The sequence below is a fragment of the Salvia miltiorrhiza genome, chromosome 3 (assembly GCF_028751815.1).
Source record: "Salvia miltiorrhiza cultivar Shanhuang (shh) chromosome 3, IMPLAD_Smil_shh, whole genome shotgun sequence".
NCBI classification, from domain to species: domain Eukaryota; kingdom Viridiplantae; phylum Streptophyta; class Magnoliopsida; order Lamiales; family Lamiaceae; genus Salvia; species Salvia miltiorrhiza.
The window spans coordinates 40,495,814-40,558,597 of NC_080389.1; the positions used below are offsets into that span (position 1 = coordinate 40,495,814).

Consider the following 62,784-nt stretch of genomic DNA (forward strand, 5'->3'; position numbering starts at 1 on the left):
GGAGAGTCTGATGGACCAGCCCAGGGAGGGGAGCTAGTTGTTGTGTACCCACTTCCCGAGGAGCCATTTCCGATTGCACCGCCACCTCCAGCTGATCCGATTCCAGTTTCATCTGAGCCTTTTGTCCCTGAGCCGATGGCCTTTGAGACGTACTCCCCTGTGATAAAGCATGATCCATTTTTCGTTTCTATCACCCGAGTGGCAGGACGGCACCTTTGCCACTACTACCGTTTGAGTCGGCGCTGCCGATTGTTTCTACAGAGTCGCAGATACAGCACTTTCCCTATGATCATTATCCGAGGGTTGCCCCGTTGCCTGAGCCAGGAACTTTGGCTTTCCAGATGTATATGCATCCTATCTTATACCCACCATCCCGAGACGCCCAGGAAGGAGGATCTCGGCCAACACACTTCGACAGTGATGAGGAGGATTCAGACGAGGAGACTCTGGAGATGACGGTTGGCTATGGACGGACCCGCCACAGTAGCGTCATACTACTACCGATAGAGTCGAGATATGGGTACCGGTTCCTAAGGTGCCGGTGTATGGACCGATGGTGGACACCGACGTCGAGGATGAGTCGAGCGACGATAGCACCTACCGACTGATCGATGAGTACGAGAGTCAGGAGTCAGATCCAAGCGAGGAGACGGAGCCGAGTAAGGATATGGAGGTCGATGATACGATGAGCAGGATCTCGGGAGATGATGGATAGTGATCATGTCTATCTCGTAGGCGCGTACATATGTATAGATGCATAGTTGATATATATATATATATATATATAGGTAGAGAAGCATAGTATAGTGTGTATGAATAGATAGTATATATCTTTAGATGCTTAGTGCTCATGATGCTTGTATAGCTAGAGCATCATTTTAGTGTTAGGGCCTTTGTACATAAAGCCTTACTTTTGTAAAAGACCTCGAGAGAGAAGCAATTTTCCTTATATATATACACATAGATGTTGATGATTAGCGAGTCCCATTTTCCTTATCAGAGCTTTGAGATTGATGATTTTGATGCATGATGATGGATGAGAAATAGAGTTGATGAGAATTTTGAATAATGATAGACGAGTAATAGAGTTGACGAGGACTATGAGATCACGTATGAGATGTAGAATTGAGATGAGAAAAGAGAACTTGTTTTTTTTAGATGACGAAGGACTAAGCTTCGAGGCCAATCCTTATTTTTCCCTTTTTCCTTTTTAGTATGCCTCCGAGAAGAAGATGAAACAGAAGGAACATAAACCGAGAAGAAGTAGAAGAAGATGAGCAAAGAGACCCCACACCACCACCTCCTCCACCACCAGAAAGGAGGATAGAGGAACTTTTTCTGAGACAAAATCCACCAACATTCAATGGATCGGGAGATCTCGCTGAAACTGAGGAGTGGATTCGGAGTATGGAAAGAATTTTCAGATTCCTTAGATGTAGCGACGCTGAGCGTCTCATGTGTATGTCGTATCAACTTAAAGGATCTACAAATTTCTGGTGGGAAGCGAAATAGAAAACGATGAATGAGGAGCAGATAGCAGCTTTTACTTGGGAGCAGTTTAAAGAAGCTCTTTACGAGAAATACATACCCCGAAGTTATCGAAAGAAGAAAGAGATGGAGTTTGTAAACTTGAAGCAAGGTAATAAGACAGTAGCTGAGTATGACCGACAGTTTTGCGATTTGGCTCAATATGCTCCATATCGAGTGGATACAGATAAAAAGATGTCAGAACTATTTTGCTCCGGACTAAAGCAAGAGATACGAGTCATTTTAGCGAGTCAGAGTGCGCTAACCTATGCTGAGGCTTTGAACAGAGCGTTAGACATGGAACTGGCAATGCAGCCAGAGAGACCGAGTCAAACTTCGATGCCACAATCGAACCTGAATTTTCAAACGGGAAATCAGCCTTTTGCTGGACAAGGCCAAAAGGGCAAGAGAAAATGGGACGACCGGAGCCAAGGTCCCAAGAAGCCGTGGCAGAGTCAGAATGCGCCACCGCAATATCAGAACCGAGACAAACAGCCTTATGTTGGCCCAACTGCCCCAGCAGCAACTCCTCAAGGACCGCGAGGGATACCGCCTTGCCCGAAGTGCAATAAACTACATTTGGGAGAGTGTAAATTGGGACAGAATAGCTGTTACACCTACGGAAGGGTCGGGCACTACACGAACCAGTGTCCGAATCGCCAGTAAAGTGGAAGCGGAGGACGACCGAGTTAGTTTCGGCTGCAACTCAATGCGATGGAGGGAATCCTACTGCTACCTCTACCACAGCGACAACAGCCAGCCTGTCGACCACGTCAGTCAACAAGGAAGCTACTAGCCCCGCAGGCGAATCAACCTCATCATCAGAGAATGTTCGCGCTTGAGCAGAAAACACCGGATAAGAATCGAGGGAATTTAACAGGTATAGGCGAGTTGAAGGGTGTACCTATTGTAGTATTGTTCGACACTGGAGCATCGCATTCTTTTATCTCTCATACTTGTGTCGATACCTTGGAACTGAACGTAGAGTCTGCTCCACAACCTCTAAGAGTAACCACACCCATAGGCAGAACTACTACGGTTTCGCACGTATGCCCTAACTTAGAATTTAAGTTAGAATCGATTAAGCTCGAGGCTAGAAACCTGAGATTGATGCCTATGTGGCACTTGGATATAACTTTGGGAATGGATTGGTTAGAAGAAAACCATGCGAAGATAGAATGCAAGGAGAGACGGATATCTTTTCAGCCACCTGGCCAAGAACCTACTACCTTCATTGGTATTGAGGGAAAATGGAAGAAGGCGCCGATCATCTCGGCACTGCAAGCAAGAAAGCTCTTGCGAAGAAAAGATACAACCGCATATGTTGTATATCTAAACCAGAGAGAGAAATCCAAGGCAAACGTTGATGACGTGCCAGTCGCACAAGAGTACAAAGATGTTTTCCCTAAAACTTTACCGGGATTACCACCAGATCGACAGCTTGAGTTTACGATCGGTTTAGAGCCTGGCGCAGCACCGACATCAAAAGCGTCGTATAGAATGGCCCCTGCAGAGTTGCAAGAGTTAAAGCTGCAACTCCAAGAACTTGTAGACATGGGCTTCATTCAGCCTAGTGTTTCCCCGTGGGGAGCACCAGTTCTTTTTGTTAAAAAGAAGGATGGAAGCTTGAGGTTGTGTATTGACTATCGAGAGCTGAATAAGGTAACCTTGAAGAATAAGTATCCGTTACCTCGAATCGATGACCTGTTTGATCAACTACAAGGAGCGAGTACTTTTTCAAAGATTGACTTGAGAACGAGGATACCATCAGCTGAAGATACGATCGGAAGATATTCCGAAGACGGCATTTCGTACGAGATACGGACACTATGAGTTTATAGTAATGCCTTTTGGTTTAACGAATGCCCCAGCCGTGTTCATGGACCTCATGAACCAAGTTTTTCACGAATACTTAGATAAGTTCGTGCTAGTCTTCATAGACGATATTCTAGTTTACTCGAAGAACAAACAAGAACACGAGGAGCATCTGAGGATCGTGTTGGAGAGATTGCGAGCTGAAAAGATTTTTGCTAAGTTCAGCAAATGCGAGTTTTGGCTTGAAGAAGTCAATTTTCTTGGCCATATCGTTTCCGCCAGAGGAATCGAAGTAGATCCAGCGAAAGTTCAAGCGGTACAAGAGTGGAGATCACCGACTACACCGCATGAGATTTGCAATTTTCTTGGTTTAGCAGGGTATTATCGACGTTTTATTGTGGGCTTTTCAAAAATCGCTAAACCATTGACGCACCTGCTAAAGAAAGAAGTCAAGTTCGTTTGGACGGATGAATGTCAGCGAAGTTTTCAAGAGTTAAAGAAGAGACTCACTATTGCCCTAGTTTTAGCTGTTCCGAAGGCGGATAAAGAGTATGCAGTTTACACAGATGCATCGAAGAATGGTCTAGGTTGTGTACTGATGCAAGAGGGAAAAGTTATAGCGTATGCCTCACGATAATTAAGACCACACGAGATGAATTATCCAACGCATGATTTGGAATTAGCAGCCATAGTGCATGCTTTGAAAATCTGGAGACACCATCTCTACGGAGCACGGTGTGAGATATACACCGATCACAAAAGTCTCAAATATTTCTTTGAGCAAAAAGATCTGAACATGCGACAAAGAAGATGGCTAGAATTGGTGAAAGATTACGATTGTGGGATAAATTATCATCCCGGAAAGGCTAACGTTGTAGCTGATGCATTGAGCAGAAAGAAGCAAGGGGAATTGGGATTTCTCCTTACTCGAGAAGCGAACCTGATCAAGGAATTCGAGAAAATGAATTTGGAGGTAGTAATACCACCACAAGCTATAGAAATAATGATTGCTGCACTGAGCATTACACCTGACTTACGATCGAGGATAGTCATAGCTCAAAGAGAGGATGAGAAGATGGAAAAGTTGCGAATGAAGATTCGAACCGAGAAAGTGGAGAGCTATAAAGAAGCGGCAGATAATGCCATTTTGTTTGAAGGAAGACTGTGTGTGCCCGATAAAGAAGAGTTGAAGAATGAGATCATGAGTGAAGCTCATGACACCCCTTATACCGCACATCCAGGAAGTACGAAGATGTACCAAGACTTGAAAACAAAGTTTTGGTGGGAAGGAATGGAGCGAGAGAAAGCGTCTTTCGTTGAAAGATGTTTGGCATATCAACAAGTTAAAGCACTGCACCAACGACCCTATGGCAAGTTACAGCCATTGGAAATTCCAGAGTGGAAATGGAGTGATATAGCCATGGACTTTGTGACGGGATTGCCAAAGTCAAAAAGAGAAAATACCGCTATTTGGGTAATCATCGATCGATTGACGAAGAGTGCACATTTTATACCGATTTCAGATTACTTATGGATCTGACAAGCTAGCTCAAATTTATATCCGAGAAATAGTGCGATTGCATGGAGTACCGATGACGATCACATCTGATCGAGATTCGAAGTTTACTACACGTTTTTGGATGAGCATGCAGAAAGAGTTGGGTACTAAATTGAATTTTAGTACAGCGTTTCATCCGCAAATAGATGGACAGTCCGAGAGGACTATTCAAGTATTGGAAGACATGATCCGAACTGTTGTGCTTGATAGAGAAAACCAATGGGATCAAGTTTTGCCCCTGATTGAATTTGCTTACAGTAACAGTTTTCAGTCAACTATCAACATGGCTCCATACGAAGCCTTGTATGGAAGGAAGTGTAGATCTCCGCTTTATTGGGACGAAGTTGGAGAAAGAAAAGTACTTGGACCAGACGCAATAGAAGAGATGATTTCCATAGTGCGACAGATTCGACGGAGAATAAAAGAAGCACAAGATCGACAGAAATCTTATGCAGACACCAGAAGGACAGAGATCTAATTTGAAGTGGGAGACAAAGTTTTTCTAAAAGTTTCCCCTTCCAGAGGAGTTCACCGTTTTGGAGTTAAAGGAAAACTTAAACCAAGATATATAGGACCTTACGATATATTAGAGAAAGTGCCTTGTAGCCTATAAACTAGCGTTGCCTTCGAGCTTCGCGAACGTCCATGACGTTTTCCATGTGTCTCAACTGAGAAAGTACGTGTTTGATCCAAAACACGTCATCCACCAAGAAGAAGTGTCCCTGGAGCCAGATTTGAGCTACGAGGAGAGACCTGATGCTATTCTGGACCGAAAGGTCCAACAATTGAGGAACAAGTCGATTCCTTTGGTGAAAATCCAATGGAGACATCACGGTCAAGAAGAATCAACATGGGAACTCGAAGAGAAGATGAAAGAGAAGTATCCTGAGCTTTTTCCCGAAGGTGAATAACTCAAATTTCGGGACGAAATTTTTTTAAGGGGGGTAGGATGTAACACCCCGTACTTTTCCTTATTAGAAATAGTGTCTTGACACTATTGAGAGTACTGAGATTTTGAGATATTAGATTTTTTATTATCTTAGACGAGACAGAGTTTCCTTATAGATAGAGATATGAGTTGTTAGAACCGATGACGGAGTTAGAAAGTGTATAGCCTTGAGAAAATTAGTTGAGATAGAGATGCTGATTGAATTGACAATAGATTATATTATTTTTTACCGAGACCGGATATAGAACTACCGGTGAGACTGACTGACCTATTATGTTAATAGGAACAATGAGTTAGAAATGGAGTTGAGAAAAAAAAAAGAGCGAGAACCCCTATAGAGAGGAGTCGATGTGAGAGATGTTTTGTTTGTCTTTGAATGTGGTTTGTCTTGATGTGATGTTATGTGAGATTATTTGTTTGACTGTTTATGTGACTTTTTGTTACGTGCGCATTCATGAGTGAGTTATTATGAATTTTTTTTTAGAATGATAGCAGGTGAGTTTTATTTTGAATTTTCAAAACAAACGAGATTTATTTTACCGAAAAATCAAAAATGCCGATTTAGAAATTTTTCCAACAATACGTTTTCAAATTATTTTTCCTAAAATGATGAATTTTATAAATTGAGTGAGTGCACTAATATTAGTGCTATATTTATTTTAATTTTGGTCACAAGAGTTTTGTGCTATAACATGTCATTAATTAGTGACTAATTCTTCCATGACTTAAGTTCCTACACCATATATTTCCAAATGAGTTTATTAATTAATTCTTTTAAGACATGTGCTTATTTCTTTTGTTATGTGGCAAGTGGTGGATGAGTGGAGGGATTAGGGTGTAGAGAATTGGGAGACAATGCATTAATGAGTGAATAGTACTTTGTCTCTAATCATTCTTCCTTAGCAAGACAAAGCTTATCTCACTTCTCCCTCACTCTATCATTTTCGTCCCCCTCACTCTCTCTCTCTCGATTTTTCTTCCTCCATGATCACCATTGAAGAGACCTCTAAAGCTTCCTAGAAACATACCAAGAGCAAAATCCATTACTAAATCAAGACCTAAACACTTTCTACTTCCTAAATCCAAGAGATCCTTAGAGTTTAGTCTTGAAGCTTGAGAGAGAAACCTTGTTCTTGGTTTGATCTTGGGTAAGTGATCTTTATTTGCATAGATCTAGCTTCTATGATGTTCTATGTGTGCTTATATGGAAGATTGAAGCATGAAAACAACCCCTACTATTTTTTCCTAATTTTTGAAAATAGGGAGTTTTTACCCTTCAAAGATCTTTCTTGTTCTTTTCTTAAATTGGGGTGAGAAATATGTTTATTAAGGTGTTTTGATATGATTGATGTGTGTTTTGCAAAGCATGGTCTTGTGATGCAAATTTTTGCATAGTTTATTTTGACCTAAAATTGGGAGATCTTTGAGTTTATGTCTTAAATGAGGAATTGATGATGAGCATGAGATTATGATGTGTTTTTTATGATAAATGATGGTTTATATTGAGGATATGATGTAATTTGAGGATGTTGATGTGAGTTAGTTTGATGAAAATTAGGTATATATGTATCTATGCCTAAAATTGTTAATTGATGATTTATGTATGTGTTTATGTGGCTTGAATTGATAGATCTAAGGTTGGAGTGATATTTCTTTTCTGCTCTGGCGTGCTATTTTTGTTCACCTCTGGCGGGTTATTTTTGTTCTGATTTGGCGAGCTATTTTTGCTCTGCTCTGACCGAGTCATTCAGCTCTGCTCTGCCGAGTCATTCAGCTCTGCTCTGCCGAGTCATTCAGCTCTGCTCTGTTGAGCTTTTCTGCTCGGCTTTGTTGAGCTTTTCTGCTCTGTTGAGCTTTTCTGCTCTGCTCTGGCCGCCGAGCCGAGTCTAATGAGTTAAATATTTTTTTATTGATGTTTTTAAGTGTTATAAGAGTTTAATATGAGTTTTGAGGAGTTTTCATTGGAGTTTGTTTGTGACATGTCTATGTGTGAATTTATATGCTTATGTGCTTATACATGTCTATGTGCTTGATTGCTATGAGTTTAATCCAAGTTGAGTGTTAAGTCGAGAGTAGGACTTATGAATCCTTAGGAGTTAAGTATACCTAGGGATTGAGATTTATTTGGGTAAATAGAAGATGGTAATAAGTTATAGTTTAAGACGAGATTGGATTTTAGTAAATGAGTTTCTAACTGAGGTTTATTTTATCACATGAACCTTCGATGACGATGATGATGATATATGAAGGCCCGAGCGAGACGAAGAAGTAAGTCGCCTGTTTTCTTTCCGAGCTTAAGCGAAGGACTTCAGGTGGGCAATATTTTGAGTATACATATATCATACGAGCTTTCCAAACTGACTTGATGATGTTATGAGTTTATCAAATGTTTTGAGATAAATGATGTTTGAGAACTGTTTGACTTGCCAATTTTTAATGTTGAGCCTGTATGTTACCCTTTACTGATGAGATGAGACGAATTCGGTCCTACCACAAGCGGGATTTTGTGCACAGAGGTGACTGCGAGCCGTCTTCGGGTCGGTCGGTCACGGTACTTGAGAAAGAGGTCTACTTCTCAGTACCTTTGATGATGATGAGTTGTAGATGTGGTGCATACATGTTGAGATCCTTGACTGCAGTCGTTTCTTTATGATGTCATGATTATTAAAACTGCTTACACAGGTTCATTTACGCTAAATTTATTCATGTGTATTGCTGAGATGTGGCAAGTTTCAAACCTATAGCTCTAATAGCACCTTTCTTGTTTTTCGGCGTTTGCCCACTGAGTATTATATACTCACGCCCTGCATGTATTTCTTAATGTGCAGGTTAAGCGATGGGGCGAGATTGGTCTGGTGCTGGCGGGGGATTGTCTTAACTGATGTATCTCCCTTACTGTTATTTCATTGTTGATAGAGTCCTAACGATGATACACTTTGCTTTCCTTTTGAGTGTTGATAAAAACCTTAATGATGAGATACTTTGTTTTATTTTAATCAAGCAATATACTCTCGGTTATATGTCTTCATACATATAATCGATTCACCTTTTGCAGCGATACTCTGAATATTATGCTTCCTTATGAAAAATGAGTTATACCTGCTTTGTTTTTGTTCTTGAAAATCCTGTTATTTATGGAGATATGACGATGTTGACGTTTATACCCTTGAGTTGATTTATGATGCCTTGCCTTAGCATGCTTTGATGTGAGCTTCCGCATGATGTTCAATCTAGTTATTCTTGTCTTTTATTCTTTTATTATAGTCGTATCGATACTCGGACTCCGCTATTACTAGCGTTGAGATCGGGCTGCGACATTCATTTTTAATCTCAAATTGTCACAATTACTTCCTTTGTGACTTGTGTGAACATGGGTGACATAGATAATATTGAACATGTTATGCACGAGTTATTTGGATTAAGCGATGATGTTATATTTCATGGGTAGACTTTTGATACTTTTTTGTGGATATCTTAATGCATTAAAAAGTTATTTCTTAATATATACGAATAACGACTTACCTATAGTGATTGTATTAGTTTTGTATTTTTTTTAGTATCGTAACTTGACGAAAATAAACTATACTTTATTAAATATAATTAATTCATAATTTTTAATATTTATTAACTACAAACAAAAAGTTTAATATTTTGTCCAGGGCATATGGTTCAAGGTTTCGTACATCGTCCTTGCATATATACATTTTTAAAATTTCAAAAACATATGCACACATGAGTCGATCCATTGACTTTAAGATTGGATGAGAAGCGTCTTATCAATTAAACTGCGTTTCATTATCATTTATATATAAAAAAAATTAAAGAACAAATATATTAGTTTTATATTTTATGTTTATGTAATTTGTCGAAAATATAATTAACTTTATTTAAAAATAATTTCTAAATTTTTTAAACATCTAATCGAGTGTCAAATTTTTTGTAGTAGCATAGACCGTTCTTCAATATATAAACAAGTTTTTGGATTTCACAACACAAGAATATATTACTCGATCATCAATTGAAGTAAGACAGGAACCATTTTACCAATTGAATTGCACTTTATTATCATATATATATATATATATATATATATATATATATATATGTGTGTGTGTGTGTGTGTGTGTATTATTAAATACGATTTTATAAAAAAGAAGAAAAAACCTAGAACCCTTGAAACTTTGAAAGCAGTGGGAAACCTAGTGGAAAAACTCCTAGATAGGAAAAAGAGTGTTCGTCTAGACAAACAAACATAGGAAAAAGGTGATAGAGCGGAAAGAGCAACTTCGGGAGCTCTTGCCTAGCCATCACCCCCAAGAAGCCCCAGCTCATAAACACCATAAACAGGACCAAAAAACGGAAGAGAACAATCCCAAAATGAAAGCACCACAAACCTCAAAAGAGTCTAAAGAATAACTACAGAGGACGAGTCAAAAATAAACTCAACGCCGGAAAAAAAAAATGAAGAAACTTTCCCCAACTACAGAGTAACCAACTGAAGCTCGACCTCCCGGATCCTAGCTATGAGCGCACCTGAGAGCTGTAAAAAAGACTCGGGAGACGCTCCAACAACTAATCACCATGATCTCATCCTTCACTACAAAAATTCGAGAACTGTTGGAACTCACGCATCCTAAAAGCACCAAGCCCCGTTTCAGCGTGACCACGAGAAGCAAGCAGCAGACGATCAAAGCCAAACTAAGAAAAACATCTCCAAATGCACAGCTCGGCGAACCCCCAACTCAACCCCCACCAAGTGTTTATTGAAATGACACCAGCAAACAAACAGGCAGACCAAAGAGAAAAAAACGGCATCCAAAAACCAGAGACCATCATGATCATCACAAACCGCCGCGGAGCCTCACTCGCGAGCACTCAGACCCCAAAGGCCGAAGGTTGAAACCCAAACCTGAGCATCACAGGAAAACCACGCCATCCAAAGCTAAGCAAATTGAACATGGCTGTGGGAAGCCATATCAAGCCTAACCGCTTTCTTGATGGCCTCAATATCATGCGGCCACCACCCGTCTGAAACCACAGTACTAGCCATGATGTTAGCCGATAGGTTGCCTTCGCGATAAATGTGAGAAACCTAAAGCTGAAAATTATTGAGCAACAAAATCATATTATGCCAGGCAGGAACAAAACGCCACAGAACCAATTGAGATTTGGTATTAAGAAGATTCACAATATAGGTGGAATCCGATTCCACCCAAAGACAGTGCCAACCCTGCGTGTGAGCAAGTTGGATAGCCAGAATAATCGCCAAGAGCTCCGCCTCATAGGTAAAGCCCGTGCCGCCATCAAATTGAAAATAACCACGGACCCCACCCCAATTATCACGAAAAACACCCCCTGCGGCCATCTTGCCTGGCGCCCCAAATGCCGAGCCATCCATATTCACCTTAATCCAATGCAAACTATGAGGCCACTAGTGCACTAGAATGAGCTTCGGACGGTGGAGCCGCTCTCGAAGCAACTCCAATACCAAGGATAATTAAGTAATCAGACCAAAAGTTCTGCATACATCCAATATTGTGAAAATTGGCATCAATCTCTTTAAATGCCACGCAAACTGATTGAAGGAGACGACGACTGTTGAATTTTTTTTCTTTGAAGATGCAATCATTCCTTTGACTGCAAATGGCCCAAATACAAGTGATCATCCCAGATTTCCAAAACAACTGGACCTGATTACTTGTCTTGTCCAATCAAGCAACAACTAAAAAACTATGAATGCCCACAGAATTATCCACAAAATTAAACCAACTAAGAAACTCCCGCCAAACATGTTGAAGCTTGCGACAATGCCAGAAGATATGATCAATTGATCATCATCCTTATAGCAGAAGCAACAATAATTGGGCATGATCAAGCCTTGCCGAGTAAGACGATCAAAAGTGGGCAGCCTATTGTGAATCAAACGCCAACAGACTAAAGAACGCCTGGTGAGAATATACTTCTCCCAAATCCAAGAACCCCAAAGAACTTTACGGAAGTGGTGGCAAGTATTGGCGAAGACAAGGGCCGCCGTAACATTTTCATGAACAGACGGTTTCCAAAACCATGTATCTGAAGAGGACCCAATAGGAAGGAGAAAAATATCACAAACAATAATTGGAAATACATTAAAAAAATCTTGGGTGACGTGCTAAACCCCATCATAGAAATAATTAGCCACCGAACAAATCAAAGAGTCAAACATGTAGTAAGGAACTCTACATTTGTTAATAAGCTTATAACCAAGCCAGTTGTCTTTCCAAAAATTCACTGAAGAGCCATATCCAATATAACTATAAGAATATCTGCCACCAATCCCAGGATTTCCGCTCTAATGCCCATCCAGACAGAAGAAGCAATAGCCGTGCTCAGCTGACAGTGATCCGTGAGATAACGCGCCTTCATAATACGATAGCCAAAATCCTGACCACAAATGATGTCCCAGGCCAACTTCATAAGAAAGCATTTAATTATAAGGAAAAAAGAACTCAGACCAAGTCCCCCCTCCTCCTTAATCGCAGCAGACTCTAGCCCAGTTAACAGGGCAGCTCAAACGCTTCATGACATCACCCATCCAAATGAAAATTACGATACTTCAGATCGAGCTCTTTAAGAAAACTCTTAGGCTAGTGGTAAACTAAAATAGAGTGAGTAACCGAACTCTGAATCACAGATTTCACTAAGCATATCTTCCCAGCCATCGAAAGCTACATGCCTTTCCAACTGGCAATACGATCGTGAATAGCTCTCAGATAGGATGACCGGATGCGGCCTGCAAAAATTGAAACACTTAGATAGGTAAAAGGTAAAGCTCCATGCCTAAACGTTAGAGTTCTATTAATCGAGCGCCGCAAGGGAGTTGGGACACGGTCTCCTAAATAAATATGGGATTTCTCCATCGAGCAGATCTGTCCCTGAAAACGAACCATAGAAATCCAAAATGTGAAGAATCTTCCTTGCATTGGCATCAGAAGCGTGCCTAAATACAAGAATATCATCTGCATACAATAAATGAGTCAGAAAATCGACTCATCTGCTCTTCCTCATTGGAGGAAGATGACCTTGAAGTAACACAATTATGGAAAAGTTCACTAAGAACATCTTCCACAATACCAAATAAAATAGGCGACAAAAGATCCCCTTGACGAACACCCCGCGAAAATTGAAAATAACCACAGAGCTTGCCGTGGTAAAGAATCAATAAACGAGCTGAGTGAAGGATGATGGAAATCCACTGAATAAACTTTTCTGCGTAGCCGCTCACACGCACAACCTTAAGTAGATGGTCCCAACGCAAAGTATCAAAGGCCTTTCTAATGTCAATTTTGCAAATCATGTTAATCCCGCCACTGGAACGCCTTATTAAATTAATCTCCCCTGATCCGAGCATAATGCAGTCGTGAATGGAGCGCCCACTAATAAACCTAAACTGGTTGGGCGAAACACACTGCTTAGCGATGACACTCAGCTATTTAGCAAGCACCTTAGACATGATCTTGAACAGAAAGTTCGAGAGAACAATAGGACAAAGGTCAAAAACTGATTCACCGTCTCCTTCTTAAGAATAAGGATCAAAGTATTAGAATTACGCCCCATCGAAAGGTACAAATGAACAAAGAAAATGTGAACTGCATGCCAAAAATATCCTACTTAATGACCTCCCAACAAGCTTGATTTTTTTTCCAAAGAAGCCATCCGGACACGTAACACTATTAGGATCCAAATCAAACACCGCAACAATAATCTCTTCATCGTTCGGAATGCTAGCAATCATCTCATTCTGGAAAGAAGAAACCGTATGGTCAATAATCGCCTCAATCGCAGTAATGTCCACATCCTCATTTTGCTCCTCAGAAAATAGACTGGTAAAGAAATCAACAATATAAGCCCCAATAACCTCCTAATCATAAACCATGTGACCATCAATCTCAAGATGGGAAATAAAATGAGGCCTTTTCTTGTACCGAAGCATGGTGTGGAAAAAAGCGGTATTAATCCCCATCCTGAAGTCAAGTAACCCTACTTTTCTGGCGAAGAAATTTGCTTTTCCCATATAGCGCCACATTGATTTTGGCCTGAGTTAGAATTTCTACGTCAAAGAGAGCATCACTATAACCCTATTGCGAAATCTGAGTCTGAGTCTCAAGTAACTCCTGTTGGGAATCCGCAATAAACTGGTCCACATTGCCAAAGACAGTCTTGTTCCAAAGTCTAAGATCCTCCCTGGCGATCGAGCGGCGCCCGCCGGGCACCCGCCGCGTGAAGAGGAAAAAACGTGAAGAAACCGGCGACCGCCGGATGCCCGCCGAGGGGTCGCCGCCTGTCCGCTTTTATGCGTTTTTATGCGTTTTTCAAAGTCTTTTCGAGCTCAAACTCTGTAGTTTTACCCTGGCACTATATATAGGTCTTCTTTGCACCTATTCAGGGTTCCGAGCTTTAGTTTTTCAGTTCCCAGATTTTATTTTTCAGTTTTCTAGCTTTTAGAATTTCATTGCTTTCTAGTTTTCAAGGCTTGGATCAAGACTGAAGATTCAAGCCGCTACAATCGTTTTTCATTCGGTTTTTTTATACAATTTAGTTTTTATAATTGCATTATATTTAATTATGCTTATGTTTTATTTTAGCATGTCTGGCTAGTTTCCTTTAGCTGATTCTAGGGTTTGTAAATAGTTGATTGAATTTATGTGATTTATTTGTTAATACCTTTGTGCCTTCCAGTTTATGATTCATAATTCCTGGTGCTTGAATTCTTGTGAATTATCTGATCAATAGTTTGCATGTTTAGCTATTCGGTTTGAGACCTAGCGGAGATAACTGTTTAGCGGATTCAGGAATGTATGATATGATTTTAACCTTGAGACCTAGCGGAGATAGGTGGATCATAGGGAGCTATTCTTAGGAGCTATTGGGAGTTAGTAGATTTTCTTGAGACCTAACGGAGATAGATAATTTACTAATCTACGATCGTTGCTGCTCTAGCGAGAGTAATTGATTAATTAAGTGATCTCTCATCATAACTGGATTAAACTGGTACATAGGATTAATAGATTTATTATGTGGATTTAGTTAATGAATTTACTGCCCTAGGATCAGTTGTCTTTATTATTTGATTTTTACTACGATCTTTTAATTATTGTTATTTGAGTTTTAGTTTAAGCTTATTAAATTTCCTTCATAATCGTTTCACTTGCATACTGTGAGAGTCTGTTTAGGAAGTAGATAGAGTGATTTCGTTTTACAGTCTCTGTGGATACGATACTCTGCTTGCTATTTCTGTGCTACGATTACACCGTGTTAGTTGCGGTATTTTTGTTGCTAATAAAATAGTGATCAACTTTTTGGCGCCGTTGCCGGGGACTGTTTAGATTTTGCTTTAATATTTCCAATAGGACTTTATAGTACTGCAAGTTTTTTTTGTTTTTATTTTTCTTTTCTAACTTTTTTAAGTTGTGTTTCTGTAGGTTGCATATGAACACAAGATCTCACGGGAATCCTCTCTTTGAGTTTGACCCTGAAATCAACAAGACCTTGCGCAATCTAAAGAAGCAGAACGATCAAGTTGAGACAGATACGATGGCTACTCCAGAGCAAATCCAAATTCGAGCTCTGCAAGAGCAGTTGAAGAAGCTGCTTGATGCACAGGAGACGAGAGAGGCTCAGAAACAACCAGCCATCAATGAAGCGTTCATACCACAGTATGTGTACCAGGAGCCCCCAAGAGTGAACGTTAACAATTTTGAGCTGAAAACGGGTTTGATCACGATGGTCCAACAGAGCCAATATGGTGGACAAGCGATTGAAGACCCTAATGCGCACCTGGCGCATTTCCTGGAGCTGTGTAGCACGGTGAAGATGAATGGTGTCCCTGATGACATTATCCGTCTTCGTCTTTTTCCCTTTTCACTGCGGGATAAGGCGAAGTCGTGGTATCATACGCTGCAGCTGGGAAATAATATCGTGTGGGAGGATTTGGCTCATGCATTCCTACGCAAGTTCCATCCGCCTGGCCTTACATTGAAGTTGAAGATGGACATCGTGCAGTTTCAACAGTACGATGGAGAAAAGCTAGCGGAGACTTGGGAGAGGTACCAGGAGAAGCTCAGAAAGTGTCCAAGCCATGGTTTTGATGAAGGTACGCTCGTGATAATGTTCTACAATGCTTGCGGGGAGCGTACGAGGATGCACATGGATACAGCTGCAGGCGGCTCTCTACTACAGAAAAGCAGTTCTGAAGCATGGAGCATTATTGATAGCATGGCTTCTACGAGCTACCAATGGCCATCTGAGCGAATACAATTGAAGAAGGTTGCAGCTGCGTCCAGTTCTGATCCTATTGCAGCAATGGTTACTCAACAAGCAGCGATGGCTATGCAGCAGACAGCAATGGCTACACAGCTGGCAGAGTTAACTACAAAACTTGGTGAGTGGAATGTTGGACGTCTTGAGCAAGCTGTGATAGATCCGTCAGTCATGGAAGATGTAAATTTTGTGAATGGCAGAAATTATGGGAATTTCCAGCGAGGACAGCCAGGAATGTATGGCAGAAGTCAACAATTTCAGTAGGGTCATCAGCAGTTCCAGCCAGGAGCACGCCCGCATCCTAACCTTTCTTACGGCAATCCGAACAATGCTTTGCAGCCTCCACCTGGATTTTCTGTGTCTAGTGGAGGAGTTATCAATGAGCCAAAGAAAGAGTCGATGGAAGACATGATGAAGCAGGTGTTGGGAAAGATAGGTGGTTTGGAAACGAATGTAGGTGCGTGGAAGACCAACATGGAGACCCAAGTGAGTCAAATAGGAAATCATGTTTCATCACTGTCCAAACAAGTGCAGATTTTGGAGACTCAAGTTGGTCAGATTGCCAACCAAGCAGCTGCACAACACACACCAGGAAAATTTCCCAGCAACACTGAAATTAATCCCAAAAATCAGTGTAATGCGATCCATCTTCGAAGCGGGACTGAGTACCAGAATTTTCCAGAGCTGCAGAATGACAAGGGAAAAAGCAAAGTAGTGGAGGACGATGATGATGACTTGGAGGAGCTTGCAGCGAAACAGCCGCCTCCCCCTAAGAAGGATTCGAGCTCTTCTGCTGTGAAAGAGCTCAATCCTGCTCCTACGTTTCCCAGGCCAGAGTACAAGCCTGTAGCGCCTTTTCCGAATAGCCTGGCAAAGCCGAAGATGGATAAGAAGTTAGCCAAGTTTATGGAGATATTTTCAAAGTTACAAATCAATATTCCATTACTTGATGCGCTGAGAGATATGCCAGGCTATGCCAAGTTTCTCAAGGACGCAGTCTCCAACAAAAAGAAGTTGGGGAAATATGAGACGATAAATCTTTCCGAGGAATGCAGTGCTGTGCTACAAAGAAAGCTACCTTTGAAGCAAAAGGATCCTGGCAGTTTTACTATAGCTTGTGTGATTGGAGGGCAAAATTTCTCCCGCGTTCTTTGTGATTTAGGGGCAAGCATCAATTTGATGCCTCTCTCTATTTTCAACCGGTTGGAGATTGGAGATATCAAGCCTACATCTATTGCATTGCAGATGGCAGATCGTTCCATCACATATCCCAAGGGAATTGTGGAGGATGTCCTAGTGCAGGTGGAGCGATTTATTTTTCCTGCAGATTTCGTAGTGTTGGACATGCCGGAGGACAAAAATACTCCATTGATTTTGGGGCGTCCGTTTCTAGCTACAGGTCGTGCATTGATAGACGTGCAAGAGGGAGATCTTACTTTCCGTGTCAATGATGAGAAGATGACGTTGTCTATCTATGATGCGATGAAGAAGCCAGCTGAGCCACAAGTTGAGGATTGCAATTTAATTGATACTGTGGTGGATTTTCCTGCAGCTGTAGAGGATCCTTTGGAGGAGTGCATCACACAATCGTTATATCCTTATTCCGATCTTGATGAGGCGTGTGATGAGATTTTGGAGTACATTGCTGAGCTGGAGGCTGTAGAGAGTCATCCTATTGAGCCTATTCCGTTCCTGGATATTAACAAACCTGTTGATGGAGGAAACAAGGCGGTGGAAAAAGAAAAAGAATTTCCTGCGCCAGCTGCAGCTGCAGCTGCACCCAAACTTGAGCTGAAACCGCTTCCTGAGCACTTGAGGTACCAATTTTTGGGTGAGAATGAAATGTTTCCTGTTATCGTGTCTGCTTATTTATCTCCGTTGGAGTTGGAGAAGTTGATGCGAGTTTTGAGGAAATACAAGTCTGCTATAGGATGGTCTATTTCTGACATCAAAGGAATTAGTCCTTCTATTTGCATGCATCGTATTTTATTGGAGCAGGAATACAAACCTAAGGTGCAGCCGCAGCGACGTTTGAATCCAGCCATGCAAGAAGTTGTGAGAAAGGAGGTGCTTAAGTGGTTGGATGCAGGAATCATATATGCCATCTCTGATAGTGAGTGGGTGAGTCCGACTCAAGTAGTCTCCAAGAAAGGAGGCATGACTGTGGTTAAGGATGAGAGAGATGAGCTTATAGCTACGAGGCTGGTCACAGGATGGCGCGTGTGCATTGATTATCGAGCTTTGAATGCAGCCACACGTAAGGATCACTTTCCTTTGCCATTCATTGATCAGATGCTTGACCGTTTGGCAGGATATGAGTACTATTGTTTCTTGGATGGGTACTCGGGCTACAATCAAATTATGATAGCCCCGGAGGATCAGCATAAGACCGCGTTTACTTGTCCCTATGGCGTTTTTGCTTTTAGGAGGATATCTTTTGGTCTCTGCAATGCTCCTGCCACTTTTCAACGCTGCATGATGGCGATTTTCCATGGGTTGATTGAGAACATTATGGAGGTATTCATGGATGACTTTTCTGTTTTTGGTTCCTCCTTTGATAATTGTTTGGACAATCTTGCTCAAGTGTTGCAGCGTTGTGAGGAGACGGCACTAGTGTTAAATTGGGAAAAGTGCCACTTCATGGTTCGTGAAGGCATTGTTTTGGGGCATAAGGTTTCTGCCCAAGGATTGGAGGTGGATCGTGCGAAGATCGTGGCTATAGAGAAGTTGCCACCTCCTACTTCTGTGAAATCTGTGCGGAGCTTTCTTGGGCATGCAGGATTTTATAGGCGCTTCATCAAAGACTTTTCCAAGCTGTCTAAGCCACTTTGTGCTTTGCTAGAGAAGGATGTGAAGTTTGTCTTCACCGATGAGTGCCTCGTTTCCTTTGAGAAGTTGAAAGCTGCACTGACCACTACGCCAGTTTTGATCACGCCGGATTGGAGTGCTCCGTTCGAGTTGATGTGCGATGCTAGCGATTGGGCCGTGGGAGCTGTGTTGGGGCAAAAGAGAGATAAATTGTTCAAGGTAATTTACTACACTAGTAAAACCTTGGATTCTGCGCAGATGAACTACACTACCACGGAGAAGGAGCTGCTAGCTGTGGTGTATGCCTTTGATAAGTTCCGTTCTTATTTGATTGGAACTCATTCAATTGTCTACACTGATCATGCCGCCATCCGCTATTTGTTCACGAAGAAGGACTCCAAGCCCCGCTTGATTCGTTGGATTTTATTGCTGCAAGAGTTTGATATGGAGATCCGCGATCGAAAGGGATGTGAGAACGTGGTAGCCGATCACTTGTCTCGTCTGGAAAATCCGATCGAGGGGGATGATCTGAAGTTGGCCATTAATGAGTCTTTTCCCGATGATCAGATTTGGGCTATGCTATTTAAGGATCCTTGGTATGCCGTTTATAGCAACTACTTGGTTATTGGAGCTCTTCACGAGGGGTTGTCGCACTATCAAAAGAAGAAGTTCCTCCATGATGTCAAGTTTTATTATTGGGAGGATCCTTACCTATACCGGAGATGCGCCGATGGCTTTATTCGACGATGTGTTAGGGAGCATGAATGGCCGAAGATCATTGAGGAGTGTCATAGCTCACCTAGTGGAGGTCACTTTGCTGCCAACCGCACTGCCATGAAGGTAAATCATAGTGGATTCTATTGGCCTTCAATTTTTGCAGATTGCCATGCTTTCGTGAAGTCTTGTGATCGTTGTCAACGCATGGGCAATATCACCAAGAAGGATGAGATGCCGCAGAATATCATTGTTGAGGTGGAGCTGTTTGATGTTTGGGGGATTGACTTCATGGGTCCTTTCCTTGCGTCCTGTGGTTTTTCCTATATTTTGCTTGCTGTGGAATATGTTTCTAGATGGGTGGAGGCGATTCCCACTGCCACCAACGATTCCAAAGTAGTCATTAAATTCTTGCAAAAGAATATTTTGACTCGGTTCGGAGCACCGAGAGCGTTGCTTAGTGATGGGGGGTCGCACTTCAACAATAAATTGCTAGCAAGCGCTTTGGCAAAGTATGGAGTAAAGCACAAGGTGACAACTCCATATCATCCTCAAGCTAATGGGCAGGCGGAATTGGCTAATCGAGAGATCAAGCAAATTTTGGAGAAAAGTGTGGCCAACAAGAAGGATTGGGCGAAGCACCTAGATGATGCTCTTTGGGCGTATCGCACTACCTACAAAACTCCGATTGGTATGTCTCCCTATCAACTTGTCTTTGGCAAGTCATGTCATTTGCCTGTTGAGATTGAGCACAAGGCATATTGGGCGACGAGGAGAATCAATTTGGAATTCAAGGAGGCTGGTCATACAAGGCGTGATTTGTTGACGGAGTTAGATGAATGGAGGAATGAAGCCTATGAGAGTTCCCGCATCTACAAAGAGAGAGCCAAGAAATTCCATGATTTGAACATTCGCACCAAAGAACTCAAGCCAGGAGATGAGGTACTTTTATACAATTCTAAATTGTGTTTGTTTCCTGGCAAGCTGCAATCAAGATGGACAGGGCCATATGTGGTGCATAAGAGCAATTGGAATGGGACGTATGAGTTGTTCGCTGCTGATGGCACTACTTTCACTGTCAATGGTCATCGTCTCAAACCGTATTTCAAGTCGAACGTGGAACGTGGTCTTGAAGTTGTCAAATTCAATGACCCATGAGTTTGAGGTACCGTCAAGCTATAGACGTTAATTTTAGCACTTTTTGGGAGGTAACCCAATTTTTATTGCTTTCTTTTAGCTTGTTTTTCTTTAGTTTAATAGTTCTTTTTCGTTTTTCCTAGTAGTTTTTTTTATTTTTATAATTACCGTTTTTCTGTTCCTTAAAAAAAAAAAAAAAAAAAATCGAAGGGCCGGCGACCGCCGGGTGTAGGCCAAAATTTACAAAGGAGCCGGCGACCGCCGTCCGACCGCCGCCGGGTCGCCGTGCGTGCGTGCAGGTGCGTTTTAAATGGTTTTTCTCCCCTTTTCCTCATTCTTTCACTTCCCTTCACTCCCTCACTCCAAAACCCACGAAATTTACACTTTTTCTTCATCAAATTACTCCCAACTCACTTCAAATCCACCAAATTCCTTCCACACATCTCTTACCCACTTCATAATCTTCCATTCCATCCGAATAATTTGAGTGTTCTTCCACTTAATCACCCACATTCAAGTTTAGAGGTTTTTGTGTTGGGTTTGCAGATCTTCACCTATTTTTGCTAAAGATTCAAGGTAACTCACTTCTATCTTTTGCTTTTATTGTTATTCTTGCTAGTTTTACTAAGATTTTTGCTATTGTTCTAGCTTAGCTTGGTAATTTGGCTTGATTTTATGATATTGGAGTAGTTAGTGTAGTTCTTTATTTTGTGAAGTTAAGTTGTGAATTGAAGCATGCTAGTCACTAGTGGTTTACTTGTTCATCTTACTTATGATTTGTAGTAATGCTAGCATGTTAATTTGTTGGAGAATTTAGCTTGATTTTGTGATTGGGAAGTTGGCTTTGCTCATGATATGTTTTGTTTTGCTTATTCATATGAGTAGAGTTAGCTTGGAATTGTGAGATTTAAGGATTGAGTTGTGGAGTAGGGGGATGGTTTTTCATGGAAGTTTTAACCAAAGTTAGGAGCTTCATTGCTTTATCTTTGTTGGTTTGTTGGTTATATATGCTGCTATGGAATTGATTGAAAAATTTTTGTAGGCACAATGGCACCAAAGAAGAGAAAGGGGAGCGCTGGAGCATCGGGGTCGAGAAACACTCCATTGACACCCGATCAGCCCGAGTATCACGGCGTGGTACTCATGTCGGATCTTGATCGACCAAAGTTTTCGGCATTGTGGCATCGAAAGATAGAGCCCACACGATATGCCGACCCGGCTGTACTCCAAGATATGGGGATTTATGGAGATGTCCAGCAGTTGTTCGCCAACATTGGGTGGAACCGTATTCTTGAAGGAGGATGGCCCACGATAGAGAGAGTTGTGCTCGAGATGATGAGCACGTTTGATGAGAGAGTGATGTCGGCGACGTATCCCGACTCGATGGCCTTCCAGCTCAACAACAATTGGGAGCATGATGTGGATATGAGCACTATTAACAACATCTTTGAGTGCCCTACTGATTGTGCTTTCACACACCTTGCCGGCTTTAGACCGAAGGAGCTGTGGAGGGATTTGGTGCAACCCGAAGGTGGTGTATACGCGTCGGGCAATTCCAAGGCAGCTAGCATCAGAAACCCGGTCTTTCGGGCAGTCCAGCGCATCATCGCCCATACTGTTCTCGCTCGTAAGGAGAACAGTAATGTTAGTCAGTTGGACCTCTACATAATCTATGCTATGCTTACTAGAACTCACATCAGCCTCGCCGACATTTTGGTGCAGCAATTTTACAGAGTCGCCAAGGCCCCCAAGGGCATTATTATGATTGGAGGGATGCTCACTCCCATTGCTTTACACTACTGTCGCGAGGTGAGAGATTGGCAGGCTATGAGGGGTGAGATGCTACTACATGCTCGCCGGATGTTTGATATGCGAGTGATTTCCCGAGTCCATCCGCCTTTCACGTTTATTCAGAGGGATGGGGATCACTTTCCCCTGCCCAACACTGCGCTCACTACGGTCAATGGTCGCTATGACATGAACAATTGGAAGTTGGACACTCCTGCTCATCGCGCACTGGCAGGCCCAGGAAGAGGTGGCCACGGGATGCAGGCGCAACCCGAGATTGAGGTAGATGAGGAGGAACAGGCGGTGTCTCCTCCCCATGCACATCAGGGCGCTGCTGCCGGCGTAGGAGGTCACTATGACATGGCAGCTTTGACCGAGAGGATGGGTAGCTTGGATGCCCAGTTTACCGTCGTTCGTGGCGACATGATGGCTGTGAGAATGGCGCAGCAAGAGGCCGACCGACGCCAGGCGGAGTTTGAGGCTTATGCACGTGAGCAGTTTAGTCGCCAGTAGCAGTTTGAGGAGTATCAGCGAGGTGAGATAGAGCGACAGATGGCTATGCAGGAGGAGCTTTTACGCGAGTACCGACGGTTTCGTGATCCACCGGCCTCCTGATTGCGTTTCTGTGAGTATGCATCACATAACCTTTATCTATTTTTCCCTCCAAATTTATTTTTGAGCTTTTGCTCCTTAATAAGTTTGGGGGAGGGGGATGGAGATTGGTTATGTTTTGCATTATTTTTCATGCTTTTTCTTGCTTGTATTCGTTTAGCTTAGTCTGTTTTGCTTGTGTTTGGTCTGTTTTCGTAGCATGTTGGAGTCGGGTGTGTTCTTTACTTGCTTGTTTTATTATGTTTTAGTTGGTTGGTGCTTTGCTGCAATGCTTTTGAGTTGGTTATTACTCCATTAGATTTTTGGTGAGGGGCTTATGATGATTTCTTTGATAAAATTTTATAGAATTCAAGATTCTTTGACAAGTTGAGCATAATTTGAATTAATTTGCATAGTTTAGGGTGATTTTGACCTTGATTTTGGGACGTTGAATAAACCTGTGAGGATTTGAGCTATAACTGTTTATTATGCACAGTTTATTCTTTGTTGTGAGTTTTGTCATTGCATGTGGTGATCTTCTAGAACTTGCCATGATTTCTGTGTCGAGGTTGCTGTTGTGCTCAGGATTAGGAGATGATTTTAGGCCATCTTTTGTTAGCCACATTTTTATCCCAAACACTGTCCTTGAAAAAAAAAAAAATTATCCTTTGTTATCCACTTTGAGCCTATTTAGCTTTTATTCTTTAGCTGGATGATAGGGGGTGATGTAGTATATGGGGATCTTTATGTGGTGAATATTCATAGTGGGTTGTGAAAAAAAAAGGGATGATTTTGTGTTACTATTTACTCTTATAAGCTCTAGAAAGTTGTGAAAAGAAAAGAGAAAAAAAATTGCTGAGAAAAAAAAAAGAAAAAAAAAGAAGAGAAAAAGTGTGAAGTCGAGAGTTTATTGAGATATTTGATTGAAAGTCGACTTTGTGTGTGGAAAGAAGTTAAGAGCATAAAAGAGTGTTTAGTTCTGTTTTGTGATGTTTAAATCCCTTGAGTTTTGTTGATTATGGTGACATAGTTGGGTGGAAGATAGAATTTATTCCATGCTTGATTTGTGAAGCTATAAGGTTGGTGTTCTTGATCTATTTGAGTCACTTAGCCTATATTTCCCTACCTTAACCAATGTCCCTACATTATAACCCAAAAATAAAGACCTATTTGATCTTAGTCTTGGCACACTTTTAGCGATGGAGATTGTAGACGATTGGCAAGCTTATGGTAAGTGATCTGCGTTGCATTGAATTCGATGAGAGTATACACGTTCCATCATACATATTGAGAGTTGAGTGATACACATACATAGTGAGATTCAATTGTTTGAAATTCAAGGTTGATTTTGCTTTAAGTTGTGTTTAATTGGTGAACTTTGTGTTTACTTGTTGGAGATTTGAGATTTCTAACTTTATACGTTTTTCTGAGCCCTCTGTGATCCAAATTTCTGCCCATTCGTGTTTATTGAGTTTATTCTTTCCATTATTCGAGGACGAACAATGATGTAAGTTTGGGGGAGTTGATAAACACTCATTTTGCATTGTTTTTAGTAGTGTTTAAATGTTCAAAGTGCTAGAATTATGCTTGGTTGTGATATCATTTGGTTTAAGTTTCATATTCTTTTGTGATATTGCTTTTGGGTATGGTTTTGGTCATTTTGCTATAGGTTTGAGAGTTTTGAAAGCTACATATGGATGTTGAAGATCCAAATATCAAGTTACAAGTGTTCCGGATGCGAAAATCGACGAAACGAGCTTGAAGAGCTCGAGAAAAGGAAGAAACAGAGCTGCCGGCGATCAACCGGCGACCCAGCCGGCGACCGCCGGCCTGTGAAGGAAAATACTGCAGCAGCCGGCGACCCAGCCGGCGCCCGCCGCGCAGCCCGCCGAGAAATCGGCGTGGCTGGCGATCGAGCGGCGCCCGCCGCGTGAAGAGGAAAAAACGTGAAGAAACCGGCGACCGCCGGATGCCCGCCGAGGGGTCGCCGCCTGTCCGCTTTTATGCGTTTTTATGCGTTTTTCAAAGTCTTTTCGAGCTCAAACTCTGTAGTTTTACCCTGGCACTATATATAGGTCTTCTTTGCACCTATTCAGGGTTCCGAGCTTTAGTTTTTCAGTTCCAAGATTTTATTTTTCAGTTTTCTAGCTTTCAGAATTTCATTGCTTTCTAGTTTTCAAGGCTTGGATCAAGACTGAAGATTCAAGCCGCTACAATCGTTTTTCATTCGGTTTTTTTATACAATTTAGTTTTTATAATTGCATTATATTTAATTATGCTTATGTTTTATTTTAGCATGTCTGGCTAGTTTCCTTTAGCTGATTCTAGGGTTTGTAAATAGTTGATTGAATTTATGTGATTTATTTGTTAATACCTTTGTGCCTTCCAGTTTATAATTCATAATTCCTGGTGCTTGAATTCTTGTGAATTATCTGATCAATAGTTTGCATGTTTAGCTATTCGGTTTGAGACCTAGCGGAGATAACTGTTTAGCGGATTCAGGAATGTATGATATGATTTTAACCTTGAGACCTAGCGGAGATAGGTGGATCATAGGGAGCTATTCTTAGGAGCTATTGGGAGTTAGTAGATTTTCTTGAGACCTAACGGAGATAGATAATTTACTAATCTACGATCGTTGCTGCTCTAGCGAGAGTAATTGATTAATTAAGTGATCTCTCATCATAACTGGATTAAACTGGTACATAGGATTAATAGATTTATTATGTGGATTTAGTTAATGAATTTACTGCCCTAGGATCAGTTGTCTTTATTATTTGATTTTTACTACGATCTTTTAATTATTGTTATTTGAGTTTTAGTTTAAGCTTATTAAATTTCCTTCATAATCGTTTCACTTGCATACTGTGAGAGTCTGTTTAGGAAGTAGATAGAGTGATTTCGTTTTACAGTCTCTGTGGATACGATACTCTGCTTGCTATTTCTGTGCTACGATTACACCGTGTTAGTTGCGGTATTTTTGTTGCTAATAAAATAGTGATCAGCAGCTTAATAACGGAGGAGATGTCTTCGTGCCGAACCCTGCTTTGTTCCCGAGCTGTGAATCAGAGCAGTTGTGAACCCCTAACCATGAACTTGATGGACATTGAGCAGATCGTCGACAACTTGGATGACCGGTTGGCATTTCCAGTTGATAATTCCCTTAAGCAATCAAGCTGTACTCGATATAGTGGTATTAACATGCCCTTGCAAAAAATCAAACAAAAGCACAGAAAGTCATAAGCAAAGTGAGCGAATGAAATTCGGGGACTGCTCTGGTCATGACATGAATCAAGAAAATCTCAAATGAAAGTGAAAATCTCCCTGTCAAGTTGGAGAAAATTCTTTGACACGATTCTAACAGAAATCGGCGGAAGATCCCCGACGATCTAGAGAGCAGGACTGGCTCAGAAACATGAGAGAAAGCAGCGAGAGATTTAGACTCTCAGCTTCAAGGCTTCGTCCCTGGTTTGATTTTGGCCTTGGCTGTGTGATTCTCTCATAGACCACTTAGCTCGATGTGGTGGAGTTTCCTAGAGAAAGCATGCCCTTTGAAGGTTGCAGAATTCAGCCAAATTGAGACCATCGCAGGCTTTCAACTACTGAGCTCTATCAACTCTGGGCCCTTGCTTCAAACCTGGTTTGAAGAACCTGACTAGCGAGTAATTATTGAAGCTCCACTGAGCAGGGGAGACTTTGGAGACGGCAAGCGCCGCTGAGCACCTTAAATTCTCGTCAATGGTCCAGTTGTGGATGGTGTTATCCACTGATCCCTCGCACCCAAAAATAGCAGAGTCACAAGAGATTAGCAAGACAAGCAAACAAAATTTTGAGGATTCAGTTCAACATGAAACATATTGAGTTCGAATAACGTGATCAAGTTCAACTTCATAGGAAATTGAATGTAGTGCAAGCCTTTTCAACAATGTAACTTGTATCATGCTATGTCCCATTCTTAGAATCAATCAAGTTGCAATGAAAATACACTATTAATCCTGAAATCTATGCAATAATAACCGCAGTTCATCAGTCAAACTTAGGCGAAGTCTCACGTTGTTTTAATCATCCCAAAGCTAATCAATCCCATAAATCATTCATATAAGCGTGAAGAATATCCCATCAAGATAATAAAATATTCAGGTAAGCATCATTAGCAAGCATGAACAGAGTGTAAAATCATTTGGTGCACTCTCTGCACCCCATTATATAACTATCTGATGTCTTATGATGCACAATTTATTATTGAACAATGAGCAAGGTATTGATTCATAGTGTAAAAATCAACATGCTGATAAAACTTCTTGAGCTCACTGAGTTTAACCGTAGCAGCCACCAATGCCAAAGCAAGTCAAATGACTAAGATAATTGTATCAAGGTCTTACAAATAATTCACAAGTGTTAAATACTCAGTAGGTGGTAAACTTAGGAAGAGGAAGAGCAAACTGTCCTGTTCAAGCGAACCATGACACTACGGCCAGAGCAACAAGGGCGAGAGGCGGCGCTGGCTGCACAGCCGAGCAGAGAGATGGCGCTGGCTGCGCAGGCTGAGCAAAGAGGTGGCGCTGGCTGCGCAGCTTAACAGAGAAGTGGCGCTAGCTGCACAGGCTGAGCAGAGAAGTGGCGCTGGCTGCGCGGGCTGAGCAGAGAGGCGGCGATGCGTTGGGGTACATGGCTGCACTGAGATAGCCACAAGGGAGCGAGGCGGCGCTAGTTGCGCTGCCGAGCGGAGAGGTGGCGCTGACTGCGCTGCCGAGCAGAGAGGCGGCGCTGCGTCGAGGCACATGGCTGCACTGAGATAGCCACAAAGAAGCGAGGCGGCGCTAGCTGCGCTGCCGAGCGGAGAGGTGGCACTGACTGCGCTGCCGAGCAGAGAGGCGGCGCTGCGTCGAGGCACATGGCTGCGTCGGAAGTCACAGCTTCTCCTCCATCAACGCGGCGGAGGATGCCAGAACTAGGTTGCCCAAAGCCACCGGTGATTCGCTGAGAAACACAAGGGAAAACAAACAATCATTAAGTTTTAACGAGATTTGTACGAAATTGTTGAGGGGTACATATGAGTAAGAAATTTGGGGATTTTCTCCTCTTTCAAGCAAATTGAGAGGTTCGGCCCAAAATCGCAGGTGTTTATCGAAATCGCAAGATCCCTTGCCGGCGTGATTCTGGCAGACATCAGCGCATTTCCGATCAGTCGAACAGCAGAACTGAAAAACCCCCATCTTCGAGCATTTCCCCCAAAAAATAAAAAGAACCCCCATCTTCGATGAATGATTACTGGGGCGATTCCCCTTTTCTCTTCTCGACGAGCCACATTGAGCAGCAACTACGAATCCCTTCGATTTTTAAAGATGAATGGAATCTGGTCGTGGCAAAGGCGCGCGACGTATAGGTAAACCAGCGGTGATCAATGGCGACCGGCGACCAGCGCGATGACGGCGCACGGTTGGTACTCCTGTTAAACCCTAACGCCCAAATGCAGTCGAGCTCCCTTCTTTTCTGCCAAATGTCTCCTCTACTCTTGAGTTTCATTGGAACTGTATCTCCCAAAAATCAAATCCCCTAACCAGGGGACTCCTCCGGCAATTTGATCGGTAATGGTCAAGATTGCCCGGATTGCCCAGATTTTCTAGTCTCAATGAATAGTACCCTCTCGATTAACAGTATCTGAATCCCTAATTTTTTTTCATTTTTTTTCGATGAACAGTAATCTAGCTTCCATGAATAGTAACCCAGAAAAATGATGAATCTCACGCCTTAGCTCAATTTCCCACAGACGGCGCCAGTTGGTGAAGCATGAAATCAACGCCTAATCTAAGAAACGATAAACGAGACAAGATGTACATGGTTCGATCATAAATGATCTACGTCTACAGGAGTTCTTCGTTGGTTTCACTATACTTTGAGAGAGTATTTACATATTACAAGTGTTGCTCACAAAATAAACTATCCTCATCTAATGCTAATGCTTACCTTCTATTTATAGATGTGAGAGTGAGCCCTAAAGGCCTTAGGCCCATGAACTCTAATAATTGGATTTAGGCCCTTTAATGCCTTAATACACCTTAGTCTTGATTTGACCCATCTACGTTGTGCTTCGTTGGTGAAGCGGGTAACTCCGGCTCTAGCAAGGCCAGCTCTGTGCTCTGGCTGCGCTGCTGTTCTACGCTGCTGTGCTGCGCTGCTCTGCTCTGCTCTGCTCTGGCTGCCAAGTAACTTGGGTAGTCTGCGCCGCCAAGTCTATTCATCTGCGCTGCCGAGTCCCTTTGTCTGCGCTGCCGAGTCCCTTTATCTGCGCTGCCGAGTCCCTTTATTATCTGAGGTCTTCAATTAAACCTGCACTGGTTGGCTTCGTTCAATAAGAATAATAATAACAATAATAATAATCAAGTAAGATGTTCTTGTATTGCCAAGCATAGCGCTGATAGGTATTCTAGTCCTCATCAGATAGTGATGGGGATAAAAATATGCATTCGTTTATTATCGGGTGTCAATAATGGAAACAAGTTTGATTCAACCCAGTAAACTTTGATCAGCCCGAAATAAGCCTGTTCGGCCCAAAATCAACCCTGAATCAAAGACGTTATCCTATTCCCAACAGGATATTTTTTGAATCCAGAAGAAGATATCCCAATCAGAGAAGGATTCGGGCTCAGGATTGACATGAATACACGCGGATAAGTGCGAAGAAGCCTAGTTTGAGTAGAATTCAGTAACAGAGTCATTTTCCTACTAGAATTCTTAATATTTTGCCTATAAATAGAGGCATATATTTTCATTATTAGATTATCAAGCATTCAATACTCTTTGTAAGTTGTTACTTTCTCTCAATCATAATAAAAAGCATCCTAAAACCCCGTGGACATAGATCCTTACGATCGAACCACGTAAATCTTGTGTTCTTTACTGCTTTATGTTATTATTATTATTTTTGGGCACAACAACTGGCGCCGTCTGTGGAAAGTCAGAACTCAAGCTAGACGTTTGACGATCTTTTAGCCTTTCTTTTTCAACGATCAAATACCACCCAACATCATGGAGAAAGACAACGCCAACGCCAACGACAACCCTGACGCTAGCGTTAATCTCAATGTTATCCACAATATCAACCAGAATCTTAACTCGAATTTCAATCAGGAGGGTCTGCACCGTGCTCGCTTGGAGGAGTTGGCACGAGGAATAGTCAATAACGAAACTATTAAGCGAACGCCTGCCAGCGTCGTTGCCAACAGCCTGCTCACTGCTAGCCCCGCTTCAGGTTCTACTGGCACGGCAGCACAAACTCTTGGGCTTTTACTTGTGAAGAAACTAATGAATATGGTTGGGGCATCTAGTTCCACACCTGTGATGACGGATCTACTCGTCAACCCACCAGAGAAAGATTCCCCAGAACAACTGATAACTAATCGAAACAGGAAAACTGGATCTGTTCCAACGAAAGGAGGGAACAAAGCCAAAAAACACCCTGTTATTTTTGGCAATCTTATTGACATGGAGGAGTTTCAGCTAGAGGACGAAGGAGAATCAATTCAAGAAGTGTCCAGGGACCTGCGTCAAGAAGACAAGGTTGAAGCAGGCTTGGAAGCGCAATTGGAAGAGATGCAGAAGCAAGTGCAAAGGTTACAAGCTGCCTTCAGAGAGAAAGAAAAACATACCGGGTTTGTAGACGATGAAGAATCGCCAAAGACTTTGGACAGGGAACGAGCTATACGCAAGGTGACTCAACTCAAAACACCTATTGAATTGACTCGCAATCGTACGAGGTCATCCTAGTGCAGTAAGCTAACCCAAGTCATCTCTCAAGGAAGATTTAACAGGGCATTCAATCACGTCACACACAGAAAGTAGTAAAACCTAAACACTCTAATTGATTTGTTTGTTTGTACTAATTTCCTAATGCACTTAATTAAATAACTGAAATAAATCTAATTCTAGCAATGATAAACAAAAATAAATACAACACTAGTACTGATGCAGAAAATAAATAAGAACCCTAGGCAATAATTAAAGAAGAACTAACTAACAACCTACTGAAATATATACTGACAATTGAACGAATAAATTGAAAATACTGAGCATTAAATCTACTAACTAAATCTACTAATCTAGAATAACATAAATAAATCAATATATTGAAAAGTGCGACAAACTTCAATTAAATTCAAATAAGAGGAAAGGATGAAATACCAATAAATGTTGAGAGAATAATATCCACCACTGCTTACAACTTCAAAGGGAAATTGAAATTCAAGTCTGAAAATAAATTCTAGCCAGAATAGAATGCTTCAAAAACTTCTAAGAAACTAAAACCCAAAAGTGTTCTTGGTGCCAGTACGTGGGCGGAAGTGATAGGTCAAAAAGAGTAGTCAGCCCCTTAAATAGTCTCTCCCATAAAACACGTTTCTCCTTTTTTTAACTTAAGCGCCACTCTTGAACTAAAGAAGGCCCAGCGAGCGCTGGGCCCTAAGCTCGACCGCCGAGGAAAATAGGGGCCTCGGGCGATGCCTTTGAGGAGCTCGGCCAAGGGTGGAAAGGAGTGCCTCGGCCGATGGCTTGAGGAGCTCGGACCGCTGGGCTTCGCACTCAGGCGATGGGATTGAAGAGGATCCCTTGACCGCTAAAATGGAGAGCTCGGGCGAGTGGCTTGCAGAGGGCACTCGGGCGCTGGCTTTTGGAGCTCGACCGAGGGAGCAAAAGGTGGTCCGGCGATGGGGTTAAAGCTCGGACGAGAGGAAAAGAGTGGTCCTTGGCCGGTGGGCTTCAGGCCTCAGGCGATGAAAAAGAGCGGCCCTCGGCCACTGGGCTTCAGGCCTCGGGCGATGGAGGTTTAGAAGGACTCGGCCGATGGTTTTGACTTTTGAGGCCTCGGCCGCGGGAGCTTGGAGGAGCTCGACCGCTGGCTTTGAGGCCTCGGCCGCAACTTTTTGCACGTGCAAAATTTCTTCTTATTGCTCCCAAATTGCTAAGTATTCACATTTTCTCCATTTTAAACTCTTCTGTAAAAAGTGAAACACTCTTCATCAAATTTACTAACATCAATAACTAAGAGTTCAAATTATCATCAAATAATCCCTCAAAATATGAACAATTAGGTATAAATCACAAGGGGCCTGAATCAATAAAGGAGCGCCCTGCTAAAAGAGTAGCTATTGATACCACCAGAAGACTGCGAAGAGTGAAAAGCCCGTTTGTAAAAGAGATCTTATCAGACATACTACCGGCTCATTACAAGCCTGTGACGCTTGACTTCAACGGAAGAGAAGACCCATAGGTCCATATGGCTCGATTTGAAACTTTGATGACCCTGCATCTATACAATGAGGGTGTTCGTTGTAAACTTTTCTCGACAACCCTGTCTGGACTAGCCCAACAGTGGTTTCATACCCTGGAACCTGGCTCCATCCACAATTTTGATGAACTTTACGACGCATTCATGCACTAGTTTGCTAGCTCCAAGAGAGCAGGGAAGACAACAATGTCGTTAATGGATATACAACAAGAACCTCAAGAGACCTTGAGGGATTCTGTGGTTTGATTTAACATGGCTGCCTTGGAAGTACCTAAAGCAGAATCTATGATCAAGAGGTATGCTTTCATCCAAGGACTAAAACCTGGCCCCTTATTTGACGCATTGCAAATCGCCCCTCCTCGTGATTTCGATGATCTATTATCCTGATTACTCGGGTATATATAATTGGAGGAATCCTAGGCCGCTAGGAAGGTGGAGGCTGAAAAGGGAAGGGTTACGAAGACAAACAAGATGGAGGAAAGGAGTGAGAACAGATACCCTAACAAACCACGGATGAGAACACCCTCACCTAGAGGCCCGGCTACATACAACATCAGCACTGAACCAGGTACACAACCTAAAGCAGAAAAGAAGACACAAAACGTCACTATGAAAGGACAAACTTGGTTGAAGATCAAGGGGAAGATACTAATCATAGACCCCCAAACTTAACCACGTTCACACCTTTAAATCGAAGTCATGAGGAAACCTTTCATGCTATCACAAATAGTCACTAGTTCCACCCTCCCAAGTCCTATACGGTAGGGCCGCCACGACCAGGACGGAATGGTCTGTTGTATGAGTTTCACAATTACTTGGGACATACCATGGAAGAATGTACCCATCTTCGGAACAAAACAGAGGCAATGGTCAGGGGAGGCAGGCTGGACCGATTCATCCGAAGAGAAGGAAGAAGAGAGAGAAGGAGGCCAACACTACCACCACCGCCGAGGCTGCCTAACAGGGAGGTTAGGATGATCATGGGAGGAGAAATAGATGAAACGTCAAATAGAGCCAAAAAAGCCATCATCACGACCGCTAAAGCTCGGGCAGAACAGATAATGGCGGTTACCCATATCAACAGGGATGTAGAAATATCTTTCGAACCCAAAGACGAAAGACCGCTGATGAGACCCCACAATGATGCCTTGGTATGTACAGTGGAATTGGCCGAATGTCTAGTCCATAGAGTTTTTGTGGATACAGGGAGCTCTGTCAACATCCTGTATCAAGAATGCCTTCAGGCCATGAACATAGGAGCTCAACTGAAAGTGGCGACAAAACCCCTATATAGATTCACAGGAGAAATGGTGATCTCAACAGGAGGAATTGAATTACCAATTATGTTGGAAATCCCGGCAGCTCGGAAGACTAAAATAACAATACTCTTAGTGGTTGATTAAAGGAAGCCTGCTTACAACATGATCTTGGGACGGTCCTGCCGAAGCCCATCGTTGAGACTTTGGACAAATGATATTTGTATTTTCCTCTTCCCTGCAATTAAGTTAGTTTAATGGCAAGTAATAGGGTCGAACCCACATAAAATTGATGTATCCTTGTACTCGTGTCACAAGTTTATATAAGGTTATTCGTCTGTGGACAAAGGTGTCACTCGCCAGTCTGTGGCTAAAATAGAATTGAAATCTATCTATAAGCAGAATGTAAATGCTGAAAACAAAACACAAGAAAATAATTAGTAATGGAGAGAACCCGGTCTGGGCATAGTCTCGGTGTGATATGAGATAATTCTTTCGGTCATAGGTTCAAGGATTTTCATTGTGCGTTCACATCTTTGGTTATGGACAGTCGTCAATAGGATGAGCCCATTTTAGTTGTCACGTGCGCATCCTACCCCGTCCTCATCCACGCCATTCATGTGGCTGGCGGACCCAAATGACCCATAAGCATGTCCGAACACATACGATCACCTTTCCCACATTTGCCGCACTATGTGGAGCCGGATTCCTCCTAACTTGAGTTCACTTGTTGCTTGTAACTTGGTCGTGCCCAAAACAGTATCGGCCGGATAAAGTACCGAATTTGCCCAAGTTGTATATGCATCAGGCCAAATGCTTGGGAATGTGACTGCACAAATCTTTGGTCCGTTTTGACCTCACGATTTATTATTATCCCATATCAACCTTAAGTAGCCCATACCGAGTATAAGAGCCTAGCTACTCCTAAACATAAAATAAAAGCAAAGTAAGTAAAGGGAATAAACATACTTGAATTGAAATTGTCTAGGCGGAATTTAGACAAAGTACTTGCCGGCACCAACTCCGGGCATAGAACAACAAAATATAAAATTGAAAAGTAAAATGGCATGTGGCCGTGTATCTGCCTCACAGTCACTCAACACATGAACATAAAACTAAGAAAGCTATTAAAGGAAAGTGGCCACGTAGGGGGTGGAACTGGATCAATGCACTCGCTGGACTTCAACTCTCAGGGCTGTCGAAGATAGGGATGGAAATTATACCCGCGGGTTCAGGTACCCGCGGGTACCCGACCCTAATGGGGCGGGGATGGGGCCAATACTTTCGGGGTCGGGGCGGGGACGGGTATGAAAAGTTAAACCCGAGTCGGGTTCGGGGCAGGGGCGGGTATATAGATCCCCACCCCGACCCCGCCCCGAATAATATATATTTAGTATATTTTAAATTATTTTTTATTATTAATGAAATATATTAGTATTAATATTATATTAAAATTCAAATTTATGATATATAACATTTTTCTCATTCTTTATATAACATAATTCATCCACCCTTTTTCATCCATTTTTCAATGTGGGACATTATTACTCTTCAACTCTCCCACATTTCTCACCACTTTTGTCCCACATTGAAAATGTAAAGAATAGATGAGGAAAGTTGGCTTTATAAATAAGATTTCCTACACAAGACTTAACTTCATTAACTTTGCTATATTTTTTCTTTATTGTATAAGGAAAAAAAGCAAATTTTAATAAAAGTTTAAATGAATTTGAAATAAAAATTAAGTTAAATTTTTTACAAATTTTAACTTTAATTTAAATTTAAATCTTGCGGGTACCCGACAGGTATTCTTCCCCCATTGGATAATACCCGCCCCGACCCCGCCCCGATTTAAACGGGTATGGAGACGGGGCCGGGGATGAATTTCATAGGCGGGTACGGGGATGGGAAAGCAATACCCGCCCCCGCCCCGCCCCGTTGCCATCCCTAGTCGAAGACTCCTTTGGCGTGTAGTGCATTCATATTTATAGAAAAAGCATGGGCTAGGGCTTGGCCCAGAACAGGCAGCGGCTGAGCTAGGGTTTACATGGTTGTTCTTTCTTCCATGGCGTGCCCTAGGATCTGCATGGCCTCCGGTCATGGCAATGAATCTCGGCTGGAAAGGTAAGTAGATTTTCTTCCTTTTCTGGACCCGAGGGGCAGATTCTTCCACCTATGCATGTTCACTCCAGTTGTGCCCAACTGCAACTTCTCTCTTGGCCTCCTTTTCTTTGCCTTCATTCCCTCGTCTTCTACTCACATGCGGCTTCCATCTGGGCCTTCCGCCCGAACATGACCCGATCCCACGCGGTACTTGATATGGGCATAGCTTGAGTTGTGCCTTTGTCTGAAGTCGGGTACTTGCCTCTTTCGCAGAATGGAGCTTGTTCTCTCCTTATGCCTCCTGCACACTCCTGTGCCCAAAACATGCCCTCCCAGGCGCAAACACACATACATTGCATGAGTATTGAACTCATACCAAGGGAAAATAGCGTGCACCACCAAAATTATAACCGACATGCCTACGGAAGTTCAGGAGAGGTCATAAAATGCTTGAGAATGAAGGCCGACGTCTTCATGTTTGGTACAGTGGACCTTTAAAGGACTTGATCGAGAACTAGCAGAACATAGGCTTAACGTAGATCCCAAAATCAAGCCTGTCAAGAACAAAATTAGCTCATTCGGGACAGAAAAGGAGGCCGCAATCAAGGAACAAGTACAATCACTCTTGAAAGCAGGACACATAGCTGAGGTGCAGTATCCTTCATGGATTTCTAATGCTGTGATGGTGGCTAAGAAGGAAAAAACTTGGAGAATGTGCATCGATTTCAGGGACCTCAACGCCGCATGGCCTAAGGATCATTATCCCCTTCCCCGTATTGTTCAGCTAGTGGATGCAACAGCGGGGTGCGAACTACTATCCATGATAGACGCCTACCAGGGCTATTACCAAATCAAGATGCATCTTGATGACATCGACAAATCTGCATTCACAGTGTGTGAAGGGATCTTCGGGTTTGCAAGCATGCCTTTCGGACTAAAAAATACAGGAGCTACCTATCAAAGAATGATGGACAAAATTTTTCGAAACCAAATAGAAAGAAACATGGCTGTATATGTGGATCACATGTTGGTCAAAAGCCAGAAGGTGACATCACACCCAAGAGATCTAGAGGAGGTCTTCTCAATTATTGGACAACACCGTCTCATGCTCAACCCTGCCAAATGTGCTTTTGGAGTCAAGATAAGGAAGTTTCTCGGATACAGGGTAACACCTCGGGGAATAGAGGTGAACGAAGACGAGGTAAATGGGAGGATAACAGCCCTGAGCTGATTTATCTCCCGGTCTGAAGATCGAAGTCTCTATTACTTTAATGTGCTAAGGAAGGGTAAACAATTCACATGGGACGAGGAGTGTCAACAAGCTTTTCAAAAACTGAAGGATTATTTGGCAAAATTACCGGTCTTACAAAGCCTACCCCAGAGGAAACCCTATACCTCTACTTTGCGGTAGGAAAGGATTCTCTAAGGTGAAAAACGGGCAGCAAAAACCGATATACTTCATATGCAGGATTATGCAAGGTCCAGAACTAAACTACACTATGACAAAAAAATCTGCATTAGCCATAATGGTAAAATGAGAAAGTTAGGGCCTTATTTCTTATCACATAAGGTGGTGGTCAGAACATCCCCGCCCTTCAGGCAGATTTTGGGCCGGCCCGATTTATCAGGGAGGATGGTCAAATGGGCTATAAAATTGGGAGAATACGATGTGAATTTTGAACCAAGGAATGGCATCAAATTAAAGGCGCTAGCCGACTTCATTTAGGAAACTACCTGAGGACAGCCAGAACAACCCTGGGTAGCATACGTTGACGGATCAGTAATAAAAAGAGGAGTAGGGCTGAGAATACACATGATAACACCCCAGGGAGACATAATTCAGATAGGCGTAAAGTGCAGAGAGAGGCAATTGTCCAACAACGAAGCTGAATACGAGGTTGTCATAAAGGCGTTAAAAGTTGCAACCCAGGCGGGAGCCAATAAGATACATATCAAAATGGATTCTCAATTAGTGGCACAACAATATGCAGGGATATATGAGGTGACAGAAGAAAGAATGAAAGCCTATGTGGAGGATCTTAAAAATAGGGCAGTCCAGCTCGAGGAACTAGTGATAGAACAAATTCCAAGGGAGGATAATGACAAAGCTGATACCCTGGCAAGAATGGCGGGAGCCGCAGAAGGATCATGGACTGGGGAAACTACCCTGTTGCAAGAAATCATGGATGAAAACATGGATGTAGTGATGGAGATCGCAAGAAAACCTGACTAGAGGGCCTCCATAATACACTTCCTCAAAACAGGGCAACACTCCAACCCAGAAATAGCTCTGCAGAACCCCTACAACAAATATTGCTTGATCAATGACCAGTTATTCAAGAGATTATTCAGTAGTCCCTACCTCAAATGCTTAGGGCCAGAAGAGGCAGAATATGCATTGACAAAAGTACACCAGGGTTGTTGCGGAAATAATGTGGGATATAAGGACTTGATAAGGAAGATTATACGGGCAGGTTTCTACTGGCCACAAATAGGGAAAGAGGCCTGAGAATTCGTGAAAAAATGTGTAAGTTGTCAAAAGTATGCACCAAGGATAACGTCCCGGGAGATGAAATGGGAATCATGCAGGTTGCTTGCCCCTTTGATAAATGGGGAATCGACATCGTCGGTAAACTACCAGTGGCTCCAGGAGGAGGGTGCTACTTGATAGTAGCTGTTGATTAATTTTCCAAATGGGTTGAAGCGGAAGCTGTTAACAAAATTGATGATGTAATGGTGGAAATGTTCATCTGGAGGAATATATGCTGCAGGTTCGGAACACCCAGGGTGTTAATCTCCGACAATAGCACGCAATTTACCAATGCCAGGATGTGAGATTTCTGCCATCACATGGACATAGAACAACGCTTTGTGTCAGTAGCCCACCCTCAAGCTAATGGACAGGTGGAACTAACAAATCGGACGATCTGTGATGGAATCAAAAAGTGGCTCGCAAAATGCAGGGGAAAATGGGCTGAGGAGTTGGATACAATCCTGTGGGCACACAGGACAAGTCTAAAAACTGCAATAGGGCAAGCCCCGTTCACGCTGGTATATGGGTCCAATGCAATCATCCCTTACGAAACTAGATTGACTTGATCAAGCTAGACATGGTTGATTTGGAAAGACTAAATGAAGAAATGAGCAAAGTCAAGCTAGACATGGTTGATTTGGAAAGAGAACTAGCCTAGATCAGGGTTACCAAATACAAGAACTTGATCAAGGTAGGATACGACAAGAGAGTGAACTTGAGAAAGTTTGAGAAGGGCGATTTAGTTTTGAAAAGAACAGACGCGTTGAAGCCTGTTGGAAAGTTTGAGCCCAATTGGGAGGGACCTTACATTATGACGGAAGTGCTAAAAGGAGGAGCGTACATGCTCACGGACGAAAGAGGGCTAACATTGCCTCGCCCGTGGAACATCAACATGCTCAAAAAAGTCTTCGCCTAATAAATAGGGACATACCGTGATCCCAAAAGGTTAGGCATCTACAAGCCTGAGCTACTATACCGCCCTTTAGTTTTCTATTTCATTTTTTTTTTACGTTGAATTCTGTACTAGACTGGACACTTTTTTTCCCAAAGGATTTTAATGAGGTCCCTGGTCGAGGTATGCATTGCATAAATAAAATACTCTGATTTAGGTGCAAAAGATTGAATCTTTCTAAGTAGTATGCGCACAAAAATACACGCGCATATCACTAAGGAAAGGGGGGAAGAGGAGTATATACCAACATCCCTGGCATGAAATGAAACAAAGGGAAATCATCCCTGGCATGAAATAAAACAAAGGAAAATCATCCCTGGCATGAAATGAAACAAATGAAAATCATCCCTGGCATGAAATGAAACAAAGGAAAAATATCCATGGCATGAAATAAAATAAAGAAAAATCATCTCTGGCATGAAATGAAACGAAGGAAAATCAGCCCAGGCATGAAATGAAAAAAAGGGAAATCATCCATGGCATGAAATAAAACAAATGGAAAACGTCCCTGGCACGAAATAAAATAAAGATCCTTGGCAAAAGGAAAACATCCATGGCCGAATAAAACAAAGGTCAACTGCCCTTAGTTAAACAAATCAAAGTAATCATTCCCAGCTAAAAAGCAAAAAATAACTATTTCATATAGAACAAGATAGAACAACCCTGCAAAGCAGAAAAACAGCACTACAAGAATTCTAACAAGTCTATACATAAACAACACAAGACTAACCAAGATCGAAAGCAAGCAGGATGAAAATATTATTAACAAAATGATCAATTACATTGGCAGAGCCAATATCAAAGTTTAAAAACGTATTACAAAATCAAAGTTAAAACTACAAATTATAGCCTAGTTGGATACAGGGTCAATAGGAGAGGATTCAGGAGCCGTCTTCTCGCCCTCGGTCAAAGGAGTAACCTGCTCTGTTGGATCTTGTTCAGCCAGAATCGTGTTGGAGGAAACATCTTTCTCAGGATGATCTTCATTCAAGACCAGAATCTCCACCTCACGATCGGATGCATCTTTCCCAGTGTGAGTCTTAGGATCATCTGTAGAATCTCCCTGAACGGAGGCAGCTTTAGCCACTTCAGCAGGGATATTCACATGAAGGTCTAAACATAAAATAAAAATCGTAAAGTCAAAACAAAGAATAAAATGAAGGGGAAATGCAAAACAAGGATGAAATACCCAAAGATAGGAAGGTGCAAACAGCTGCCAGAGAACTACCATAAAAATTGGGAGGAGCACCAGCATGCCGGAACAGGGACTCATGAACAGAATCCAAGCAAGGCGTCTTAAAGACAGGCCTGTCAGGAAAAGGGACAGAATCATCCCCATGAATAAAAGCATTGATGGCTTTATCCAGAACATGGATGATCCATGCCTCCAAACCCTAGGGAAGGAAATCATCCACCCCCAACGTGCCCAACAAACCCTCAGGGTTCAGGGAGTCTATCAAAGCATCAATGTTTAACACATCTCGTTGCTCTGAAGTGGCTTCAATCATGTCTAAGGTTTTCCTTTCTATGTCCTCTACCAGAAACATAACCCCTCTGTCGAAATCCTCGGTGAATTGGGGTGTTTGACGATAACGCTCCAAGAGCCCATGCACCATCTGATCCAGAAATTACTGGCCGTGAGGAGACAAGAAAGCCTCTCGCATTTGATGGCTAACTCCAAATAAGTATCATCTTTCTCTTTCTTCATGTACAGTATGGGTAAGTTTTTTCATCAAGGCCCGCAGTTGTTGGGCATGTTCCTATCCCTGTTTAGCCAGGCTTTCATCCATCTCGGCCATTACTCGGGCATTCTCGGCTTCTAGCAAATTCATCCTAACAGACATGTTGGAAAGACTTTCTTTTTGACTTTCTACTTCCATTTCAAACTCAATGACTCACTCAGCGGCCTGAGTCAGTCCTTTATCCTTCTTCTGTAACTGAACGCTAGCCTGGGTCAGTTCAGATTTAACCTGATCAAGTTCCAGACCCCGTAACACTGTGTCACGAAAGCGCGTTTCATGCTGAAAAGCAAATCAAGCTACAACAACAATGATAACAAGACTTACATATGAAAAATCTCGAAGCAAAACCATTAACAGGTGGAAGTAAAAACAAGACTTACGTATAAAATATTCCTGACAACGTCAACACACAGCTTGTTGATGTCTTCCACTTGCATCTTGGCCATATCAACAGCGTGGCCACGGTTCATGAATAGATGGTATAATTTCGGCCCCGTTATGCTCAAAACAAGGTCAAAATCGTTGTCTTCATCTTGATCACCCACAGTTTTCCCCGCTGACTTTGAAAGGCCTTTTAGCTTATATTTCTTTGATCTTTTGGGATGATGAGGGTCCTCATCGCCACCAGCGGCCTTGAATTTTCCAACGGTCACAGCTATCTGTCCCACTGTAGTAGTGGGCTGCTCGAGCTCCTCATCTTCATCCTAGAGGGAGAAAGGGATATTCAAGCCTAGGGAAGATTGAAATAACGTAGTGGTGGGAACCCCACTAGGCGAAGATCGAGTAAGCATGCGCCTACTCGACGAGGATGAAGGCAAAGGAACTTGAGAGATTGGGGAAGTAGGGATCGGGGAGCTTCTAGTAGGTGATCCATGCGAGTCACCTGCAGTACTGGAGCCTGCCGCTGTACTCTTTTCAGTCGGGGATGAAGAGAATGTAGTCACTACAATACCCTCTGCCTAACCAGCACCCAGGGTAGAAGGTTCTGCTTGCGCAGCCCTTTTCATGGCTTCCAAACGCCTCAGATTGGCGCGCTCTTGCCACTTCATGTCTGCATATAATAAAGTAACATAGTAAGGTAATCAAGTCTGTTACTTTATAATCAAGTCTGTAATAAATAATTACCAACCTGATCAGCAGGAAACCTTTCAAACAACCATGATGCAGCAAGGGCTAAATTATCCCGAGTAATATACTTAATATCTAAATTTGAAATTCGAGATAGGAGATCCACTACACATTGCAAGGGAGTAGTAGTAACAGATTATACTTTCTCGCCCAATTACTCCGAGTTATCTCAATGAAAAAGTACATATGTTTTCAATCTCGGTCATAAAAATCGAAGCAATCCAGGAAGTGTATTTTGTATGAAGAGATGGAAGAAAAGTGGTCAAATATGTCAGTCTTTTTCAAGGCTTGGATTTTGTAAAATACCCTAGCAGTGTTTTCCACTCCAAAGTAATGCAAAACTATGTGGAATGTTAGGGCTCGCCTAATAGTAAAGGGAGAAATTTGAAAAAAGGGGATATTATAAAAGTTACACATCTCGATTAAAAATTGAGGTTGCGGTAGACGCAAACTCGAAATCACCTAGGTTTCCCACATAGGAATAATAGTTGAAGGGAGGTGATTGATGCATCTTCGACTTTTGGGCCAGTTGGCCCTATTTTTTCTCCTTTGTTTGTGTCAGTTCAGGTCTTTTCGGGAGGAAACCAGGTCGTAATGGGGAAGCAGTCTAGTAGAGCGAAAACAGAGGAAATGTGGTCGGATTGGGCATTACCAGCCCAGATTGCAATGTCATGTTTACCAGCATGGAGCCTAGGCGCAATACCTCTCAAGTTTAACTTGGGGTATGGGAACCCGAAGCAACCCACCTGGTATGGATCAAACCAAAAGAAGCAATCCGTCTGACCACTACAAGCAGAAGAAGCCAGCCGTTGCCAGATTGTGTAGTGAATTGCAAGGATGATCGTGGAAAGAAGGAAGAAGGAGGTAGAAGAATCCAGAAGGCGGAGGAGTTGACCTAATCTGCTGTGGAATGAAAGAATCAGTCGGATCTTCAATCAAATCATTCACAATGGAGCCACAAAAGAAAGAAGATCCTGCTGAAGATTTGAAGACAGGCGCAGCTAGGGTTTGCCCTCCACTAGACGCAGTATAAAAGAAAGAGCAGCTCCAGCTATTAGAGCTCTTGGCCCGTTAACTTTTGTCCGCTGCACTATTCTTAGTTTTTAGTACTTTAAACTCTTGGCACTTTTGCTTACGTTTTAGAATTCTCTCTAGTTCCAAAAACACTTTACATTTTCTTAGTATAAATTCGTGCAAACAATCCACTACTTTTAGTATTTTAATTCGTGTTCAAGAAACAAGATCGTGCCATTTATTTTAGGTACTTTTATTTCAAGTATTTACTTTTGCTTAATGATGTGTTTATGTTATTTTGCATTTACGCTTTTCAATATGTGTGAGTAATCCCCTTGGTAAGGTTACGGGGTGGAAATAATTATTGTCGATATGTAAAACTATTGCGAGGCATTTGTGCTATCGGTTGAGTCTAGTAGTTCCGGGATCTTGGGTAGAACCATGGCCAGTAAGGACCTAACGGAAGAACTCCGCTCGATACGATCCTGTCCATATCAAGCAAAGGTCAGATGCCCTGGGCGTGACAACCAGTAAGGCGCTGACCGAGTAGCTGAGCAATACCATCCCAAGGTGTTGTAGATCCATCCGGCGAGGAAAGGATTGATGGGATACACTGTCCTCCCTCGATCTTGGGCTTCTCTAGTGACTACCCATCAACTGTGACGAGGCATAAAGCCATGGTTATCAAACAAGGAATGCGCTTATTGCATCATACGTATGACTATGACCGGTTGGTTTAGTACTGGAAATTACAATCCCGAGAGTCATATGTGCTCAGGGTGCAATTCCGGGGACCTTGGGAGAGAAGGTTGATAAGGGCCATACTTGGTGGATAACGGGTATGACTACTACCTACGGAGAAGTGAAGCACAGCCTTGTGACCGGGGAAAAACCGTGATCTTCGGACCAAGTGATTACAATGGACTCAACCATCCCAAGTGTGAAGTATAATCTCTTGAAACACCCCAATGTCTTTGGGCCACACCTTGAGGTTATATGTATCATGGACGGATCTTCAGTATGCCTATGACCAATACAAATATCGACAACAGTTATGACCTAACCGAAAACCTTACCCCTTTTTATATTTGATCTTCGTTCAGTTTATTTGTGCAGGTTATACAGATTGAGACTTGTGACACCTCAATTTGTCTTCGGAGAACAAAGTGGTTCCTCACTCCCTGTGGGATTCGACCCTATACTTTCTGCTAAGACAGTTCTTTGGTTGTGAGCAATAGGAGCGTGTATTGTCCGTCTAGGGCATACACAAGTATTTTGATCGTACCGCACGACGGGTGCGTGTCAGTGATCACTAATTTCTTAGCAACAAAATACCACAACTAACACGGTGCAATTGTAGCAAATAATCAGTTATCGAGTATCATATCCACATGGACCGATAAACGAAATAACCCTAACTACTCCCTAAACAAACAATCACAGTAGACAGGCAAACAGAATTTGAAGAAGATTTAACTAAAACTAAATTCAAAAAGCAGCAAATAAAATTCAAGAGGAAAATTCAAATAATGAAAACGACTGATCCTAGGGTAGTAAATTCATTAACTAAATCCACATAATCAATCTATTAATCCTATTAACCAGTTTAATCCAGTTATGATGAGAGATCACTTAATTAATCAATTACTCTCGCTAGAGCAGCAACGATCGTAGATTAGTAAATTTTCTATCTCCGCTAGGTCTCAATAAAATCTACTAACTCCCAAAAGCACATAGGAATAGCTCTCTATGATCCACCTATCTCCGCTAGGTCTCAAGGTTAAAATCATATCATACATTCCTGAATCCGCTAAACAGTTATCTCCGCTAGGTCTCAAACCGAATAGCTAAACATGCAAACTATTGGCCAAATAATTCACAAGAATTCAAACACCAGGAATTATGAATCATAAACTGGAAGGCAAATAGGTATTAACAAATTAATCACATGAATTCAATTAACTATTTACAAACCCTAGAATCAGATAAAGAAACTAGCCAGACGTAGCAAAATAAATCAAAAATATAATTAAAAAGAAAGCAATTGAAAGAACTGAATTAAATAAAATTGAATGAAAAATCTTGAATCTAAAGCTAAAGAACTTAAAACTAAAGTTGGGAACCCTAAATAGGTCAAAAGAAGACCTATATATAGGCACAGGAGATAAATACAGTGTAGAACTCGAAAATACTGAGAAAATCCGAAAATCCTGCAAAATCCCGAAAATTCAAAAATTCTCGTCGGGCACTATTCACTACTGTGCGCGACTTTCTTGTTTCAGCCATATCTTCCTCGTCCGAACTCAGATTTGCAAACCATTTGTTCTTACGAACTCGTATCGCGATGATATACAACTTGCATTAAGACCATTTATCCAAATTAAGACTCCATATTTCTGTAAAATTCATCAAAGTACGAGCAGGTATCATATTTCACAAGATAAAGTAATTTAAGCACAAAACAACTATCAAACGCTCAATTTCATATAAAAGTAACATCATATGAACATTAAAAACTATGGAAACATGAGTGTTAAAAGGAGGTCCTCATTGTCAGGCTTCCTAAAAGCACCACTATGAGTATGAAGTATGAAATCAGAGCCATCAAGGAGTAGAACTTCGCTTATTTTGCGAAGTTCAGAAACATGAATGGTGGAGGGATCGAGATTTGCGCAATCCATGCGTGTATTAGGAGCACGACGAGGCATGATTAAACAATGAAGAAAGAGGACGAGTGATACCTGAAAACTAAGGTTACGCTAGAGAAATTAGCTCAAGCAACAGAAGAAGGTTGAAGAAAGCTTGAGAGAGGTAAAAACTAACGAAATGAGAGAATGAAATTTGAATTTTTAAGAATAAGGTTTTAACATAACCCGCGGTAAACATATGCGGCCAGGAACATCCCTTACGCGAGTAGGTCAATGGGAATACAAAAAATAAACACGTGAGGAGACGAATGGTTTATGTTCACGGAAATATGGCTGGACACGTGTAACGATTTTAAAAGAACCTGACCATATACCCTATAAAATCAACCCCGCCTGAGTAAAATGTACACTGTTCTTCAAAGATCAACCCTGCAACACTAATTCTCTAGTCCGGCCAAGACACCAAGAGCCGCGTCTTGACCAAACTAGGGGGAGGAGCTGATGACGATAAAAATATACATTCGTTAATTATCGGGTGTCAATAACGGAAACAGGCTTGATTCAACCCGTGTTGGGAACTTAATGAAATATCCTAATCATAGTTTTGATGATATCAAAATCAATAGGTTTCACTTGTAATAGACTAGAACTATTCGAACTCAAGTGTTAGAGTTCTTTCTCTAGTTTAATTGTTGTTCTGAAGACTGAAGACTGAAGAACGAAGGACCGAAGATTGAAGACTGAAGATGCCGACTGATGTAACGATTAAGGGAAAGTCAAATATTGATATTTGACTTATCAGTCGAAGGATCAGTTTCGACTGATTACTTAATGCGCGCCACGTGGACTCAGCGGATTGATACTAAAGTTAAGTATCAGTTAAACATTCTTCCTCGGACTGAACCTCCAACGTTCAAAGGAATCCACGCACTCCAGAAGTACAGCCGCATTAAATGCAGATATTTTAGGAACGTCCTTTCTCTGCAGAGGCCATTCCTTGTTGGTGATCATCTTTTCAGAGATGTCGCACCTCCTGCTCTTCAAAGTAGCCGTTTTCACCAAACAAGGAACCACGAAGATTGAAACCTCAGCCCAAGTTCAAATTACTCTCTAACGGAAGAAATCTTGAAGACCATCTCCGCCAACGGATCTATTCAAGATGTCTCCTATAAATAGCGCTAGAGGATTACTTCAATCTTCACCGATTCAACAACATAAGCTGAAATACTGCCGAATTCGTTACTCAACAAAATCAAGCCTCCCCAAAGTTTAAATCGAATAAGCGAATCACAAAGCCAAAAATCAATCACTGCTGATTACATACATTCTCTTAGAACTTAGGCAAATATTGTATATCCAAAGCTTGGTAAAACTGACTACAAAGAACTTGTTCATTGTGGTTTAGTTGGCAAGTTTTCAAACCTCTCTTCAACGAACCGAATTGAGTGTTTGTGTTGAAAAGGAGTTCATACCAGTGTTCTGTCTCCGTGGGATCTTAGTGCCCAGTGTGCGCTAGGAGTGAGAAATCCAACCCAGTGTTTTGGTACTGAAGATAGGCTCTTCAGTCATCTCGGTTTGTGTGCACCCGCAAGCACACGTTCAGGTTTGTTGTGCACCCGTAAGCACTTGCCCAGTGAAGTTGTTGGTCTGATCAACCGACCGTGGATGTAGAAAGTGTTTTCCGAACCACATAAAAATTTATGTGTTATTTACAGCTTTCAGTACTTATCTTCTTACTTGTGCTCTTACCTTCATAAACTGAAAACTGATTAATTGCAAAGAGAAACTTAACTGCTGACAACGTGTTTAATATCACAGGCTATTTCGAAACGAAAGTTTTTCGCTGTGTGTGTTATCAGTCTAACTGATCTATCTTCTGATAGTCAGTAATATTCATAAAATCTCTCTGTTTATCAAACTCGACTGAAGCCTTACGTGTATCAGCTAAAGTCATTGACTTAACTGATAATTCTTACTGAAGAGTATTCAGTATCAGTCGTTAACCATGTTTTGACAAAACTCTTTTAAGTAAACAGGTTGAGTCAGTTTGTATTCAAAGTTTCGTTTTAACAAAGAAAAATAGCCCGTATGTGTATTTCTCCCCCCCCCCAATACACCTATTCGAGACCCTCCGAACCTAACAACCCGGTAAACTTTGATCGGCCCAGAACAAGCCTGTTCGGCCCCAAATCAACCCTAAATCAAAGACGTTATCCTATTCCCAACAGGATGTGTTTCGAATCCATAAGGATATCCTAATCAGATAAGGACTCGGGCTCAGGATTGACATGAATACACGTGGATAAGTGCGAAGAAGCCTAGTTTGAGTAGAATTCGGTAACAGAGTCCTTTTCCTACTAGAATTCTTAGTATTTTGCCTATAAATAGAGGCGTATATTTTCATTATTAGATCATGAAGCATTCAATACTCTTTGTAAGTTGTTACTTTCTCTGGATCATAGTAAAAAGCATTCTAAAACCCCATGGACGTAGATCCTTACGATCGAACCACGTAAATCTCGTGTTCTTTACTGCTTTCTGTTATTATTGTTATTTTTGGGCACAACAAATAGTCATCTTCCAAATATATTCACTAAATAATTAATCAAATATAGTAAAAATATTCTATGATTGAGAGTGAATAAATTTTAATTGGCACTTAATAACTATAATTAAAATTAATAAACTCAAATTATTCGTAATAATTCATAATTTCATTGGAGATTACAATAGGCTCAATCTCACACAATTTTTTTGTCATATTTAAAAAGTTTTACTTGTAGAAAATATTCAAATTTTTTTAAGTATGTGATATACATATACATATGCATATATATAATCCTAAATTATAATATAAATTATATTACATATACAAGATGATGTTGAAAAGTACACAATACTTGATAAATACATAACTCAATAATGATTTATGTAAAGAATTTTATTTTAGAAATATTATCCGATTTCATAATAATAATATATAAGTATTTGCATTTTTATATTGAAATATGTTTTATAGTGATTGGGGGTGTTTAAATAAAAAAATGTTACAAAACAAAAATGTCAGACAAAACATAAAAAGATGTTAAAAAAAACAAATTATTTATACTTACAAAACTAATTATTTTCTTAGGTCGGACGAATTATGTATAGCTTCAATCAATGAAATGTTTAATTTATTATCAAAATAATGAAATGTTCAATTGTTAGAAAGCAACGAATTATGTATCACTTAGGGGTGGTAATCGGTCCGGTTCGGTTATAACCGAACCGATTTTTCGGTTAACCGAAACCGATTAACCATGAAATAGGTAACCGAAAACCGAACCGATTTTTAGTTCGGTTAACCGATTAACCGGTCCGGTACCGGTTAATCGGTTAACCGAATTAACCGGTTAAAACATAGCAGATTTTCAATCGGCGCTGATTAAATTGAGAGAGGGAAGAGAGTCCAAGGAGGCAATGGTCGGCGCCGGAAGCCAGTAAGCGATAACCTCGTCAGGAAGCCAGTAAGCAACAACCTCTCCTCCGCGCTGTGGGCGGCGACGCGGATTTCTTCATATTTGTCGTCCTTGGCGCCAGATTTGGCGAACTCAAACGGCGTCGGGGTTGGAAGGGGGCGCTGATGTCGGAAGTGAAGCAGCAGATGTCCGAGGAGAAGTGGGCGAAAGAGACGAAGTGAAGATTGAAGAAGGGCTTCGTCGGTGGTTATTTTGGAAGAGAGAGAGAGTTGCTAAATGGGCTGCTGAGTGGGCTTATTCTTTTAATTAGAATGGGATTGTTTCCTTCTTTTAATATGCGAATTCAGAATGATATAGTTTCATATTTGAGATGAGAATTGGGATGAGAGTATATATAATAAATATATATTAATTATAATTTAATCGGTTAATTAATCGGTTATTCGGTTTAACCGATAACCGGCCGGTTAAACCGAATAACCGGTATATTTTAAATGTAATAACCGATAACCGAACCAAACCGAACCGGTAAATTTCGATTATCGGTTAACTGATTAATCGAAATTTCGGTTTGATTACAGTTATAACCGAATAACCGGAACCGAATTATCACCCCTAGTATCACTTCCTATGTTTAATGAATTTACTTAACTGCATAGATTTAAGGAGATTAAACATTTAATTTTATGTTCATGAATTTAATTTATGGCCTAGAAAAATGAAAAGACATTAAATTTACATTCATAATATATTAAATTTAGTATTTTAAAATAATAAACTTTTATTAGGGGCATTTAAGATAAACACATTTTCATTAAAAAAAATTATGACTTTTTTACCCCTACTGATCCGGATCAATCAATTTGATCCGTTAAGGATTTATCCTAATATAGTAAAATAGTTCACTTCGAAATTAAATCAGAGTCAACTTCAAATTTTTTATGCATAAACAAAATTGTACAAATCTAAATGAGTAATTTTCTTACATTCATCTGATCTTAATTTTCTTACATTCATCAAGTGCATGTGAGTTGTGCATTATATAATGCATGCATGATATTCACATGTCTCCAATAATTATTTAATTTAAATGCTCCAAAAACGCTGCCTCAGTGATAAAGTACTATCCAAAAATTTATTTATTATAAATAATATCTTGTGGGTGACATTTTACTCTATCATACAATATATTAATTGTGTAAGTCAACTGGTTACGCATCTTTTCAAATTATATTCTATTTAGATATAATATTCATGCTCGATTCTCCAATTTTTATATAGAGATTTAGATTCAATAAACCATTAAATATATATTTTTTCTTTTTTATTTATTTATAATTTTTCAGATAATTAAATTATTAGAGTACCGTGCATGTACATGAATTGAAGGACAGAATCATGGTACGTGTTGTTATCATTATTTATACCAATGCACATGTAGATAATATTGTATGTATGTAGTGGCTGATACACTTTCTCGGAGGTATGCCTTGATCTCTACCTTAGATGTCAAGTTGCTTGGTTTTGAGTGCATTAAGAATTTGTACGAGCATGATGATAATTTTGGTGAGATTTATCAAGCATGTGAGAGATCTGCTAGTGGAGAGTATTTTAGGCATGATGACTATCTTTTTAGGAAGAATAAGTTGTGTGTTCGTAAGTGTTCTCTACGTTATTTGTTATTGCTTGAGTCTCATAGTGGGGTTTGATAGGACATTTTGGTATTGCTAAGACTTTAGCTGTTCTGCATGAGTATTTCTTTTGGCCTCATATGAAACGAGATATTGAAAGAATTTGTGGTCAATGTGTTACATGTAAACAAGCTAAGTCTAGGGTGAGTTCCTATTGATTGTATACACCATTGCCTATTCCTATAACACCTTGGATTGATATTTCTATAGATTTCGTGTTAGGTTTGCCTAGGACTAAGCGTGGTAGAGATTCCATTTTTGTTGTGGTTGATTGATTCTCTAAAATGGCACATTTCATTCCATGTCATAAATCTGATGATGCATCTCATATAGCTGATGTGTTCTTTAGAGAGGTTGTTAGATTGCATGGCATGCCCAGGACTATTGTTTCTGATAGGGATTCGAAGTTCTTGAGTTACTTTTGGAAGACCTTGTGGTGTAAGTTAGGTACTAAACTTTTATTTTCTACTACTTGTCATCCACAAACTGATGGTCAAACCGAGGTAGTAAATAGGACTTTGTCTACTTTACTTAGAGCTATCATCAAAAAGAACATTAAGTCTTGGGAAGAGTGTTTACCTCATGTTGAGTTTGCATATAATCATTCTGTTCATTCTGTTACTAAGTATTCGCCTTTTGAGATTGTGTATGGATTTAATCCTTTGACCTCATTGGATTTATCTCCTTTACCTGAGCATGAGCATACTAACCTTGATGGAAAGCAGAGGGCTGATTTTGTCAAGCAGATTCATGAGAAGGCAAGGATGAACATTGAGCGACGCACGAAGCAGTATGTCGAGCAAGCCAACAAAGGACGTTGCAAAGTGGTGTTTGAGCCCGGTGATTAGGTATGGCTGCATATGCGCAAGGAAAGGTTTCCATTGCAGCGGAGATCTAAGTTACTTCCTAAAGGCGATTGACCATTCCAAGTGTTGAAGCGCATCAATGACAATGCCTACAAGTTGGACTTACCAGGTGAGTATAATGTGAGTGCTTCTTTTAATGTGACTGATTTGAGTCCTTTTGATGTAGGTGATGCTTTAGATTTGAGGACAAATCATCTTCAAGAGGAGGGGAATGATGCAGTCCAAGGTTCGTTGATTCCTGACCCGGTGCATGTTCCTGTTGGTCCGGTTACAAGAGCACGAGCCAAGAAGTTCAAGGAGAGCTTGATGAGTTTAGTCCAAGAAGTGTGGGCTCAAGAGTTGATGAAGAGACCCATTGGAGATGGTGGAGTCGGCCCAAGTTTAATTAATATCATTACATGCGAGTGGGCTGAAACTTGAAGACTTTATATGTTTTGAAGACTTATGTTTTTATTTATTTTTGGATTTTAGCCCTTAGTTTTCAGCCTTGTATTTCGAAAATAAGGGTCGTGTTTGGCAGCCTTGTGATTTTCAAAATTAGGGCTTATTTTTGCTTGTTAGTCAAGTTGTTTCCTTATTAGATTAGATTTAGTCTTTGTCTATATAAGGCCTATGTAGTGGACTGATCATTTGAGAAAACAGAGGCTTTGGATGGTGGGAATTTGGCTGAGAACTTTGATCAAACAGGATGCAATCATGATAAACGCAAAGAAATTGAAATATACTCCATCCATCTCAAGAAGTATGACCAGGTTTCTTTTTTGGCTTGTTCCACGAAGTTTGATCAGTTTCTTTATATGGCAAATACTATTTATTCACTTTTTTACTTTTACACAACACACAAAATACCAATTTCTTAATACTCATGCCGAAAAGAACTTGGTCATACTTCAGGAGACGGAGGGAATAATTATGAGCTTTAATTTTTGTTTGATCTGATTTATAAAAAACAGCATTTATTGAACCAAACCGTGTTGCTCTTGGATTATCTCTTGTATTTTGCTTGTTCCTTGCTGCTACGTCTCTGTTGTAACATATAATGTATTTTTTTGATTTTTCTCTTCTTAGTTCTAATCAAAATAACTAAATATATGAATTGAAATATTTTCCATAATCTGCCACACATTTGCCCTATGTTACAATGATTTTTCTACGTAAATTACGCCTATTTCTACCGTGAGAAACATGTCGGCCCTCTTTAGCAATAATTAAAAAATAAATAATTTTTTTAACAGCTATGAAGGAACTGTTTATGTATGGGTTTAATTATAGTATCCAATGAATTTTAAAGTTTAGTTGCCACCAACTTTGGATGGGGGGTTTAAGTGTAATTAGGGTGGCTTGTTTTTGCATATTAACTCAATTAAACGATATCATTCTAACTGTATTAATTAGAATTACTTTATTGATTCATTTTTCGGATTTATTTATGTATTTACCTGGGAATTGATCGGATTTTATGTTTCTTTTACTTTACTCAGACGCGCGACCTTTTAACATTTGACCTCTGTATAAACATCGCTAACAATTTAAATCGCCTATTATGAAATGCGATTTCCTCAACGAGTCACTCCAACAGTCTCCACTCTCCAGCTTTACAATTTTCCCACAACTAAAAATAATTCTGCGGCTAAAAATTGCAGAATCCATTGAAGCAGCCATGGATATTCGACTTCGAATCGGAAGCCTATATTCTCACACTTGTCTCAATCTCACATCAAATTCCAAATTTCTCAAACCGCGCTGCGCGAGAGGGCCACCTCCTCAGCAAAATGACGACAACAGTAACGGTAAGTCAAGCGTACCCGCACGCACACACACTCGTATTGATTTGAGATGTGTATGTATATACTTATCGAGCATATGCATCTCTATAAGTCCTGATTGTTAGGAGTGTGCTCGTTGTTAGTAAAATTGAGGAATTAATGATTGTGTTTTGTTAGTGTTTTGGGGGTTTCGAAGAGTTTTTTGCGTAAAGAATTGCGTCGCGTGCCTGGATTTGATCGATTGTTAGGCTTTACGGATTTCGATTAATCATGTGCGATGAAATGTTTTTGTTGTTTGATTTGGTTGGGAATAGATTTGGGAACACGGATAGGAAGGAGCCTCTGTTATGGTGTACATTGCTTTGTTCAAGCTACAAACATAGGATAGAATACGTTATCTGTGAGAATTTGAGAAGCTTAACTGAGCTTGGTGCACCTCAAAAAATCATCAACTACGCCAGGAAGATTATCCATTGTAATGTCACAGCTAAATGTTTTCCAATGTATTTTCTCCATAATATGTTGCATTTTTCAGTTTTTGCTTCTCTAGGAACACCATAGTTCCCAAATGTGAATGAGAATCCCCTCAGCTGAAGCTTTACGGTGATTTTGTACTTATGATAATCGTCTGTTGTTTGCTGAGCTAGTTGATCATTTTCAAGCCCTCTCAAATCAGTCCTATAATGCAAAGAAAAAAAAAAGAACTTCAAAATTTTCTCAAAATTATTCATGGAACCTATTACTATCCTATGTGTTGATGCTCACTCTTTCACTTGATGCATGTGCATCCGACAAATATTACTCTGAATAAACATTCATTTGTTAATGTGTCTATTCATATTAAGGTTGATGTATTTATACATTAACGTGTGATATTTCCTCCAGAAGGTATGTGATATTATTGTGTCGTCTGAGTGGAATACAAGGGTAATAGATCATAAACATCAGGTTTTCTGGCAAAGAGACCATAGCACAAGAAAACTGTTGGAAATTGTTATAGGGGGTACTACCACTCTGTGAACAAAACGTAGACATACAAGTGATTTGCCTTTACTTTTATACGATATGATAACCTTGCCTAAGCTATGTCCATCTAGAAACACTTAGGTAACCAAGATTCTCTCTCTAGACCTACTCTCCAAAAACACTACCAACAGCTCTTAATTTGTTCTTAATATTTCACAATTTTTAGACTTATAGCATATATGGATATTCAGCTTCTCCCAAAATCTGACGGAATTGCTTTAAGCACCACCCGCTGTTGGCACAAGACATAAGTTTGTTAAGGCTTGGGTGCTGATTGGTGAATGGTGATGCTGGAACAAAGTATCATCTATATCAGCAAAATCTTCATGTTTTGTCCATCTTCACAAAGAAAAATCTTCATGTTTTCAAAAGCTTCATATGGGAAAGAATATCATAGCTTAATATAGTAGCTCATTATGCAGTAGTCACTGACATATCATTTTTCAGATGATAAATTCTCAAGGGATTGGGATAAAGCATGGTCCAGCTTCAAAAAGAAAGGAAAGAAGACACTGTTCTCAGGTTTCTCGCCGGACAAATATGTTAGCTGGAACCCAAGGCGGTCGGAGTATCCACTGTCGGAGGAGGTGGACCCCATCAAAAGAAGCGAGAGATCAAATCTTATGGACTAGTCCAAGATTCACTCTAATTGGAGCAATCATCATAGTTACTTTTCTCCTGGTCTATACAATTCTTGCCCCCATTAAATGAACGTTTCATCTTAAAACATCCAATTCTGTAAATTCCTTTTAGCGAAAAGAATGTACATTTTGCTACATCTATGATCATATCTGTTTTATGACTCGTCGATTAACCTTGGCAATTACAGCATCTCATATTTGCTTGCTTATCCCACGTGTGACAACGTCGTTTTATAAATGAAAATAAAAATGAAGATGGTATAATTACTTGGAATTAAAAAGTAACCCTCTATATTATGGGTCACGTCGCAAAAGCTTATTATCATCATTTAATAACGCAAGAACCCAACTGCTACCTTTTGTGTGCACGACAGTAGACATCTTTCAATTACCACCACTGACGGACAGAAAATAAATTGACATAAACTCTGAAGTTGGAATCAGCTTATTATAACCCACGAACTCCCAATAATATTAAACTACACACAGATTTAGCAATATATAGACTAACAAACTGACTAGCGCTACCACCAGGCACAAGGAAATCATAGCTCCTCTCTCTCTCTCTCTCTCTCTCTCTCTCTCTCTCTCTTACACACTCAATGCAGCTTTCAGCGGAGGTGGCCGCCGCGAATGAGCAGCATTCTTCGACCGCTGACGGGCTGAGTTAAAAATGGGCGTTGACTGGACCGTCTAGCCCAGAATCACACATTGTCAGCTGGTTCTTTGATTTCTAATGTTGTTTTCGATAGGCTAGCTTCCAGTTCATTTAATTCATCCATGTCCAGATCATCATCCTCGTCAACCTCACCATTGTCATCATCGTGATCAGTTGCACTCCGCATGGTCGATGTGGATGAACTAGGCCTATCTGTAGGTGCATCCTTATTGACCTGAAATGAGTGAGCTCGGTAAATGCTAAGAATATTGAAATAACATCATTCATAAATTTGAATATGAATAATGTAAATTATAAAATTACAAGTTGAAAAGTCCCTTAATTTGAATATGATGCCCTTTGACCAACGTAAAATGAGGAATACAGAGAAGAAATTATCTTGAAAGATCATCATAATATGATGCTCTTCGGCCAAAAATATGATCTGCCGACAAAGTTTTTACTAGTATACTTTCTTTCCATCTATAAGCTATAAAGGTCCATTTGAACAAGGAGCATAAATACAAAGATCGGAACTGATAAGGCCTAGTTCTTCGGCCAAGCTTATTTTAAAGAGTTTATAAGCCCCAACAACTTATAAGATGTAGTTTCTCAAGAGCTCATAAGTTGTCAAACTATTTGGATAATTGAACTTATAAGCTAGAGAAAGAAATCAAAGAGAGATGAACTTAAAATGGTATATGATGAAAATAACAAATTATAGTTGCATAATATGTATAAAATGGTTGTTGCATATAAAGATTATGAAAAAATAAGTTGGAGGTAGAGGAACTTATTTTTTGGTGAGTTTATAAGCTCTTGAAGCTTATTTTTAGATCTATAAGCTGTTTATGAGCTTATTTTGCCAAACACTTTGAAAGAGCTTATAAGCTCCTAAACAGCTTATAAGTTGTTTTAAAGAGCTTATAAGCTCAGCCAAACACCCTCTAAAGTCTAACCCTTTTAATAACGATCCATCACCTCTATGGTTTCCTCAAAGATATGCAACCTAAATTACAAATCCATAAAATTAGCAACATTTTAGAAGAAGATGAGGAAGACTCAAAATCCTAGATATAAGCCTTTGGGATAATATATTGTATTTTACATGTATGAACAAGGTCGACAAACACAGATTAGAAATTCCGGGAAGACGATTAGACAACTAAGCCTATACAAGGAATTTTCCAGATACCAGTAACAACGTGCATGGTTTGCTTTTACCACATTTAAGCTGGGGGTCGTTAACAGCCATGGCACCCGTAAATTATCCTAGGCCTATATTGACTAGATGACAAGTTTATTTCTTCTGTAGTTCTGTAAGACATTCCGCCAAAGTGGAAGTCCCAAGTGTCAAAAAACCACTTAAGCTGCTACGGAAAGGAGAATCAAGACAGAATAGATGAAATCCACAAAAGCAACCAGCATCAATTGCAGTTCTCTGTTGGTCCATTGCTTATATTTGAAATCCGCCGTAAAATTTAAACTATTTTTAAATACTATTGGTAGTTCTCAAATTCACACTAATTTGGATCCTGATTCTTGGATTTCACCACCCTCAATCAAAACACAGCCTTGATTCACTCTTTTCCCCTTCCGCCCCGGTAATATGTCCATTAGATTGACATTGACCAACTTGGTGCTATCTAGCACTAGCCTCAATTGTATTCACACAACTAATGCTAGTGCTAGATAGCAGCATGATTATATGACAATCACCATTTCAACTGTAATACTGAAGGATGACATAAATATTGTTTTGTAAGTCGTTATTATTTGTTTTGCATCCAGGAAATGAATTGGTATCTGCAGCAAACTAATATGGGCTGACCTTTTTCAATTCACTCGTACTTGAGTTGATTCTACCAGAAGAATTCCCATCTCACAGAAAACAATAACTAGAATTAAGAAAATATGATAAAGGAACAATATTATGGGCTAAATGCCGCAAAAAGCACAACCTTTACCCAAACTTGCAATTTTCAAACAGCTTTTAAAATGTCACAATTACAACATCACTTTCAAATATTTTGGATTTTCAACACCCCCATTTTTTCAGCAAAGTTTGTTCGACGTGTACCACTAAAACGAAGTCGTTTTACCGATGAATCAACAATCAACATTTATCACAAAATAAGTGGGGAGGTTCTAATTGCAAAAATTTAAAAGGTGTTCTAATTCCAACGATATAAAAGTTCTGCGAAAATTGCAAATATAGGTAAATGTTGTGTCATTTGCACAAAAATTGACCCTATAAATATTAATCTTTATCTTAGTTCTAGTCAAACATTTAGTAAATCCATCAACTTTCAGGTACAATTAGGTTAAACATAGAAGGTGAAACAAATAACAGTACCTTTTGATCTGCGTCTGCTTCGTCCTCCCTGTGGTATTTGTCATATGCTTCGGCATCATCAACAAATATGCTGGCATCTAGGAGGAAGAGCTCACGACCACTGGTAAACAAGTAAGCAAGTTTATGTGAATAACCAACATCCAACAGCATTAGGGAATATTAAACACATGTACAAGTATTTACTTAAGAAGACTTGCCTCATGCGATCATTCTTTGCTCTGTCTGCCCTCTCTGCAGCCAGGTTTGCTTCTCTAGCCTCTATCTTTTTCATCTTCCATTGCATGAATAACTCCGGAGTCATTGGAGTCGTAGTAGCTATTTTTGCACGCTGAAAAGTGAATCTAAAACCATTAATATTGCTACTACATTTGGGTCCAAAGAAGGCTGGGGAAAGCTAAGGAATTGGCACCAGCTAGAAAAGAGATGGTACATAAAAATTGATTGAAAATTTAAATTCTAACTACATTTTTAGAAATACCTCATTTTCAATCTCCTCCTCTATGGATACTTTTTTACTTTCCTCCTCCAAAAGAGCCTTCATTTGAGATTTTAAAACATATCCAGGAGGGAGGGCATGTCTGTAATGACAATCTTTACCACCATTGGGGCAGGCCCAAAACCAGCCATACTGCTTCTTCTCCACTGCTTCCAGAAAGTATTTACATACCTTCGATGAAAATGAGAAAAGAAGTTAGAACTTGGTATTTCCAATATTACTTATAATATGACAGATATAACCTCCATGTCTATCTTCTTACATAATAGCAAACTGAAAAAGTTTCTCAAAACAGAAGTAAATTTCTCTTTTTCACTAAAACAAGATGCTATCTTTGCAATCGATCAAAATAATCTTGAACACATCTATAATGTTTTTTCCATGAAATTGTGTTGACACCTATACCAAAAACATTCTTAAGTAAACTTCCACTTAGAACAAGAAAATATATATATATATATATATATATATATATATAACCTTAGCATCAATTCTATGTATTTATATGATATTTCATAACCTAGTGATATTCTGTAAGTAATACTCTAGTAATAAATATCAGGGGGTTAATAGAGAGCATAGTGGAAGAGGGATTACTATATCAGTAGGCTTATTCTTGTTGTACTCATTGCTCTTGGAGGCGACAACCTTCTCCAAAGTCTCTTGATCCCAGTCCTCCATTGTGCCATTTTCTTCTGATAGAACGAAGTGAAAGATCCGAAAGCACACAACAAAAATTGACGATTTAAAGAATCATATAAATTATTAAAATTATTTAGAGCTAAAACCTTCTGGTACAAACCATCATCACGCTTGTCACTGTAGATGTCTATCTTCTCCCCTTTCCTTTGCACATTCAGGTCGTGGGAGAACTTGCATTTAAACCCTTTGGCACATTGCCCCACCTTAAAATGCTCACACACAATAGACTTTGGATCAACACCTGCAAACAACAATCATAGGAGATTAAATAAATTAATTACTCTCCACGGCTTCTCAAATGGATTTGGATTAAGAAATCAAGCAAAATGCCTTTAACATCACATGAAGACAACAACTCACAATAAATTTAGTACATAAAATATTAACATAATTTCAAAAACCGCATAAACAATTTTGTGAAATTTAACTTCAAGCATATAACATGATTAAAACTAATTCAGAATCCACATAAACTTGTGAAACTTACCAATAGGAACTTTAGGTTGTTTGACGGCAACTTTGAACAACTCCTGCAGCTCCTTCTCTCTTGCTTTCTCCTCCTCCTTCTTCTTCTGTTAATTCAAAAGATTACCAGCAAAGAAATTATCAATCATCGATTATCTACAAACACACCGAAACCAAAACGAAACATAAACGGGAAGAAGAACAATCATCAAACCGAATCGCTGCTCGACCTGTGCGTTGAGTTTGCTGGAGTCGGGTTTGGGCTGAACGGATTGTTTTAGAGACTGAACGTATTTCTGGACATTTTTCGACTTGTTCTTATTCTTCAATCCAAATGTCTTGTCCTCGACTACCTTCTGCTTCTTCGCCAAATCCGCTTTCGATTGCTGCTTCGGCGGCATTTTCCGATCGATTTATCCGTTGAATTGAGAATTCTGTCGCCGATGATCGACGGCTGAATAAAATTCAGATCAACGCCGGCGGCGGGTGTTGGGGTGAAAATGGCGGAGGTGCGTGGCGTCGGGGGGTTGAGGGTATGAATGACTATGGCGATTTCGAGAAACTACGCTACATTGTTAAATTTACATTATCGCCCTTTTAGATTTTATAATTGGGCCCATTTTCGGGCTTTCTACGCGATATTAAAGCCCATAATACATTGGATCGACGTTACATTTCAAGCATCATAATCCATATCCCTTACTAGGATTGATGAATTTTACAATGAACAAAGATGCATAAACAAAATATCCTACTCAAAATATCTTTCTGTTGAACGATTTTGTGGTCAAGATTTGAAATAGTAATTGGCTCAAGTGATCCTGCTGAGTTTTCTTATCTTATTTCTTCTTTTCAAGTTGAGAAAAGAAAAGGATCGTCCATGCTAAAATATCATATTTAGATTAATAATCTATAATATAATGCATTGAAATATATCTAATGGACTAAATTATGATATATTGATATATTCTAATAGCCTTAATAGTTGGACTATTGGATTAATTAATTGGAGATAAAATAAAAGTCCGGCCTATTAACCTAAGGTTTACAGGCGCGGTTTTATTCCTATAAGTATAGGAATATATTTCTTTTCTCAAACACGTGAAAAACGGGTCAAAAATTAAATAAGTTTAAAGTTCGTGTATTTATAAATAGAATTTAAAATTCATATGTAAATACCAAAAAGTGAGTAAAGTTCGTATATTTATACATCAATTACCCATAAATATATCACTGATTATTGGGTGCGACTGTCGCATCCCATGCGATGAGTCGGCCCGCGCCCCAAACCTAGGATATCACTGGAGATTATGGTCGTGGTCGCTGGTATCACTTGGTGCATGGAGTATGATATTATGTCGATTGAAATCTTTACAGATTCTATGCTTGCAGCGCGGGTAATGGCTTGCCCGAAAGAGGAGGGACAATTTCTATCGGATGATATTTTAGGTATTTTGAGTATTGCTCGCTCTTCTATGCTTATTAGTGTCAATCATGTGTATAGAGAAGCAAATAGAGTTGCTCATTCTTTAGCGCAATTTGCGCGTTTGTGTCAGCAGCCGATCTATTGGACTGCTGATTTTCCTCGCTGGTTAAGCAATATTCTTCTGGAGGATTACTCCTAATAAGATGGTTCGTCTTTGGTTTCAAAAAAAATGTTTACGACAAGGATGTATAAAATTCATAGTTATTAATAAGTATGACAGGATAGAAACAAGAAGTCTTTTAACGTATTTTTTTACTAAACAATCATGCTTTTATCTAGGGTTACGATTTTGAAATTATGATTACGTTTTTTTATAAGAATCCTTGTTTTTTGAGTGTGTGTATTAGCATTTTTCTTATAATGTATATATAATATATGCATGATTTTGTTGCCTCGCCAATATTTAAGTATTTGTATCAAGGATATAAGTATAACTTAAATGAACCTGGCCCGCACGTGCTTGTGTACTTAGAATTGTACCTCTATGATTTTAATGCTTTCGGCTTATTATTTTTAGACTATCCACAACCGTAAATTTTACCCTATTCAAATATAGGTACTACCCGTTTCCCTGAGTTAAATTTAGAATTTATTTTCGAAATTTAGAAGTAAGATGATTCACGCCGGATATAAAGAAAATAAATTTATTTTTAATTCCAACAAAAAAATAATTTACAAAAACATTTGTAAATTTAGTTATTAAATTTATGTGCGTCGCATATTTATTTAATTTAGCATTCAAAGCATTTTTGCGAGCATTTAGTCAGCAAACCCTGAAGAATTATTACAGTTTTCATAGTATAACCCGGAAGACTTTATTTTATTATATTTAATTTCTCCACCAAATTTCCCACATCTACCTACTCTTCCACCTACTCCCTTCTTTTTGAAAAGTTATCATCACTACCCACTCCCACCACCAACTCCCTGCAAAAATCATGCAGTAGCACACCCACTGATATACTTCACCCATCCCCTTCCACTTCTACTCAATCTCCCACCCACTTCTCACAAATCCCTCGCAAAAACGAATGGAAACTCAACTTCAGGAGCAAGCTTTTTCAGAATGTACATCAAGCTCATCTCCCTCACCTATTTTCAGCACACACAATTGAGCATCCCTCTCGATCAAGGTTTTTACTCTCCAAATTCTAAGTTGTTTCAAATTACGGATTACACTTTCATGTACCTCTTTCATGACTTGTTTTAGACAAAGGCACCACAACAACCCATCCACTGGACTGAATAAAGAAATGAACTTTACATATGCATATATCTTTGTATATCTTCCCATATATGTGTTTAAGCAAAAGTATCAAATGTTT

At 40.4% G+C, this 62,784-nt stretch overlaps 3 protein-coding genes across 3 annotated transcripts; 2 read left to right on the plus strand and 1 right to left on the minus strand.

The window, feature by feature from the left end:
• Positions 1–37,641: 37,641 nt before the first annotated feature.
• LOC131018802 (uncharacterized) lies at positions 37,642–38,061 on the plus strand. The gene has a single exon (XM_057947510.1). It carries the CDS (start codon positions 37,642–37,644, stop codon positions 38,059–38,061), a length of 420 nt encoding a protein of 139 aa, XP_057803493.1.
• A 15,345-nt stretch (positions 38,062–53,406) lies between these two features.
• LOC131016700 (uncharacterized) lies at positions 53,407–55,463 on the plus strand. Its single transcript, XM_057945402.1, has 2 exons — positions 53,407–53,653; positions 55,103–55,463. Exons 1-2 carry the CDS (start codon positions 53,407–53,409, stop codon positions 55,285–55,287), a joined length of 432 nt encoding a protein of 143 aa, XP_057801385.1. The 3' UTR covers positions 55,288–55,463.
• A 262-nt stretch (positions 55,464–55,725) lies between these two features.
• On the minus strand, positions 55,726–60,660 carry LOC131016699 (zinc finger CCCH domain-containing protein 11-like). Its single transcript, XM_057945401.1, has 8 exons — positions 60,204–60,660; positions 59,996–60,080; positions 59,609–59,749; positions 59,404–59,501; positions 58,789–58,977; positions 58,508–58,638; positions 58,311–58,410; positions 55,726–56,189 (listed from the first exon to the last, which is right to left on the minus strand). Exons 1-8 carry the CDS (start codon positions 60,372–60,374, stop codon positions 56,001–56,003), a joined length of 1,104 nt encoding a protein of 367 aa, XP_057801384.1. The 5' UTR covers positions 60,375–60,660; the 3' UTR covers positions 55,726–56,000.
• Between the last annotated feature and the right edge of the window lie 2,124 nt (positions 60,661–62,784).

Excerpts from the sequence above, each read along its gene's own strand:
- LOC131016700 (XM_057945402.1), top strand. The coding sequence starts at position 53,407 with ATGAAATGCGATTTCCTCAACGAGTCACTCCAACAGTCTCCACTCTCC. Across the intron at positions 53,654-55,102 it reads AAATGACGACAACAGTAACG|ATGATAAATTCTCAAGGGAT; the intron begins GTAAGTCAAGCG and ends ATCATTTTTCAG.
- LOC131016699 (XM_057945401.1), bottom strand. The coding sequence starts at position 60,374 with ATGCCGCCGAAGCAGCAATCGAAAGCGGATTTGGCGAAGAAGCAGAAG. Across the intron at positions 58,639-58,788 it reads AGGAGGAGATTGAAAATGAG|CGTGCAAAAATAGCTACTAC; the intron begins GTATTTCTAAAA and ends TTCACTTTTCAG. Across the intron at positions 58,411-58,507 it reads GCAAAGAATGATCGCATGAG|TGGTCGTGAGCTCTTCCTCC; the intron begins GCAAGTCTTCTT and ends CTTGTTTACCAG.
- LOC131018802 (XM_057947510.1), top strand. The coding sequence starts at position 37,642 with ATGATAACACCCCAGGGAGACATAATTCAGATAGGCGTAAAGTGCAGA.